Here is a 72,089-nt window from a genome sequence, read left to right on the forward strand (position 1 = left end):
AACCAAGCATCATCACTTTCCATCAAAGATCTGGCGCCACCATCAAGCCATCATCCATTTCCGGCAAAGGTTGAAGATGTTAACCAGTTGTAGGCTTTTTTTCACCAAATCTATCACTGATATCAAAATTAAGCCCAAATTGAATGGTTTGTCCGTGTCCGGCTTCCAACCACCGTTTCTCTCAGTCGCATTCAAATGTTCTCCTGAAAATAGCCCTGTATCAACCTCTCCGGAAATTAAGACCAAAAGGAAATGACTGTCGGTTCCTGAAACACACAAAAGAGGAATAACCACAATTATGACAACAAGGATTGTCGGTGGGTTTAGGGAGGAGCGTCATACGCATAATTAGGGTGGAGCGACGACATCGGCGTTCGGCAGGGAGGAGTTTTCAAATCACACAGAGAGAACGAACAAGAATACGACAAGTGATTTAAGATTTTTGAATGAAATGGATGATAAAGGGTGGTTGGATATAGATAATGATTTTTATGAGCTTATTTATTTTAATATGTGCGGAAGGAAATAGAGAGAATGTGTGTTAATAATAGATTAATAATTTTAAAATATATTTCAAGTGTATAACTTTTTATCAAACAAAGAATGTGTTATGATACGATGTGATCGTACTAAAATGCAGGGGAGGACCTAGAGGGAGGTAAGGGGCCCTCTCCCTCTTCTATTTTGTTTGGTGATTTTTCATTTTCTAAAAAATAAAAATAGTGTAAAAACAATAAATGTAGTGAAAAAAATTAAAATTTTTGAAATAATAAAATGTTCTTTATAATGAAAATCATATTTATAATTTTAAAAATATAAAGTAAATATTTACAATATATAAATACTAAAGTTTTATAATTTGTTATCGTGGAATATTTTAAAATATAGTTATAAGACAAAATAAAAATTATGTGAAAATAAACACACATGTATCGTGTGTATATATATATATATGTATAAATAGACTTTATTATTTTGTAAATTTGAAAATTAGCTTCCTTTTCTTGACTTCTGGTTCCGCCCCGCTAAAATGGATAAATAAATATTATAGGTGGGGCCAATGAAATAATATTTTATTGGTTAGTGCTTAAGATGATTTTTATATATTTTTTTTCTTTGCACTAAAACTAATAGGTATTTAAATAGCAATTTATGATTACCTTTACTATAATAAAAATAAATATTTTTAGTAGAACAGACGAAAATGATTAAAAATATATATATATATATGAACATGAGTGTTTTTTTTCAAAAAACTTTAAATTTTATTATTTGAACCCCCATATATTTTTTATAAAAATATATTTCGATCGTCTATTCAAAATATTTATATTTACTTTTGATGCGAAGTTTAAAAGATCTTGTATTTAAATAGCTAGTTGATAACTACTTTTTTTACGTGTAAAATTATTTTGTCTTTATATTTAAATTTAATATACTAGTAGTGTTGGACATAGATCCAAAAGCACCTGAATGTGAAGGAGGCTCAAAGACAAAAATGGAGTCAGAGCTCTTTGGCTACGGAGCCGCCGAACAACAATGAAACTTCATGCCTTGGAGTCAAAGACTGCTACCTCCACAAAGTCGAAGGCAACAGCTTCCATTGGATTGTGGTGCTTTCACAGGGTCGAAAGCTGAATCCTCCATGGACCTTAGGGCAGCAACTCTTTAGACTATGACGTCTCCATCCCGGAACAATGTTTCCATAAGGTCAGAAATTGATGTCTTCATTGGGTTTGTAATATATTTTGGCCGGTGATTATTGAGGCCTAAAACACACACGACCAACCCGCCCAAATTGAAGCCCGGACCCGGCAACCCGCTACCCGACCCAAACCTTTGCGAGACTCATCGGTTCGCAGGCTGCCTTGCTGGACTGGTCTGAACCAATATGCTTTTGTTATATATATTGCTGGACCGTTCAAGTTGAACCGGTCTGATCTGATCTATATATATTGCTGGGTCCTTGAACCAGTTTTTAGAATATACGAGAACAAAACAGATCATCTTCTCACGTTTATTACATTTTCCCTTACCCCATGTTGACAAACGTGAATGCTCTAAAGATGTTTTAGAATATATACATTGTGATTTGTGGGGGCCCTTTTGTGAGTCTGCTTTTGGTGGTTCTAGATATTTTTTAACCATTGTTGATGATTTTTCAAGAAAAACTTGGGTTTTCTTAATGAAAAATAAATCTGAAGTTTTTGGGATTTTTAAAAATTGGAAAATTCAAGTTGAATCTAAAACAGGCTGAAAAATTAAATGTCTTCAAACTGAAAATGGTTTAAAATTTTGTAACACCTAGTTTGATAACTTTTGTGTGCAAAATAGTATTAAAATAATTAAAACAGTCCCCATTGCACCCCCAATTTAGTGGGGTGGCCGAGAAGATGAGCCGGACCCTTTTGGAAAGGGTTAGAAGTCTTTTGACTTCATCCGGCTTACCCGAAATGTTTAGGGGTGAAGCTGTAGTTATAGCAGCGTATTTGATAAATAGATCACCCTCTATCCCCTTCAAGGTGTATGTCCCGAAAGTAAATGGTTGGGTAGAAGAGTCGACATTTCTAATGTTCGTGTATTGAGTGTTATGCTTTAATACATGTTTGCACTGATGGTTTTGATTTGAAAACTGAAAATTGTGTTTTCTTAGGTATGGTGTTACGGGGTATAGATTGTGGTTTTGTTCTAGACCCGGATTTAAAACTATTTTTAGTAATAATGTGACATTCAATGAATGTGAAATGCCATGTTTGAAAGCTGAAAAATCTGAAGTTGTTGTTTCTGTTTTTAGTGAAACAAACATAGATTTTGATAATACTCGAATTAAGGTGGAGCATAATATGATTGATATAGAAGAGAGAGGAGCTGAACTTTTTAGTCTTGTTTCTTGTTCTGTCGAGCAACGGATTATTTGTGAATCTGAAAGTGTACAATATGATAACTTTGAAATTGATGATATTGATTCTGAAACTGATTCTTGTGTTTTTTTAGTTGTTGAAATACAGACTGTTTTTAAAACCAAAAAGGCTGATTTTGATGACAAAAATGTTTCTGTATTTTGTGCTAAGTTTGTTGTTATTCATGAATTTAAATCTGATTTTGAAAAAGTGCAGTCTTGTGATGTAAATTCAGTTAATATTAATTGTGAATCAAAAATTGTGCGTTTTGATGACTTAAATAATGTTGATATTGATTCTGAATATGCGTTGAATGTGCAATTTGTTACTGAGAAACATGTTGAAAGTGAAGATATGTGTTCTTGTGATGATAAACCTCTTAATATTGATCTTGAATCTGAAATTCGTGTTCAATCTGCTTATACTGTGCAAATTGATGTTGAATTTGATTATGAGGTTGAAAAGGATAACACTGTTTTTCTTTGCAAGTCTTTGAAAATTAAAAAGTTGTTGCTGATTACAAATATGTGCAGTTTTGTGATATACATGTAGATAATACTTGTTGTGAATCAGATTGTGTGCATTATAACATTTTAGTTAATGCTGATATGACTTATGGTTCTGTTTTGAGAGTGAAAACTGCTGCTGAACAACACCTTGATTCTTTAAAAGAAAATGTTGTTATTGCTGATTTTGACAATTGTGTTCAAAATGTGGTGGAGTTTGATAAAAATAGTGAAACTGAAAGTTTTGTTGGTGATTTTCAAATTGGTGTTGCTGCTGGGCAGCATGTTAAGAACAATTTTGAAGATTCGGTTTCTGAAATTGAAAGCAATGTTAGAACTAATTTAAATGAGAAAATTGAGATTGAAATTACCTATTTGTTAGAGATGGAGTTAGGAATGATCCTATATTATTCTCTATGTTTGGTAATTTGTAGTTATCTGCTTTAACTTGTTCTATGTTTGATGAACCTATGATTTTTAGGGAGACAAGTAATTCTTGATATATGCGTCAATGTTTGGAAGCTCTAAATGAAGATATGAACTCATTGCTTAAGAATAAAAAGTTGAATGTAGTTCATAGAAATTATGATTGCTTTGATTGTGTTTTTTTATCATTGATTGTAAATGATATGTGCACTAGAAAACTTGTTGTTTTCCGTGTTTATATATTGTGTGATGCGTGTTTTTGTTGTAAGACACAATTACAATGTCTAGTAGCTTTGTTAATTGTTGAATTTGAGTATAATCCTATTGGTGAAGATACAATGCTTTGGAAAGTTGATAAGTTTGTATCTTGTGTGAAAATTATATGCTTTGATACATTTGATTAGCCGGTGCTACTTGTGTGTAGCTTTAGGTTTATTATGTATCATAGTAGGTTTTCATATTGTTTTAAACCTAACTTGATTTCAATTTTCTTTGTGCAGGACAATAATTCAAAAAAATTGGCTAAAATGAATTGTTTTTAAAATGAACTAAAATATAAGGAAGCAATGAAAGTTCGGACTGTGATAACACCCGAGAAAACAATATTTCACATCCAAAATAAGGTGGAGATTTGTTATATATTTTGGCCGGTAATTATTGAGGCCTAAAACACACAACCGACCCGCCCAAATTGAAGCCCGGACCTGGCAACCCGCTACCCGATCCAAACCTTTGCGAGACTCGTCGGTTCGCAGGCTGCCTTGCTGGACCGGTCTAAACTGGTCTGCTTCTGATATATATTGTTGGACCGTTCAAGTTGAACCGGTCTGATCTGATCTACATATATTCCTGGGTCCTTGAACCGGTTTTAAGAATATACGAGAACAGAACAGATCCTCTTCTCACTCGATTCGCGATTATCTCAAGCCCTAGCGCCGACGCGTTCCGATCGGTCTCTGCTTGCCTTCTCCGGTGAATCTGTCCGGCGAGTTGGGAGTTTCTTCTTCTCCTTCGATGCGCGCCTTCCCTCTTGGGGTTTCTATGGTTTAGTTTGTCGATTTGTGCTTTATTGTTGGTTTGCGGTGTAACTTGTCTGCGATGTTGTTTAGGTTTTAATTTCGGCAATGTTTCCTTAGATTGGGTTTCGGTTTCGCGTGTTTGTTGTGTTTCCGTGACGTGTCATTTGTGGTTGGGTCTTGGATGTGTGTTCGGTGTCGGTTGGTTTGATATTAAGGTAAACTGAGTCCGAACTGTTGCTTCCGTAATAAATCTAAGTTTTCTTTAAGTTTTGTTCGATATTGATTTGATTTCGAGAGAATATAGCTTATTGGATCTTGGATTAGTAATAATAGGGTTGAAAACAACTACCTCCATTGGACCGGAGTTCTTCCACAAAGCAGAAGAAGGTTGCTTCCACAAGATAGAAAGCAACAGCTTCCACAGATCATGGAATAACTACCTCCATTGGCCCTGAATTAATAATTTCGTAGTGAACATTAGTGCAAGGCCTATGCACTTTCATACTTTATTCAAAAAGCTCCATGGAAGAAGCCAACAAGAGGAAAACCGAAGATTCCATGTAACTCGAGGCTGTTGGGGATACATCCACGTGGACCGGCTAGGAGTACGATGGAAACAAGTCGGAGTAAGCGACAGATCTGGTCTAAAGGCAATGGAAGAAGTTTGGAGCAAGCGGAACCCGGTCCAGAGGCAATGGAAGCGGTTGGAAGCTGATGGAAGGAGGTTACCAGGTGGTTGATGGAAGAAGGTTGCCAGGTGGTTGATGGAAGGAAGTTACCAAATGGTTGATGGAAGGAGGTTATTAGGTGGTTGACGGAATGAGGTTACCAGGTGGTTGGGAGATGATGAAAGGAGGTTACCAGGCGGTTGAGAGTGGTGGAGGAATAATTGGAACTACCCCTCTTAGTGGGAAGATACGGTTATTCTATCTTAGAATTAAAATTAGAAAAAAAACACATCACACACACGCACAAAAAGATAAACTCGCATATTTCTTTACTTTTTCGTAGTTTTTAGTTTCCATTTATGCATTTTAATTCGAATTACTTGCCTTTGTGCTTCTTGCAACATATTTGAAGTATTTATATGAATTTACTATTTATTTTATTTTGAGTATAATATTTTATATTCAAATAATAATTTTACAAAATTTATAAAGTAATAAAATTAAAAAATACTCCCTCCATCCCAGTACAATAGTCTTGTTTACTTTTTCATTTTTTTTACACTAATACACTCACAAGGGCAAAAAAGTCTTTTATTTATATTTTTTTACCAACTATCAATATAATATCAATATTTCTTAAATCTCGTGTCCTACGCAATTAAGACTATAATTTTGGGACGGAGGGAGTAATATAAATTAAATTAAATTTTAATATACTTTTCATAATTGGTTGGAACAGTGAGAATAGAAAAAATTTTAATATAAATTAAAACTTAATATACTTTTCATAATTGGTTGGAACAGGGAGAATAGAGAAAAATCTTTCACAATCCATTCTCTCTACCCAATTCCTAAAAATCTAAATCTCTTACCCCTGACTTTGTCCTTCTGATTTTTACTCTGGTCACCTCTGTACGATATCGTCGGTCCACCGAGCTCTAGAAATTCCTCCTCCGATCTTACGGAACCCATGCCCTAAGCCGATGTACTTCTTCTAAATCAACCAATGAGCATTTTCCGTCGATCCAGCTTTCGGCAATGGTTTTTCTTTTGATTTTCTAGAAAGGAGTTAGGTGTGAGTGAAGGTTTCGCTGAATGGATACCGGACACTGATGAGCAATTCAATATAGGGTTGGATCTCAACGGGGGAGCGAGAAAGCGCATGCAACTACTTTTGGCTTCAACTATTTCTGAAAAGGGTGGGAGAGCTTAATGGCGGCGGTAGAGCCGTCCCAGAAATTGGCGATTTGTGGTTAGTGCAAGGCTATGTTCTGACTCAAAAGATGATCGCGACGATGATTTCGACCAAACCCCTTTCCGATTCCGATTGTCCTAATAAATACGTTCTTATTTTGAACGCTTGTGAGATCTAAACTAACTTTGACTCATATTTGATTTTTGTTCAGTTGGGTTCCTTTCAAGACCATCTCTAACCATAACTTTATTTTCGCCAGAGCTAAAGTACATTTCTTTATTTTTGCAGAAGCTCTTACCGTGACTTATTTTCAATCATTCTCATTTCTAATCACACCCTCTATTTTTCAGGTTTAAATAATATTTTATTTATATTTTATTTTATATATTACTTTTTATAATTTTTTTAATTTATAAACACCAAATATTTTATTGTTCTTATATATTTGATTTATAAAATATTTTAAATATTACATCAAATATATAAAAAAAATATTATATCAATATATTAAATTTATAATTTTTTATATCATTTGATCATATAAAATAATAAATATAATTGTTTTTAAATTAAATAAATTAAAATTTAATATTATTAACACTATTAGAAAACAGGCCAATAATCACGGAGAATTGTTGCAGATTTAAATTCCACGACAATAAAAAGTCACGGACAACCAAGCGATAACAATATTACGTCATAACTTTTTTGTTCGAACTATTATGTGTCAAATAATTGCAGAAAACATCGCAAATTATATTCCGTGACTATTTAAAGTAGCGACATAAGTCACGAAAATATCTGTAGGATTTATGTCTTATGGATTTTGTTGCAAACAAATGCCGATAAATATGATATATCACACAGATTGTCACGGAATTGTTCGAAATTAAATTAAGTTGCAATACAAGTAACAAAAATATCTGCTATATTTTATTTTGTTACTAATATTTCTAGGGTATATATTTCGTGACTCTTTAAAGTCATAACATAAATAATGAAAATATTCGTAATTTTTTAATTGTCACGGATTAATTTTATTGGCAACTATTTAAAATAATAAAAAAGTAACATAAATATTTACAATATTTTTATTTGTTACTAATATTGTTATGGAATATATTTCGTGACTATTTAAGGTACGGCAAAATAACGATATCTCCACAATATTTACGTTATAATGTCCTTGTTTCATTAGAATTCCGATAATTTTGATATGTCACAATAAATGTCACCAAATTTTTCAACAATCTGAATTGTTTCCCTCATAATTATAGTATATATTTTGTGAGTATTTGAAGTTACAAATAAGTAATGAAAATATCCACAAATTATTTTTTTTCTTACGAAAATTTATTCGCAACTTTTAAAATAAAATAAATATTTTTAATATTTTTATGTGTTACAAATATTGTTATTTAATATTTTTTATGGCTATTCAAAATTTGGGCATAAATAATAAATTCTTTTGCAATATATTGATTACTACGTATATTTCTATGATCTTTTATATAAATATTTAATAAAATTCACATAAATAAATATATATTACTAATATTAAATTAATAGACTATATCAACTTAAGATACAATAAACAAATATAAATAATTTAGGAAAGAATATATTTATATCTATATATATATATTTATATTTTTTAATTTAATTTTTGCTTTGCAATATAAATTGAAATACAAAAGAAAATTGTAAAAATAGCAGTATTTTTTTAAAAAAAAATATTCACAACATCGTAATACAATTGGCAACAATTTTTGTGATAATTGCAAATTTTGTAACTAAAACAAGTTACAACATTGTTACAATTATCGTGATTAAAATTCTTGAAAAATGCTACAATTTTTTGTGACTATATAATAATTATGGTATTGTTGCAATATTTGTCACGAAAAAAAAGTTACGACATTGTTGCATTATTTATCACTAAAATTTTTCACGATATTGTTACAATGTTCATAAGTAAGAAAACCCATGACATTCTTGCAACATTCGTGACAATATAATAAAAACGAATTTGTTGTAACTCTCGTGACTTAAAAATCTCAGCAATCCCACAACCTCTGTGACGATATAGAGTCAAGGGATTGATGCAACTTCCGTGGCTATTTTAAGTTACGAAAATGTCATGAATATTATTCTGTAATTTATTGTCACAAAATTGTCATAGTTTTATAAAAAGTCACCAGCGAAAATCTGCGGTGATGGTTCCGTAAATTTTTCCACCAACCAATAGTAAAACCGTGACTTTTTTTTACCGCAGCTTTAGCCTATTATTCTGGTAGTGTAAATAATATTTATACAAAATATAAATAAAATACTATATAATATCTTTAGTTAAATATAATATTCAAATTAATATTAATTATAAAATTAAAATAAATACATGAACAACCAACACTATGATAGACATATCAACAAACACCTTTAGTAGTTAAAGAAGTCATTCCATATAAGAAATTGACACCAACGGTATTTGAAAAGAAATATCGAACTCCACCCACCTCATATCGCAACTATTTCATGACAAAATTAAACATAATAACATGAAAATAAAGTTAATTCTATATATAATAAGATTACTTACAGTTTAAAACACATCAAAATAATCTTATTTGAAATGATGATGGGTTACGATGTCGAACTAAGCTCGACTGGAACCTAAGCTTGTACAACCATATAAGCACACATGACAAAGTTAGTAGAGTATACCACAAAATCGAAAGTACAAAACTAAAATATCGATTTTACCAAATAAAAATACAAAACTTTAACTTAGTTCTTGAACTTCATTTGGGAAAGAAAATCATCTTTCATATTTCGGGCAAACTATACACTTTTGTTTTATCATCTTGGTTGGTCTTCGATTAAAAAAAGAAAAAGATAAAAATTTCCAATGCAGTAATGGTGATGATTTCAAGGATAACGGTCGGGGACGACAACCTGAAAGTGAGAGGAGAAAGATTTTTTAAGAAAAAAAATATTGAGATTGTGTGTAATTTTTTTGTTCGGTTATTTTTATGTGTGTTATTTTTATAACAGATTACAATCTATAAATAATAAACCAAAGTACATTAGTTTGCAATTAAATTTGTATATCATGAAAATTTTAGAGTACGTAAGTAGAATGTGTAGATTTATGTAAGCTTAGGAGTATATAATATATTCGTTACATAAACTCATTATATCATGGGCAAAATAAATAGTAGGGAGCTATCTGTAAATATTTTACAAAAATAAAGACGGCAGTGTATTGAAATAACTTAAGGACTGAACTTAAATATATTTTATCTTGACATGAAATTAAATCAAAATTTCTCTTTAAATTATGTCAACGAGAATACAAGATATTTATAAAATCATAGGTATATTTGCCTTGATTTTCAAACACAAATTATTATCGATGAATTGTATAATTTTCGATAGAAATATATTACTTTTTTAAAAAATAATATATCAAAATATTATTTAAATTAAACTTCCAAATAAAATTTTAATTTGAAATCAAAACACACGAATCTTATATTACCTAACAACTTTTAAATTAATTGAGATATAATAATTTTCTAAATAATTTATAATGATATTCCAATATGGAATTAATAATAATGATAATAATAAACACTTTTAAAAAAGCCTGTTACTTTTCACACGCACACGCACTATGTCTATCTTATCGGTTTTTTTTTTTTTTTTTTTTTTTTTTTTTAATTTAATTTTTATAAAGTTATTTTGTCTTCTTCCTGAGTGGTGACTGTCATGAAAATGGACAAACCTAAAGGATAATTTTATTTATTTATTTTACATGGAACCGAAAGGATGATACTTTTGTAAGAATTGGATTGATCACGGTATTTATTTGTTCTAATCATCACATATAAAAATAAAAAAATAAACGAAAATAGGCCGAGGGATTTTATTCTTTTCCAAAAGATTCGCAATACATTTTTTTTTTAAATATTAATATATTATACATATTCAGTATTTTTATATTATTTATTTAATTTTTTATATTTTATATATATAAAAAAAATCAAACCAAAACACAAAAGAAAAAAACAAGGTACGGACCGAGGTTCGGGATTAGTTAATACTTATAAATGTGTTATATTAACATATCTTGAGTCAAAAATCAATAATTTTATACTCTATCCGTCGTACAAATCTACGCTCATTTGACCGGACACATGAATTAATAAAAATGAGTAATAATTATTAATTTTTCTTTTTATAATAAAAAAAATATAAAAATATAATAATTTTTACTTAAAAGAAAAACGAAAATAATTTTCAATAACAACCCAAAAAAAAAAAGTAAACATAAATTTGAATTACCGAGGGAGTATATTTTATGGATTATATATATATATTTATTATATTTATATTTTATTAATATAAATTATTTTTTATTATGATTATATGACATATTATGTGCAGCAATATTATACTGAATTTTACAATTCAAAGTCACATTTAAGAATGGAATGTATTATGCTTTAACAACAACAACAAAAAAAAAAAGTTGTATTATGTAGCACCGGCCTTTATTAAATATAGCAAGTCCCGGGACTCGAGATATCAGAAATCAGATCTATCCATCGGGTGTTTGTAGTCCCAGGAGCTGGCAATAATAGACTTTTTTGGTGTACGGACGGGTCAAACCTACACGTGTAAATCAATTTTTTTTTTTTTTTTCTTTTAATCCTTTAATTACTCCCTCTGTCCCATATAATATGGTCAGTATTACTGTAGACGGAAATTTAGGTAAAGCATAATCAGTAACTAATTAAAAAGTGTATTAGTAAAAATAATTATAAATTACGATTAAGATAAGTAAATAGGTTAATTAAAATTAAAAAAATTATAAAATTTAAAATGTTATTAAAATGCATAATTATATTTTCAAATATAGAAAGGACAAATTATGTGGGACGGACGAAAATAGAAAATAGGGACAAATTATGTGGGAGGAAATGAGAATGATTTTGAGCATTTGTTATATTCAGTTTCTATTGATTTTTTTTACGTCATATTTATGTTAATATTTAAATTAGTTTTTTAAATATATATTATAGCATTATTATCTAGATTCATTATCTTTACATTTTTATAAAATTTATAATAATTATTTATTTTATATATTTTTATTATCTAATAATATATATAATACTCTCTCCGTCCCTTAACAATCTATCCATTTTTTCATTTTGGTCCGTCCCATAATAAAGTATCCGTTTCCTTTTTTCAGTAATTGTACTATCTACTTAACATTACAAATACCCTTCTAATTTACAATATATTACACACGTGTCATTACTTTTATATCATACAATACTAATAGGGTTAATTTAGTCTTTTTACCTTTATTTCTATTTTATCCCAATATAATACTAATATTCCTAAAATTTCGTGCATAAACAAAATGGATAGATAGATTGGGGACAGAGGGAGTATAAAGTTTAATTTTAAAATATTCCATCCGTTCCATATTATATATTTATTTATTTTTGTACGGAGTTTTAAAAATATTAGTATTATATTGGGATAAAGTAAAAATAAAGGTAAAACGACTAAATTAATCCTATTAGTATTGTATGATATAAAAGTAATGATATTTGTATAATATATTATAAATTGGAAGGGTATTTGTAATGTTAGATAGATAGTACAATTACTAAAAAAAAAAAAGAAATGAATACTTTGTTATGGGACAGACCAAAATGGAAAAATGGATAAATTGTTCCGTCCCATTGAAATGTTGTCATTTTCCATTTTCATTCGTCCCAAAACGAGATTACTATTTCTTAATTTAATAATTGTACTACTTACCTAAAATAATAAATACTCTTCCAACTTACACTATATTACACAAATGTCATTACTTTTATATTAAACAATACTAATAGGGGTATTTTCGTCTTTTTCACTACAATTCATTATAATACTAATATTAAAAAATCTACGTGTAAAAAATAAACGGCAATCTTGCACCGGGACGGAAGGAGTATATAAATTGTAAAAATATTATACTACTTCCGTCCACCGTCAATTTATCCATTTACTTTTTACATGTTAATTTTTAAATATTAATTATTATATCAAAACGTAATAGAAATCTAGAAAAAATGAGAAAAATACTTCTATTGGTGTCTTATAATACTTATGTAATAGTTTTTACAAATATAAGTATATTTTTAATATTAAAAACAATGAAGCTAAATGCAAATAAATATATTAGAGGTGGACAGAGGTAGTATAATTTTTTTAGTACTATAAAATATTAAAATTATTCGAATTTGTGAAATTAGTGACATTTGAAAATTTGAATGATTAAATAAAACTCAAATTAATATATTACCCTAATAATTTTTCGTTTTTGATAATTTTATTAAAAGGCTAGTTGAATAAAAATTGATATAAAAAATTTAAAATAGTTACATATTGAAATTAGATACTGTATAAAAAAAAAAATTAAAAAATATATAAGTGAGTAGTGATTGTTTAAAATAAATTTGATTTTGTATTTGTCTAGATACACATTGTTGATAAATTTAAATTTTTTAATTTTTAAATTTTAAATTTTGGATAATAATTAATTAAATAATTATTTTTTTATGGTTTTTATTAGAGGTAATGGTTTCTTAAAAAATGTAATATCTGCGTGTTAATTATTTTTTTAATAGAAGTAATACACATCATTATAATAAAAACTAAAAAGGTAAAAAAAAAAAAATAATAATAACAAGGAAGATGACCGATGCTCTTAAAACTTAGTATTTCTAATTTATATTATTAAAATAATATTGTTATCCTGTTGTGCTAATTAATTATTTATTTTATTTAATATTAAGAGTTAATATTAAACCAAATTAATTTTGTAATTTTGTTATATATTTTTAAAAGATTAATTAATTTGTATATGGTGTTTTTGTTTGTGGGTTTTAATTTTTTTTGTTTAGATTTTTTAATAATTGAATTTAAATAATTGTTTGATTTGATATAAATAAATATTGATGTGATAGTTTGAATGTAAAATAAATTTGTATTATAATACTAAAAAAATTAATTTTTAACATGATATTTTTGGCGAAAAAAACAAATTTAAATAGTAAAAATATGTGGTAAAAAAAAAAAAAAAAACATACACACAACCATTGTTAGGGGTGGGCAAAAAAACCGAACCGAATCGTCGAACCGTTGAACCGAACTGAATCGAACCGAATTTTCGGTTAACCGAGCAAATTCGATTCGAATACAAATACTGCATATTTGATATTTGTTCGGTTCGAATACAAATACTGCATATTTGATATTTGTTCGGTTCGGTTTCAGTTTTTCATATTTTTTTCGGTTCGGTTAACCGAACCGAATATATTTATATTATTATATTTTTAAATTTTATATTAATAATTATATACGGTTCGGTTTCGGTTCGGTTAACCGAACCGAATATATTTATATTATTATATTTTTAAATTTTATATTAATAATTATATACGGTTCGGTTTCGGTTCGGATATTTGAAATATTTTTAAATATTTTTTATTTAATTAGAATTTTAATTTTTTTTTATATATTTTTTCTTAATTTCGGTTCGGTTCGAATTATTTGCAAATACTACAAATATTTTCGGTTTGAATACGGTTCGCGATTTCGGATATTTGTTCAGTTCAATTTGATTATCAAATACCTGCATATTTGTAAATAACCGAACTGTGCCCACCCCTGACCATTGTATTTTATATTATTATGATCTATGCTCTCATTAATAGTAGTGTTTTTAATTAAATTATATTTTACCTCTTACAAGAAACCAAACCAAATAATTTTATTTTTAAAACCACATTAGTAAATTAAAAAAAAAAAAAATGACTTTCATTCATTCTGATTAATTCGATGGGCATTATTAATGCCTAATTTTATTTGGTAGCTAAGCTAGATAATGATGATGAAGAAGAAGAAATTCTTCCAATATTGTTTCTACCCAGCAGATATAAACAAAATTTTCTTTTTCTAATATTTTAGCCATCTTCAGCCAGTCATTCTATTTTTACAGTTGCTACGGTACAAATACAGTTGATCTACACTACTTTTATTTCAACAATAAACTTCAATTTTTACTTCAAAAAGTATATTATATATATATTATTATTTTATATAACTTTTCATATTTATAAATTACATCTCAACTTTAATTATTTTTTACATTATAATCCATACACATATAATTTATATTTTATTTAAAAATTACATATAATTAAATTAACATTTATAATTAATAACTAGTACAGATAAAATAATTTTAAATAAATAATTAAATGCTATCAAGACAAATCGGATGATTTTGCTACAGTGCAACGCCAAAAAATGGCGTTGCTTCCTTATTTATTTATTTTTTAAAAAAATTTAAATTTTATTTTTAAGATTTATTTTTTATTTTTCTAATTTTTTTTAAAAAATATTATTTTAAATTATAAAAAAAAATTGTTTAAAATAATAGAAAAAAATTGAATATTTGAAGAATAATAGTGAAAAATAGAGTTATGATTGAAATAAAATTAGTATAGCAATTACATATTTAGAGTTAAAACTGCATAAATTGAGTTGGTGTGTTGGAGATAGTCTTATCCATTGTTACTTTTGTTTCCAGATTCCTAATTATCAATCAACAGTACTCTTAAGAATATAAAATTGAAATTATTTTCCATCATAAGAATACGTGTGTGTATATAGTGATAAATAAATCGTCTAAATAAGACAAAAATTCTACGAATCTCTTAGATAAAATAATTACCATAAATATAATATATTTTAGATGCGACGGCAAGACCATCAACGATAATTCGAAGAAGCGGGCAAGTGTATGGTTGGTGTTTGTGTTTCTTTCTTCTCCACCATTTTAATATATAATGATTATACATAGAAAATAATATAGAGTGACATTAATAGTCTCAAAATAATAAAAAAAAACACATTAAAAGAAAATTAAATTTTTTTCAAAAGTACAAAAATTGTATCAAGTGAGTACAACATTAATTATAAAATAATACAATAATAATCCCAAAAGAACAATAATAATACCAAAAGGACATAATAATAATAATAATAATAATAATAAAATAGTCCCTCCATCCCACATAATTTATCTCTATTTTTTATTTTTATCTGTCCCACATAATTTGTCTTTTTTATTTTTGGAAATATAATTATGCACTTTGATCGCATTTCAAATTTTAAATTTTATAATTTTCTTAATTTTAATTAAACTATTTACTTATATTAATCTTAATCTATATTATTTTTACTAATACACTTATTAATTACTTACTAATTATACTTTACCTAAATTCTTGTATCTACGGTAATACACCTATATTATATAACCTTCCTAAGCCAGAAAAAAAATATTAAAATATAAAATTCTCTGTAACCTTTCTAAGCTAGTGGTTAGTGGAGTAGTACTAAGTAATTATTATACCTACAGAAAATAGTTAAGAATTACACTAATTGACTTTAAAATAAAATATAAAAAAATAATACGCCCTCCGTCCAACTAGAAAGTGTACATATTTTTATTTTACGATATCCAATTACAAAGTAAATATTTCATTGAATATTTCATTTTTTCCACAAATATTCTTACTTTACATCACATCATTACTTTTATACCAAAAAGAAAGGGCAAAAATATCATTATACTACTTTTAACTCCCCACTATAATTAAAATACTACTCCCTCCGTCCCATATATCATGTCCACGTTGCCGTTTCTATCCGTCCCACATACTATGTCACTTTCCTTTTTTGGAAAATAATTACACACTTTAATCTCATTTTAAATTTTTTAATTTTATTTTTTTTTAATTTTAATTAAATTAATTAGTTATCTTAATCTTAATTTATAATTATTTATATTATACTATAATTATTTTCACTAATACATTCTTAATTATCTACTAATTACATCCCTCCTAAAATACTGTGTCTACAGTGCAGCAGACACGGTATCTAGGACAGAGGGAGTATTATTTCCTAAACAATGCACCAAAAATAAATGTATACTTTATCCGCAGAGGACGGAGGGAGTATTATTTGCAAGAGTGAATTTTGTAAGAGTATAGTAGTACTGTCAGGAGAGTACAATAGTATGTATAAAAAAGCATAACAATTATTTTTTAAGAACACATAAATAATTTATTATAGCACAATAATAAAAAAAAATAATATATACTCTCTCCGTTGTAAAATTATAGTTTAAGTTGTACTTGACACGAGATTTAAGAAATATTGATATTATATTGGTAGTGGATAAAAAGTACGGGTAAAAGATTTTTTTTGCCCTTGTGAGTCTATTAATGTAGAAAATAATGGCAATTGTGTAATAATAATAATAAAAAAAAAATAGTTTTATAGTGATATGATTATTTGTGGAATGATACTATTGTTTTGAGACGGACAAAAATGGTAAAGAAGACTATTGTATTAGAAAATATTTAAATTTTATTTTTTTAGAAAATATTTAATAACATTTTTATGAAAAATCTTATTCGATATGCCAAAATTTGTTATTCGATATGCCAAATTTGACTTCTATATATTTTTCACAAAGTTGAACAAGTTTTTGGAACGCAAAAAAGAAATGTCTTCGCCAGTCCTAAAAAAGAGAATTCAAATAATTTCGAACTTAATATTTTTAAAAGAAGTCCATATTGTAGTGTTTTTTTGTGTGTTTTTTTTTTTTATGATATTTTTTATATAAGGTATACATAATTATATATATGTAATAGAAAAAATATTGAATGTGTGTAATATATTAGTAATTTTTTAGAAAAATATATTGAAAATTTGTAGTTAAATTAAGGAACACAAGTATTTCGAGCTAAAGATATGTATATTTTAACTCATCATATGTATATATATATATATATATTTATATGATGAGTTATAGGGAATTGTTAAATAATTTGAAATAATATATTTTATGTAAGATATAGAAAATTGTATAAATAATATAAAAATAATAAATATGTATAATATATTAATTTAAAAAATATATATATTGAAAAAAAAAATTAGAACACATATATGTTTGTATTTGAGAAGAATGTGTCTTTGACAAGTAATATATATTGGGAGATACTATCTCTGTCATCCAAATATGCATTCAATATCTTTGTAAAATACAAATAGAATGAACACGAATTTTAATGACAGAGAAAGTATAATAATTATTATTCTTTTTAATCTTAAATATTTTGTTTTGTTTTTTTTTCCATCTTTTTCTATCTATATGAATATACACAATATTTTAAATTGATGAGATGGAAGTGAAAGCCAAACTTTGAGAGAAAAAAAAAAAAAAAAAAGTGTATAGTGTATAATATTTTTATATTTTATAGATATTTTGTATTATTTAATAAATAAAAATCCATAATAATATAAGGACTTTATTTTTTCAACATTATTTTTTAATTACAATTCTTTAAAATAAGGCTAAATTGCACAAAATTCATCCGTAGTTTCGTAAAATTGCACCAAATCCCCATACTTCTAAAAGTGCGTTAAATTCTCTCGTGGTTTCATAAACTTTGCGTCTAACCCCCTCAGTGATCCTTATTTAACGGTATTTGACCTAAATGCGCTCAAATTGCGAATAAATTTTAAAATCTCAATTTATAAACCCTTAAAATTACAAATATATATATATATATATTTATATTTACCCTAAAAAAATAGTAAATATACTAAAAAAAATAGTTATTTTTCTCAGATTTTAAGAGTTTATTTTTACTATTTTTTAGGCTAAATATATAAAAAAATAAATATATTTGTAATTTTAGGGGTTTAGAAATTTAGATTATAAAATTTATTCGCAATTTGAGCGAATTTAGGTCAAATACCGTTAAATAAGAACCGCTGAGGGGGTTAGACGCAAAGTTTATGAAATCACGAGGGAGTTTGACGCAGTTTTAAAAATATGGAGGATTTGGTGTAATTTCATGAAACCAGATGTGAATTTTGTGCAATTTTATGAAACCATAAGTAGATTTTGTACAATTTAGCTTAAAAATAATAGTAATAAAGAACAAAAAATACTTATTACAAAAGTTAAATAATAAAAATTCAAATTCAAATATTCATTACAAAAAGTAAAAAATAAAAAATAAATAAATTCAAATATTTATTATAAAAAGTCAAATTCAATTTAAAATAATATATTTTATATTTTTAATACAACTTCACACATCACAGGCCAAAAATCAATTATCAATTAATCTAAAACACTTTAGTATTCTTTGTTTATAGAGAATTTCACCGATTTTTATTTTTTATGTTAATATATTCAGTTTGTTTACTCAATATTTAGATGAATTGATTTTTTAAGTAAGAAGAACTGTGTTGGTAATATAAATGATAATAATATATATTATATTAATATGCGAGTATATTTGTATTTTTTTAATAATATTTATGAATAATTATTTAATTAAAAAATATTAAGTGAAGAATCGGATTATATTAATTGAATTTTGTGTATATTTTGTACTTTGTGCTTACGTGTTTTTATTGGTGTTAAAATTGTCAGGATTAATCTGATAATTTTATATTTAAAGCTCCACTTCATATACATTCTTTTGTTCTTTATTATTTTATTTTATTATTATTATTTATTTATTTTTGTTAATCATGGTGTTTTTCATATATTCTATTTCTTTAGATATATTTTTGTAAGCTATATTTATATATAAAAATACTATGTTATAAAAGTTTTATTATTATTAAATATATCTATAAATATTAATAAAGTGTAAAAAATTATTGAATATGATTTTTTTTTTTAAAAAAATATTTTATATATTAAATTGGAGAATAAAATAAGATTATAAATAATTATAATATTTTAAAAAATATATTTCATCAATTTGGTGAAATTATCTTCATGGGGCATACAAAGATTACAAATTAAATAAAATTTTAAAGAATAACTATATATATATATATGTATACATATATATATATATAAAGGATTGTGCATCCTGATTTCTGTCATCTTCCTTCAACTGTTTTCTTCATCTTTTATATTGAAAATTTCATTGTCCTAATTTCATTATTACCATCTTCTTACAATTGAAGTTAATTATTATATTGTGCTATTTTAAAATTATTATTGTGTTATTTTAAAATAATTATTATTATATTTTTTTATAATTAATATTGTGCTCTCGTAATATAATAAAAAGAGAACCAAAATTTCACCAAAATAGGGCTAAACTTTAAAAATAACATTCCGTCCTTACATCATACATGTAAAAGGACGTACAATGTATTTGTTGTCCGACGAGATTGTATTTTTTGAATTGATATATTTTAAAAATATTAAAAATAATTTCGGTTTCAATTTTTTCAAATATTTTATTTCAATACAATATAAGTAAATAATATATTAAACAGTCATCTCCTATTTTATGGCGCAAATTACTTTTGACAATCTTCACCACATAAAAAAAAAAAAATCTACAATACTCTTGATATAGAAAAAGAAAAAAAACAAAAAAAAATACACAATCACATTTTAATAACTATGAAAATGTATTATTTCAGTTCCGTAGGCTAACTTAACATCAATATTATTTGAAATGCAAAATCTAGGTTTTTTCTTTTTAGAAAAAAAATAACCTCGACGAAACAATTATGTTTATTTTGTGAAATAGTTTTAAAAAATAACTTTATATAAAATATAGTGAATTGTATAAGTAACATAAAAATAATAAAGATATATAATATACTCCATCCGTCTTATTGAAAGAATAATGTTTTTTTTTTTGCACGTAGATTTTTTAATAATAGTATTATATTGAATTGTAGTAAAAAGGACAAAAACATCCCTATTAGTATGATGTAATATAATATATTGTAAATTAGAAGGATATTTATTATGTTAGATAGGTAATACAATTACTAAATTATGAAATAGTAATATTGTTTTGAAACGAACGAAAATGAAAAATAACCTTTCAATGGGATTGGAGAAGTATTATTTTTTTTTAAAAAAAAAAAACCATATGTATTTTATTCAAAAAAAAATAAAAATGCACCCAAATCAATAACCTAATATAATAATAAAATAAACTTGTAATTTATAAAGAAAATAAACTAATTAATGTTTTAATATGAAATTCAAGTAATATAAGTATCTTAAGAAATATACTTAAATGTCTAATATGAAATTATGTGTGTTTGTTTGTAGGTTTGAATAATAAAATTTAAATGATATTTTAAATGTAGCACTAATTTTTTATAAAATATAAAGGAAAAAAAATCAAAATAAGAATCTTTCAATGCAAAAATTTGATAGAAATTGTCTCCGTCATCGAAATTGTCACATTGTCGCAGATTAGGCTCGTCGGTATTGATTTGGCGTTGACATAACTATTCTATCAACACCATATAGACGAAAAATGAGTTTTTTTAATTTTTTACGTTTTTAAAAAAATATCGTCCACATGGCATAGACATATCAATCACATCATCGTCAAATCAGCATCGACAAGCCTATTTAGCGACAACATAACGATTTTCATGACAGAAAATCATGTATGTCAAATTTTTGCAATTAAAATAATAATTTACTCAAACTTTTAATGAGGAGACATAAATGTGAGTTTATTAATATATTACACTAATTATTTTTATATACTTGTACAATTAGATAAAAATAAATTTTTATGGAGTGTCCCTTCTTCCAATTCCAAAATGGTGGGATATTACTAAATAAAAATTAAAAATGGTCCCAGCGGGGCTCGAACCCGCGACCTTCGGCTCATAAGACCAACGCTCTAACCAACTGAGCTACGGGACCCTTTTATAATAAAATTCTTTTAATTATATTAGATAATACTTTTAATCTTTTCTTCTATAAGAATACCGCTCCTATGTTTTGTACTCCCTCCGTCCCAACAAGATGCAACATTTACTTTTGACACAGGTTTTTAGGTGAGTAATATTAAGTAGGATAATTTAAAAATTAGGTGATGTGATGGAGAGAGAAATATATATTTTATTTTTTTATTTGGATGATGTGAGGGGATAAAGTATGGGGTATAAAATAAGTATAATGAATTATTTCTTATTTTGAAAATGTTGCAGAGTGTTTTGGACATATCAAAAAAAATATTGCAGGGTGTTTGGGACGGAGATAGTATTATTTATCCAAAATTTCATGATTGTTTTATAAATAAATATACTGTTATTTTTATTTATTTATATTGTATAAAATTTTGTATTTTATATATGGGTGTCATTACATGTTTAAACAAACTCTAAGAGCTTTTTGGTTCATGGGCTTGATCGAATTTTATGGAATTTGAATTTTAAAATTCTAATAAATTTATATTTGATTTAAAATAGATAATAAAATTTAAAGGGGATAATCGAAGGATTTTTTAATAACGGGATACCTCCTATTACTTTCAAATTTTATTTTTATTTTATTTTTATTTTTTACCATTATACCCTTCTATCTAATAAAAAAATTATTTCTTCTTTTTTTTAATATTATATGTATATATTTTTATATTTAATTATATTTATTGGTTCTATAAAATATAATATTTTATTTAAATATACTAGTGCAAATACATATATTTATTTATAATTATTAATTTTATTTATATTTAATTATATTATTTAAATAACTTAATAATTTAAATTTATTTGACTAGCATGTTTTTTGTATTTTTAATTTAAAGTATTTTTTATAGTAGATATATGAAAGAATGTCGGTAGGTTAAAAATTAATATTTTATATTAAATTGTTATTTTTTTAATATAGAGATTGTATATTATATATTTTGTATGAATATATATTATATTTTTTTAATATTAATTGAAAATTATATTAAATCTTTTTTTGTTAGAATACACCAAATTTGGCTAAAAAAAAATAAATTAAGTTAAAAAGAAATAAATGTAAAGTTTAATTTATCATAATTAAAAAGAAATTGTTGAAGAATAATTCTGTCATTAAAATATAAAAAATACAAAATTTTCAATAAATCTGCAAAACAGACTGGATTTAGAAGATATAAATCCCCGATTATTTTACCAATCAAACATACAATAAGATTTTAAATCAATAAATCATATCACATATAAATTTTATTGTAAAACTTTAATTTCATTAAAAAAATAAAATAAAATAAAATAATAATAATAATAATAATAATAATAATAATAATAATAATAATCATAAACTAAACAGGACCTAAATATCTTTAAATATGAAAATTATTATTAATCACGTCGAAAATAAGAAGGTTGGCAGCATTGGCGGATCTATGCCTAGGGGAAGAGGACTCCAGCACCCCTTCCCCCTTCCCTTCTTATTTATTGCTATTATGTATATAATATATATATATATATATATATTATAAAAATAATTGAAAGGATATTAAAAAAAAAATACTGTAAAATAATATGTACTTATTCTGTTTGTTAAATTTATTATTATTTTTTTTATTAGTTAAATTTACTTTATTATTATATTTGAAAAAGTAAAAAATTTATTATTTAATTATTATATTTCATTAATACTTATTTACAATAAATACTATTAATTTTATCTTTTTTTTTCATTTTTTTAATTATTAACTAAATTTTCAAAAATATCTTCAACTATCTTTTAATTATTTTTTATTTTTTTAATAAAATATATTTTTTTTAAATTTTGAGCCCAATGGGCTAAGTATAGGTGAGGGATAAAGTAATTTTTATACTTTTTCTATTAATAAAATATATATATATATATTTTAATTAAATAAAAAATTATTTTTATTTCATTTTTGAGGAAAATTTTATATATTTTTATTTCATTTTTTATTTAATAAAAAATTTATATAGAAAAAATTTATTTTTACTTTTTTTAGAAAAAAATCTATGTCCAAATAATTTCCACGACAATCTTAATGATTTTGGAAGTTTATTTTTTTACTAAAAAAATGTATTATTTGTCGATTTTAAACAATACCAACAAATAAAAGAAAAGTTACTTTCTCCGTTCCACTTAATTTGTTCGCTATTTCTATTTTTGCAGTTCCGCATAATTTGTCATTTTTCTAAATATAATTATACATTTTAATCACATTTTAAAATTTATAATTTATTATTTTAGTTAAACTATTTAGTCATTTTAATCTTAATACTCCCTCCGTCCCAATAGAGTTGTCTTATTTTTCTATTTTCTTCTGTTCTAAAACAATTGTCTTGTTTCTTTATTTAGTCATCATGGTCCTACTTTATAACAAAATTATTCTTATTTTTCCAAACTACTCCTAATTATTATTCTAATATACTTTTTTTTTTAAATCATTTAAAAAGTAAGAGTATTTTAGTCTTTTACCTTCTACTTTATACACATTTTTAACTAGATACTATTATTTATTGATTCTCGTGTCCACTCCCAGTAAGACATTTTTTCTGGGAATGAGGGAGTATATAATTATATTTATTAAATCATAATTATTTTCACTAATACACATTTCAATTACTTCCTAATTATAGAATACATAAAACTTTGCCTAAATTAAATGAGATTGAGGGAGTACAATATATAGTCGCGCTATAATTGTTACTCCATCCGTCCAACTTAATTTGTCAACTATTTCTATTTCCGTCTATCATACATAATTTGTCTTTTCTTAAGAAAAAAACAATTATACACTTTAATCACATTTTAAGATTTTTAATTTTTAATTTTTTATTTTAATTAAACTATTTTGTCATCTTAATTTTAATCTATAATTATTATTATTTAATTATAATTATTTTTACTAATATATTTTTTAATTACTTACTAATTACACAATATCTAAAACTTCCTACTTAAATAAAATGAGACAATTTAAATGGAATGGAGATAGTATTTATCAGTGCTTGTAAAGACTTTCAATAAAAATATATTGTGTATATTATTACAATATGTTATTGATAGAGGATTAGCTCCAACCAATACCATAAACAAACTGTATTAATTTAAAATATTAGAAAATTAGCCTCATTTGGACAAAGTTCTACTTCTGCATATGGTTGATGTAATTCTCCGATTTCGAAGTTTATAAAATAATATTATTATAGCAAAAAAAATTTTTTATAATATTTTAGGATAAAAAAATTAATATTTTAAAATAAATTTTATTCATATTTTGTATATTAATTATAATTATGAAGACTGTTAAACAGATAAATATCGATAAAAATAAATAAAAAGATAATATAATAATAATAATAATGATAATAATAATAATAATAATAAAGGTGATGATGATGAAGATAATGTTTATAATAATAATAATAATATAATAAAATATATATATACACATACAAACAAATATATTCATCCTTACCGTGGGCAGAAGGGAAAGACGCAGGAGAAGAAGGCATAGAAGAAGAAAGGAGAAGAAAAAAAAAAAAAATTAATCGTTTGATTTTGATTGATTTCGGTATTGTATTCATTGTTATACGTAGAATTTAATTATAAATTTTAATATGAATTTTGATATTGAGGATATTAAATTATAAATTTTTCAAAAATTCATAACTGGCTATTTGACTATTTAATCGACTAATTTCTTTAGTTTATAGCCTATTCGTAGTCCTAGTATTATATTTTGAGAATTTCGTATCGATCCAAGCCGAATTGAAAACGGCAGTGCAGTGCACCTGTCTGTTTATTCATATCATTAAATATTTTTATTTAATAATCGGGCAATATAAATATTATGAGGTATAAGAGTTTTATAGCTAGAATCTCGTATTCTACTACATATAAAAATTTGAAACCCAATGAACTAATTATAAAAATTAGCTTTTGAATAAGTAGGTAGCTCCTATGAATAAATATATAGTTCATATGATTTGAGTAAATAATGTGGCAGGTGTACGTTGAAGGAGATTTATGTGAGATTGTAAAAGTTATGGAGTGTCGACAAGAGGTAAGCAGTAAGGAATTAAATCTAATTAAAAAAAATTAGGTATGCTTGTTGCATGCGATTCTGATTAATATGTTAATATGATATTATATGAATCATTTTGTCAGTGCATGTATATATTTATATATATGTGTGCGTATGCATGTGGGAGAATTCACGGTTTATGATATTTGATATACGTATTTGATCGCGTTGGTGAATTTATGAAAAATAGGATAGGTGAGCTGTCTCACCAGCCCTTTTCGGTAAATTCACTTATTTGACATGTTGCACACATATTGTACAGTTTATCGGTTATGTTTTATGGATCTATCGTTTAGTCGTCATGTGCAGTAGTGCTAGGCGAGGGCATCATATGGGGTTAGGATATTCGACCCCGATGTACCGTATCACTTTGGCGATAGTGGACAATGGTAGTCGGACAACTGGGTGACTTAGTCGCATGGATTAGACCCATGGTAGTTGAGACGTACTTGGTCTAATCATTCGTGTTCAATGTTGTTCCACTCACTGGAGTAGCTACTAGTAAGGTCTACTGGTAGTTTAGGATCATATGCCAAACTTCAAACGTGATCCTGTTAGGGCGCGCGAGGAGGAGTAGAGTTTCCGGTTTTCCTTGGGTGATTCCAGGTTGCACAGATTCTATTATATTACACGGGATAGGGCTAGTCAGTGGGAGTCATATCTTCGCTATCACAGACTATGGGGCGTCTTGTGGTTAATAGCGACAACGTTCGGTTATCCATGTATTGATTGTGGGAGTCGTATAGTGGGTATATGGAAGTGACCGGATGACCGTTATATTATTATGGGTTTATCAAGTCCTTCATTGAGCCGATGATTTTCCGGCTATTTATTGATGATGGTCCAGTGAGCTTGTTATTACAGGGCCGAAGTTATTATGACTGCTCACTTAGACAGATGCAGTGAGCCTATTATTATGGAGTCGAGGTTATTCCGGCTGCTCACTTCGGCGGATGTATATATATATATGTGCATGTGCATTGTTGTCGAGTTTAGTATCTTTGTTGCTTCATTTCACTATTGACATGACATGACACGTATTTTATGATTGACGGGAATTAGACTTTATTTTAAAATGCATGAAATGACATATTTCACGTTAGTTCTTAAAATAGATTTAATTCTAGACTGATTTTAAGAAAAATATGTATTTCAGGTATGCATGGCACCTCCGGGATAGGGGACGTTTCGGGATATAGAAAGATGGACTGAGTGAGTGAACTTACATCTATTGTATTATATGTAACTTTTTAACTGGAAAAACCTCTTGTTTAGGAGTGTGTTTTGTAAATATTCATAAATCAGATCTTGTTATATAATAATGCATTTTTATAGTTAATTTTAGCCTTAACATTGTATTTTGGGGCCCGAAGTAGGAGGTGGCGATCTCATGATGCAGTGTGGCGGTAGCATTTCCAGTATGAGTTAACTAAGGGTGTTACAGTTGAACTGATATACATTATGTTGTTTAATTTTGAGTTGAAATTTAATTTATTTTTATTTTTATATTTAAATAATAAATTCATGTAAAATTTTATTAAAAAAATAATATATTTTCATTTCAAGATGTATAGACTAGTCATTAAAATTTTTAGTTTTAAATAATAAATAAAAAAACACCCAATATAAATAGAACACATAAAACATAAAGTTAATAAATATATTAGTGATTATATATAATAGTGTTGTGATATTATTATAGGGATAGTCAATAGAAATATTAATTATCTCTATCGCTAACCACTATATAATATATATATATAATATATAATATAATATGATATATGTATATATGTTGTGTGTATGTAACGGATGAAAGTGTAATGATTATGTATAATTATTATATGTGTATGTATATATGTTATGTATTAAATGTATGCTGTGTAGGAGAAAATTTGAAAGAAAGATTAAGTGAAATGGTGGGGTAAATTTATTTCATTCAAAACTCATATATATAGCTGGAGGTATGGATACATATATGGTAGTAAACTATGCTACATCACATCGACGTTGGTGATATGTGTAAATACAATTTGTATCCATATTTTGAATACGTGTACAACACTCCCCCTTGGATGCATTTGTATGAGAATGTATCTCGTTAAAACCTTACTATAAAAAAATCCCGCGAGAAAAAAAATTCTAGTGAAGGAAAAAGAGTACAACATTCTTGTATTTATTTGCTCTCCTTGATCTGAGCATAATTTGAGATTTCTAAACCGACGCATTCTAATTTTCTTTACCAATTTTTCAAATGTAGCACTCGGTAATGCCTTGGTTAATATATCCGCTAAATTATTATCGGATCGAATTTGCTACACATCAACTTCACCATTCTGCTGAAGATCATGAGTAAAAAAGAATTTTGGTGAAATGTGTTTCGTTCTATCTCCTTTAATGTAACCCCCTTTTAGTTGGGCTATACAAGCCGTATTATCTTCATACAATGTAGTTGGGAGAATCTTATCATCAGGTATTAATCCACAATTTTTCAGAATATGTTGAGTCATTGACCTCAATCAAACACATTCTCGACTAGCATCATGTATTGTCAATATTTCAGCATGATTTGAAGAAATGGCTGTTAAAGTTTGTTTCATTGATCTCCACAAGTGAATAATAGCCAGTTTGAAACTTGGTTTATGAGGATCAATAAATATCCTACATCAGAAAAACCAATCAGTTCATGTCGAGAATATTTCGAGTAATATAGCCCGATATCAATTGTTCCTTGAAGATAGCGAAAAATATACTTAATTTCATTCCAATGTCATCGAGTAGGCGATAAGCTGAATCTTGCCAATAAATTTACAGGAATTGATATGTCAGGTCGGATGCTATTAGCAAGATACATCAATGCGCCTATAACACTCATATATGCCACTTCTGGGCCAAGTGTTTTTTTATTTTCCTCTTTCGGTCTAAATGGATCCTTTGTTGGATTGAGTGCTCTGACGATTATTGGGGTACTTAGCGGATGTGACTTATCCATCAGAAATTGTTTCAGTACCCTTTTGGTATAATTTGATTGGTGGATAAGGATTCCACTTTCTAAGTGCTCAATTTGCAAATCAAGACAAAATTTGGTTTTTCCAAAATCTTTAATCTCAAACTTCTTTTTCAAATATTCAACAGCTTTCTGGATTTCATCAGGAATTCAAATTAAATTGAGATCATCGACATATACAGTGATGATTACAAATTCTGACCCATTTATGAAAACACATGGATAGATATGGTCATTTATGCAACCTTCTTTTGTTAACCTTTTGCTGAAACAATTATACCATATTCGGCCTGATTGTTTGAGCCCATACAAAGATTTTTGTAATTTGATGGAATATAATTCTTTTGGTTTTGATTTGAATGATTCAGGTATGTTAATTCCTTCTGGGATTTTCATATAGACATCATTGTCTAAGGACCCGTAAAAATAGGCAGTAACCACATCCATTAATCACATATCAAGATTATTGTGTACTGTTAGGCTCATCAGATACCTGAATGCTATTTTATCCATGACCGGTGAATATGTTTCTTCAAAATCAATGCCCGGTATCTGGGAAAAACCCTGGGCTACAAAAATTGCTTTATATCTTGTGATATCATTATTTTCATTTCTTTTTCTCACAAACACTCATTTGTAGCCAACAGGTTTTACATTTGTAAGTGTTTGGACTATAGGGTCGAATACTTGTCGTTTATTCAATGAATCTCCGTTGTTGGTTCAAGATATTTTGCAATCGAGGGTGATTCATACCCGACATATATACCCAACCTTTTTTTAGGTCTCATTTTCATGTGTTGGGGTAGCGCAATTGGCACATAAACAGCACACCCAAATATTCGCAGGTGAGATATATTTGGTATTTTTCCAGATACAATTGAGTGGGGAATAACAGTAATAACTTGTCGGCCTTATTTTTGCGAGAGTTGTTGCATGTAATATGGCATGTCCCCAACATAATACGGAAAGTTTAAACCTCATTAACAATGGTCTAGCAATTAATTGCAATCTTTTGATAAAGGATTCAGCGATGCCATTTTGCGTGTAAACATGGGGAACAGGATGTTCCACAGTAATCCCAATTGACATGCAGTAATCATCAAATGTATGTGATGAATACTCTCTAGCACTATCTAGACGTATTTTCTTTATCGGGTGATCTGGAAATTGTGCTCGCAATTTAATTATTTGTGCGAGTAGTCTAGCAAAAGCTAGATTGCAAGTAGATAACAGGCATACGTGGGACCATCGCGTTGACGCGTTGATTAGTACTATAAAGTACTTGAAGGGTCCACACGGTGGATCTATTAGTCCACAAATATCACCCTGAATTCTTTCTAGAAAAGCTGGGGATTTAAATCCAACTTTTGTTTGAGATGGTCTGATTATTGACTTCCCTTGGGAACAGACAGCACAAGCAAACTCATTCGGACTCAAAATATTTTTCTTTTTCAATGAGTGGCCATTGAATTTTCAACAATTCGCCTCAGCGTTACATTGGTAGGATACCCAAGTCGATCGTGCCAAGTTTTAAATTCGCTAACAGCCATTTGGTCTACTAGGTGATATATTTCAACGGCACTAACTTTTGAATAATGCAAGCCGGAAGAAAATGATGGCAATTTTTCTCTCACAATTCTTTTGCCATTCACAACCTGAATAATCAATAGATACTCGTTTTCTGCCTCATTCAATATTTCAATGTGATATCCATTTTTCCAAATATCACTGAAGTTCAGTAAATTCCTTCGAGCTTTGCTCAAGAACATAGCATTTTGAATTGCCATTTTTGTCCCTTTAGGGAGAAATACAGTAGCCTTTCCTGAGCCTTCAATCATTTTCGATGCACCACTGATAGTAACAATAGAGGTATTTCCTATATTCAAGTGGGAGAAATAACATTTGTTTTTCAAAATACTGTGAGTTGTAGCACTGTCGATAAGGCAGATATTGTCATGGGCTCTCAAATATTTGGCATCCATATATTTGCAAAAACGTAAAAATAATAAAAGACATGTATTAGTAATATAATTAAAATAGACTTATATTACGGGGGGAAAAACAAAAATGGGCAGAAAACATTAAAATAACAAAAGAGATACAACAACATTTCATCATTTAACATCATCAGCTATGTCAAGTAGATCATCTCTATCTAGGTGCGTGATATTTTCATTCATAACATCGTCAAAAGTGTCATCGCGGCAGCATGATTTGTTTCGGCAGCAACTCTTCCCTGCATTTCTTTTGAGGCCCGATACAGTTCAGCCAAATGACTGACTGTGCGACAAATATGGGCCCAATGACCTTTAATTCCACACCGGGTGCATTCCTCGTCATTGTTTCTGTTTCTCCCGGTGTTGAACCTCTGTTGAGGTCTATACGGCCTTCTGTCATTATAACACCGATTTGGCACATATCGGGGTTTGTTTTGATAATTATTGTGAATGTATATGTTTGTCTGGCCCCGTTTGCGATTATCATTTTGATCGTGATCAATTCGCTGATTTCTGACTTGCCCACGACCACGCACCGGATTTGCCGGCTGTATTGCATTTGCCTCTGAAAATGGATTTGCACCTGTCGGCCGAGATTCGTGATTTTTCAACAGCAATTCGTTATTTTGTTCGGCCAGCAAAAAAAAGGTGATCAGCTCCGAATATTTCTGGAAGCCTCTTTCGCGATACTGCTGCTGCAAAACCATGTTAGAGGCATGAAAAATGGAGAAAGTTTTCTCCATCATATCAGATTCAGATATATTTTCGCCACAGTGGCGCAACTGTAATGTTATTTTAAACATGACAGAATTATCTTCTTTGACTGGATCCTGAAGCCGTAGGTTTTGCCATTCGCTTCGTGCCCTTGGCAACAATGTCAGTCTCAAGTGATCGTATATTTCTTTCAATCTCTCCCACAATTCAAGTGGGGATACCAACGTGACATACTGCATTTTCAGTCCGTCATCGATGTGATGGTACAAAAAGATCATGGCCTTTGCACGATCTTGGCTCGGGGAATTTTTATCCCGGGAAATGGTATTTTCCAAGCCCATTGATACTAAATGCATTTTCACGTCACGAGCCCATGTCATATAATTTTGGCCTGAAACGAGGAGAGGGAGAAATTCCTATTTGGCAAGGTTAGTCATAATAAACAAATAAAGATAAAATATTACCTTATGGAAATTAAATATATAATCGTGCTGATAACGTGTTGTGATATTATTATAGGAATAGTCAATAAAAATATTAATTATCTCTACCGCTAACCACTATTTTATATATTGTATATAATATATATATAATATAATATAATATAATATGATATATGTATATATGTTGTGTGTATGTAACGGACGAAAGTGTAATGATTATGTGTAATTATTATATGTGTATGTATATATGTTATGTATTAAATGTATGTTGTGTAGGAGAAAATTTGAGAGAGAGATGAGTGAAATTGTGGGGTAAGTTTATTTCATTCAAAACCCATATATATATATATATAGGTGGAGGTATGAATACATATATGGTAGTAAACTATGCTACATCACATCGACGTTGGTGATATGTGTAAATACAATTTGCATTCACATCTTGAATTGAGAGCGACTTTTGGGGATATGATATTTGAAATGGTCACAGTTTCGGATGTACTCAAATTATATCAATAATCAAATTTTCAATTACATAAATCAATAATTCAAAGTGAACTTAAAGGTAGATCATGGTGCATAAAACAATTGTATGCATTTCGATTAGAATGATATTCTATGGTTATCATTTGACTTTACATATCTTGTTTATTCCATCCAAAATTGGTTTGATGGTATAGAATACTTAAGAATCAAGATTATTATATCATAAAAACACTACATTAGATCAATGCCAAAATTTTGGCACAATAAGAATGTAGTTCAACAATTTTGGATCTAATGAGTTTAGATCCCATGTTATAAAGCCATCTCCAATTGAGCACCGTCAGTCAATGGCGCTCGAGAGATTGATATAGCTTACATTTTTGCATTGCTCTCTTTTTATTTTCCTATTATTTATTTTAAATATTTTTTAAGTGAAAAATAAAATGTGTTAGAATAAAATTATGGTAACAACTACATTATTAAAGTTAAATATATATAAATGAAATTTGTAGGTAGGAGATCACCTAAATTACAGAGTCACAATTTTGGACTGAATCTCACATAAAAGGCTTATGATTATCAAACACTATAAAGTTCCAAGACCAAAAGGGGTACTGTATTAATCCCCACATTATATAAAACCATTCAAAACTTGAACTTGCATACAGAAAAGGCTAAGGTAAATATGTATGTATGTATGTATACACATCACATACCACATTAGCATTGCATCTTCTTCAAAATCAGTGTAAAAAGTGAATAAGGTTAATGTGGATTGTCCTAAGAAGGAAGATTAAGACCAGCCAAAGACATAGTCAAGGACATAGACGAGGGCGAGGGACAAGGGGTAGAGAGCAAACGCAAATAGGGAAGTCCAAAGAGGGAAAGTTGTGCGAACACTGGCGAACACGCCCATCACGACACACACGATTAGAATGACCAACACTTCGGACGTGAAGTCCCAAACCAGCCCCCTTATGTATACCAGAGCTAAGAACACCGATAGGCAGAGGACGTTGTTCATGGTCACCGCGCCATACAACTGAAATCACAGATAGATAACGAAGATGTTAGTTAGATCTGAGTACAAGTGTTTTTTGAAACGTGTAATTTTGATCTTGTAAATGACATGGAAATAAATCTTTGTATGGTTGCAGATCCGATGCTGATCTAATCAAATCAGCATAGTGCGGGTCAGCATATCATATAAAGATAATCAAACATATTTATATCTAATTGTTTTGTCACTCTAATAATCTTTTATAAGCCTAACAAGACTATTAGATCGGCAACAAATGAAATATAAGACTATATTTCTCTTCTAGCATATCATATACGACTAAAATGATCAATGCAGTAACACTTACAGGACCAAAATAAAAGAGAATACCATTTAAAGGGTGTGACACATGAAACAGGCGAAAAGTTCTAACATTTTTTTCCCTTATATTTTGATACCACAAGATCATGGAAACTTGAAGCCTACTCATGTTCATTGTAAAAGATCTTTGTATGATTGAAATTGAAATAATTTGCAAAATATTACCTCGGAAAATGTCAAGGAAGCAGATCTGATCTTCTTCCTGCTGGCAAATATGATAGCAGACACTGCCTCGCTGGAGTTGGTAGCCAATGGCAGCACGATGAAGGATATGAAGAAAGTCGGGGTGTTTGTGGCGCTGGAGAAGTTATCGACTGCATCAACCAACGGGTCTGCAAAGGCAGCTGCAATGGCAGTTCCAAGCAGCAGTAGCAGCCCGGCTTTAGTTGAAATCCAACGGGGATTATCAACAGCCTCAACAGTCTCGTCGTTTTGTTCTCCCAACTGATCGTGTTCCCTCTTTGTTTGCTGATGAGTATAAATAAATTCAAATCTTGAGTAGCAAAACATTAAGTTATACGTGCAGGGGTGTGTTTTCTCGATGGTATCGAAGAACATAGAAAAATGTTCATACCGTGTGAAATTCATCGATATACTTCATTGAATCAGCATGATTTGAAACTGTGGTAGCACCCCTGGCCTCGGTCAGCCATCCCCCAATTCCGGAAATGAACTCATCGATATCGATTCTCATGTCCTGAGATGTGTCGAAATCCTTGAGCACTTTGGCAACAGCGTCATTTGGATCCATATCAAACTCATTGAAGTGAATTCCTACGATCAGAGCTTTTAGCTCCGAGTATGATAGGTACCCATCCTTGTTTTCGTCAATGGCTTCGAACAGGCTGCAGCGTACATGTAAGAGAGATGATCGATGATAATAACCGAAGGGAGCTGAATTAGGATGAATCATGAAATGAAACTCACTCTCTGAGGACGTCTTCATTAGGCCTGCCGTCTTCCCTGGAAAGCCTACCGAGTGCGCGTTTTTTCAAATGTTTGAGGATTCCGGACATGACGTGCTTGTGCTTCGTGTACGCTAGTCGCCTCCTCTGAATCCATGGCTGGAACACCTGCGCGGAAAGTTTGTGAAAGGATGGAGATTAGATGATGGTGGAAGAACAAGATGGAACAAATTGGGAAGATGTGTAATGTACCTGGTAAAGGCAGTAAGAGATGAGAAGTGAAACGGAAACAACAAGGCTAATCAAGACAGCCAAGTGCCGTCCCGAATTCGAATGCAATATCTGCGGCAACTGAACTATTACGAATGGAATCACTGAAATCGCCATAATAATGCCTGCGTAGCTTGTGTACACATCTGTGGTGATTCCGGAGCCTGCAGCGACAAGTGAAATTAGGTAAAGATGTTAAACATTAGTTAGAAATCAAAGAGAAATTCGGTGATTGAAGTTACTGATTTCATTTTCAAGTTAATGTTTATCGAAGTTTATGAACAGATCTGTGATTTCTCGTGGATTGCAGAATTCAAATTTGGCAACACATCGAAAGAGATGCAACTATTTCAACCTACAGTGCCTTGAGACGAACTGTAGCAGATTTGGTAGATCAGGCGGAGGAGGAACATATCAGATTAGACGGTGAGGATTGTGTCGGGCGAAATGTCAACATTGAAAGGACTAATTTAAGAGTAGAAATTGGAAGAGACAAGGGAGACGACAAACCAGTTAGACTAAAGGCTTTTGTGTCTCTCGAATCGATTGCGACACCATTTTCAACATCACACTTGCCAACGATTATACAGGTTCCCCAAATTGCAGTCAGAAGCATAACTGTTGAACCTGCTAGAAGCCCCATTCCAACGGACACTTGGCTTTGAGCAGTTTCTGCGCTTCCAGAAAGACCGGACACTGAAATTCAAAAGCATAAATCGGTAAATTGATCCCTACGCAAAGTGAAAATCCCCAATTTCATACCAAACATCCATTGATGCATAAATCAATCTATACATACATACATATATATATATAAATACAGAGAGAGAGAGAGAATACCTAGAATAAGCATAGCATCCGGAAGTGCACCGAGGATTGGGAGGAAGAGGCCGCCGACAATTCCAGGGCCGAGAATCTCGAGGAGAAGCTCACTTCCGGTGGAGAGATACGTAGCGGCGAGGTACATTAGGTAACCGTATACCGCAATTAAGAACAAGTTCCCCAGTGCGGTGGAGGTGCACGGCAAAAAACCGTACGACTGCTCACAGTTCTCCTCGGCGGCGGGGAGGCGGAGGAAATCCGGCACTCTGGAGGCGGAAAATCCATCGGAGACTATATCGAATTGGTCGGAAATGAAGCGACCATAGGACAGGCCGCAGAGAATCAGGAAGACGACGATCGTCAGAAGAGCTCTCGACTCCGTCCGCCGGCGCATCGTAGAGCTGAAGATTTTCAAACTTCTTCCCGAGCTTATCAGAATCTCTCTCTTCTCTTCTATCTATATAGATAAAATAGATATATATATATATATATATAAAAAGAGAGAGAGTTGAGGCTTGGAGAAGAAGAGGTGTAATTTGACGAGACCCGGGAGTTGAAGTCCTGAAAGCTTTATCATCATACTACTTTCATTTGGGGAGTTGAAGTCAGGGAGCTTTTTGAATAAAAGTAGCAGTTATTCGAATTAACGCTTTCTAAAAAGTATGCCGAAGAATCCATTCATTGTTCACTGTACATTTATTTAGGGGTTTCCGAGGTCAGATCTCATAAGTCACTCTCTAAAATGTTGTTCGAATACAAAGGATACAGTCCGAATTTCCATATTATTAAAAAAATAAATAAATAATAAAAATAAAAAATAAAAAATAAAATTTAATAAATATTTAATATTATCCTAGTTATAATTTAAAATATTATTTTTACTATTTTTTGTTTGTTTTATTTTTTTCCTAATATAATAAATATTATTTTCGTTCGGCTTTAAAGGTTTTATTTACTTTTTGCGTGTTGATCTTTGAATATTAATTATTATATCAAAACGTAATCCAAATTAATAAAAAAATTACAAAAATACTTTTACTGGTGTCTTATAATACTAATAAAATAATATTTGTACAAAAAAATTATACAAATATAAAAATATTTTTAATGTTAAATACAATAACACAGAATGTAAATGTGACTCAGAGACGGACAGAGGGAGTATTATATTTTATATGTAAATACTAAAATATTTACTTTTATACAAATTACAAAAATATCATTGTTTTATTTATATGTAAATTATTTATTCCTTTGCTTTTCATATGAAATAATATGCTTTGTTTGTTATGGGTTCAAATATTTGACGCCTTGAAGTTTTGTTTATCACACATGATTGTGCGACTTGTCTTATTGGATTTAATTTGTAAATTATTAAATTCGATTAGAGGATTTATTCAAATCATATTCATCTAGTAACAATTTCAAATTCTCACATTATAAAAAATAAGAGCAAATAATGTATATCTTTGAAAATATATATCAATCCAGCATAATTAGGGGTGAGCAAAATATTCGAAATCCGAAAATTCAATCCGAACCAAACCGAAATTTAAAATTTGATTAGGATTTTCAGATTGGATCGGATTGAATTTTTAACCAATTTCGAATTTTTTGATTGGATCGGATCGGTATACTTAAAGTTCGAACCAATCTGAAATCTGAAATATAACATTTTAATATATTTTTTTATTATACATATTTAATATTTTATTAGAAAGTATTATATTTTAATATAAAAAAACTCCAATTTATTAATTATATTTTAATATATTTAATTTTTATATTATATATATTTAATAAAATAATAATAAAATTTAAAAGAAATTTTAAAATTAAAAAAATAATAATAAAAATATTTAGAATTTTCGATTTTTCGGTTTGTTCGGATTTTTTAGTTCGGATTACGGATTTTCGGATGTCGAATTTCGGTTATTTCGGTTCGTTTCGGGTTGATTTTTTCAAAAATTTCGAATTTTCGGATCGATTCAAATTTGGCGAAATCCGAACCGAAAATCCGAATGCTCGCCCCTAAGCATAATATTGTTAAAATAAATTTAGAAAATTTATAGTAATATATAGAGAAAAAGATACAAACAATACATCATTAATATATAGTCACAATATATACAACAAAAGATCTATTGAGCGGATTTTGATCAAATAAATAACATTTAGAATATTTAAATATTAGTACATACAATAAAACGTTATTTTGCAATTAATAATTTATCTAAATACAAAAAAATATTATTTTTGATTGTGTTACTAAATTTATTTTTTCTTTCTTATTAAGTAAAAGTAATTTATATATAAATACTAAAATGCCTCTAATATTTACAAAAGTCTTTTTTTTTACTTATAAAAATAAAAATATCAGCTTATCAAAAAAAATATTATTATATTTTAATATACTAAAAAATACAAATATAAATTTTTTAATTTCTAAAAATTTCTCACATTTATTTATGCATAAACAATAAAATGAAAATACAAATATAAATATAAATTAACAAATTAGTACGTGATTCCAATTAAATAATTATTTAATTACAGGCATGTTTTGTTGCCAATTTAAGGATATTAATTAATTAATTACCTATTATTTTGTGAACGTATGAAGCAATTAGTAACCTGCTTGTAATAACCTAATCGATTAAGGGAAGCATTTAATTTTAGTATTATTTATTTTTTTAAAAAAAAAAAGAAAGAAATTAAATTATTTTACTTGCTAAAATAACGTTAAAAACGTGTTTGGATGTTGGTTGGAATTGTATTTGAAGATTAGATTGGTTGGAAATTAAATTGGATAAAATGTATTTAATTGATATTTGATTTACGATGTTAACATATATGTTTAAATTAAGTTAAAATTTCTTGTAAATAATATTCTTAATTTAAAGAATAATTATAAATTTTAAATTTTAAAATGTGATTAAAATGTATAATTTTATTTTCTTAAAAAATGATAAATTATATAGGACGAATCGAAATATAAAAAATTAGACAATGATGTGGCAGTGAGAGTAAAATTTTGATTGTTTTAAAAAATGAATCTCAATAAAATACTATATTTCTTCCATTTTGGCTAAATGTACTCTTTTAGGTTTTGCAGGAAATTAAAAAAATAATCGATAAATTTTGTCCTTTCAAGTATAAATTTTGAAAAAATTAAGGGTATTTTTGTATTTATATATTGGTTACTTCTATTATACTCCCTCCGTCCACTTACAATGTTTACGTATTTCTATTTTGGGACGTTCAATTACAAAGTTAACATTTCATTAAATACTCTATTTTTTTCCACAAATACCCTCACTTTACATCACATCATTACTTTTACACAAAAAAAAAGTAAGGACAAAAATATCGTTACACTACTTATAACTACCGACTATAATTAAAATACTATTATTTCTTAAACACCGCGCCAAAAGTAAATGTAAACATTATAAGTGGACGGAGGGAATATTATTTTCCCAATATTAACTTGAAATGTAATAATAATGATAACAATAATAATAATAATAATTATTATTACCAACATCATTCACAACATTAGGAAATGATAATAATGAGTTATATATATATATGTATGATATTCATATTTTTTATATCAATTTCGGTAATTATTTTCTATATACAAATTAAAACCATTATTTTTTAAAATAAATATAAGAGTACATTTTTAAATTTTTTTTTTGGTTTTTTTAAAAAAAGGGTCACCCCACATGTCGTGGCGCGTGGACAATTTTTATGTTCAGTTATTAAATTAAAGACAATTTTAGGAAGGGACTGCTCTAACGCTACCTCTTTGATTTGTAATTTTTATTTTTAATTCTTTTATATCTTAACTTAATGCAATATTTGACTTTTGTTCTACTAGTGATATATATATATATTATAACTGTTAATCCGCAACTAGTAATATTTTATTTTATTTATTTATTTATTTATTTTTTATGACGTGGGAACTCGCAGTCATTATCCAAAATTGTGAATCTCCGATCGAACCCAATACTCTGCCATAGTAATATTTTATTTTGTTTTTACGTGTGACGTCGTTTATTGCTCTATTTTGATTATTGCATTATAATTATTTGACACAATCAATCCAAATTTATATTGGAACGTTTCCCAAATATATAGGAATAGATTATGAGGTTGTTTGGTTCTCGGGGTTTTTTTTTTTTATTATTATTAGCATAATATTTAAAATTTTATTTTATGTTTGGTTACTAAAATTCTTCAGTATTTATATTTTAAAATTTTAATTTATTTTGCATATTAATTGAATGGTTAATTTTTTTTATTTTAAATAAAATAATTGTCTAAATTAAATTCATACATTCATCTCTTTTCTGTGAATTTTATTTATTTATTTATTTTTATCAAATTAGGTGTTTTATAAAAAAAAATGATATGATTTTTTTATTAATATTTAAAAAAGTAATATATATATGAATTTATACATAATATATAATATAATCTATACAATATAAAATGATAATTCAACATAAAAATATTATTTCTTATACTACCAATATTTTTTCTCATACCTGATGGTGTCGTTACCGTACTGACACTAATTGAGTCTGAACCATGTTGATTAAACAGGAGCGGTGATAACAGAGGTTTTGTTTATATTCAAATATAGGAAATTTTGTTCGAAGATTGTGATGTAAGGAATTATAGTGAACGATCAGATATAGCAAAAATTTATGGTTGTAGACCTTGAACCGTTTATCATAATTATTTATACTCTTGGAGACCGGTGAGTTTCCAGGTCGAACACATGGATTTTAAGTCGCGATTTTAAATCAAGTATTGATCTCATAAAAGCTGCGAAAAAACAGTAAAAGGACCTGCTTTCCAGCGGGCCTGAACCCTAAACTACAGAAAGCTGGAAATGAAAGCAATAAAAAGTGAGCGACGGTGAGCGGAGCGGTGGTGACCGGACAAGGTACCATCGATGGGTGAGCAATAGGGACATGAGCGGATGACACAACATATATTTATATAGATTGAGCGGTAGAGAGTGATGGAAAGATGCTGAGTCTGAACTGTGCGTTACTCAATGACTAGGTTTTCCTCGATTAAATGAGCGAACGATGGTGCTGTGTTATCGAAACATATATGTATAATACGAAAGTGGTAGGAAGGGGGTAATGTAAATATATAAACTAGATTATAAGGAATTTTGATCGTTGGTACTTGACCTTAAAGGATTTACTACAAGACTTCAATGACACCCATAATTAGAATATTATAAGAAAGAAACTCTGCTGTCACTAGGAGTTTCTGCGACCCAATAGACTACCGCTTATGCCCTATTAATTATCTCAAATTCTGCCTCATTAGTGACTTTACCCTTCTGTTACCTCTGTTTAATCAAAATTGAATTTAAACGAGTAGTTAAGCAGGTCGACAAGGCTCCCACGTACTTAACGATATTGAACTACCTTGAATCTGTTTGTGACAAAAGACAAGGCTTGGATAATTAATCTTTTTGTGCTCTTTATCAGCGAAGTGAAATTCTTTACAATTAGGGTTTATATAAATGTGAAAAGTATGGAAGAAGTGATTGACAAAGAACAAATGATATTTCATTACTTACTGCTAAACCCGGAACTTCTAATTCTACAAAAACTGTAATTAAAGCGATAAACTAAGCTAAGTAAGCAGAAAAGTGGTGGCCAAGGGAGAGAACAGAAATCTCAACTCCCCTGGTCATTCTTGCTTAGAACTCCCTTACAGGGTTGGAGCTCTCGGGAGATATGAAGACAACCAGAATGCGCGAAACAAAGTGCTAGTATACTCCTCTTTTTGTATATTTTACATACAGATATCTGGCTATTTATAGCCGGTGGAAGAAGCGGTTACAAGCAGTTACAAAGTGGTTCCAACCGTTAGGTAATTAGGCCAGTTGGTGGCGGTTATTCTGTTAAAGCAGTTGCTGGCCATAACTCCCAGGGTGTTCGCTTTGCTTGCTTGGGCATGTAAGGGCGCAGATCTTCTTCGCTTGCCGGATGGTTGGAGGGCATCAGTGCAGCTAAGCGGTTGTTTGTACTGGTCGGTAGTGGAATGATTGTACCGCTGCGGGTTGGACACTTAGGCAATATCTGCGCTGAGTTGCCGTCGTTTTGCTGCGGTGGGTGTCTGGTCGCTGGCCTGAGCGCTGGAGCGTCGCTTGCGAGCGGTGGAAGCTATCGCTTCCTTCTCTTGCCTTAGCTTTTCAGGGCGATGGAGTCATCGCTTGTGAGCATAAATGACTATCGCTTGTCTCATTTGCCTTAGCTTTTCTGGACTCAAATCACCGCTTAAGAGGACAAAAATTGTTAATAATCTCAACAAATTAACTCTGGATCGTGCCAAACGAGATATATCAATAAAGTATGTCATAAATCAGATATTGTGATAGTTTTTATACAGAAATTCAAGTAATATATAGTTTTGTCAAGCGGGAAATATGCTCATATTTGTAGTCATTAAGCGGTTAGATTTTTTATTTTTTATTTTTGGATGACGGTGGAACCTGCAGCCGCTACCCGAAAGTACGCACTGGGTAAACCCCGGCTGAACCTAATATCCTGCAAACCAGGCCAATAAAAAAATTATTTTCATATTATGTGGTGCAGAATAAAAAAAGTTATTTAAGTAAATCTATAATGCACCTTAATATGACAATTAAAGCTTTTCTAAAATAACAATATAAATATATTTTATGTGAGTATAGTTTATACTTTCTTCTTTCAATTACCGTGTTTTCGGTAAATATATTTGTTGGTCTCCCTTTTGTTTACAAATCTTTATAAAATAATTAAATAGCTTGAATTTTTTACAATATAAGTTTTACTTCATAAAAAAAAAAAAAAATTATATTTGTACTTTAAAAAAAAAAAAAACATAATTTATTCTCTTATAATTTAATTACAAAAATATTGTGTTGATAAATTAAGAGAACACTAACTCTTTCAAATGGAACAATGCTTATATTGGGTTGGAAAATTTAAATAGCATTGTCTCTATTAACTGAGAGCATTGTCTGTGTCAATATAGAGCACTGTTTTTTTTTTTTTTTTTTTTCTCCAGAAAATACTATTTTATTAACAGAGATTATTAATTTTAGAGTAAACTATTTTTTTAATCACGTAACTGGACCCCTTATCATTTTAGTCCCGTAAGTCTGTCGCAAACTAGTCTCATAAGTGAAATTTTTTTGTTGTTTTAGTCATCCGGCGCCGGAGACGCCTGCGTGACTTTCTGGAGGCCACGTGTCCGTCAGGTGTCCGCTGACTTGGCGGACACCTGACGAACACGTGGATTTTTATTTTATTTTTTTCATTTTTTTAATTTTTTAAAAATTTGTTTTTAATTTATTTTAAATTTTATTTACTTTTTTAATTTTTTTTTATTTGGTCTAATTGAAAAATATATATAAAAAAAAATAATAAAATCCACGTGTCCGCCAGATGTCGCTGACCTAGCGGGACACCTGACGGACACGTGGATTTCGGCGAGCCACGCGGGCGTCCAGCGCCGGAGGACTAAAACAGTGAAAATTTTCCACTTATAAAACTAGTTTGCGACATCCTCCACTTACGAGATTAAAATGATAAAAGAGTTCACTCACGGGACTAAAAACAAATAAACTCAAGTCAACTATATATTTTTTTTATAACGTGAAAATCCGTAGCCGCTACCAAAAAATGCGCACCAGCTAAAGTCTGAACGAATCTAATATCCTCAAGGCAACTATTATTGATAATTTAACAAATGCGTGTAGTTCACACGAAACAATCAAGGCCAAGGTAATTAAAATTAAAATTATAAAATTATGACAAAAGTAAATGTCATAAAAGTAGCAATTATATATGCCTATAAATTAATTCTATGCCTTATTTTATTTATTTTGAAATTTTCAAGTAATAAAATATAGTTTGGGATAAAATATTTCATAAATAATTGGTTCACATATACCCACCCACGATGAGATAATAAAATAAGTACGTACTTCTAAAATGTAATCATGACATGGCCATTGAATGGATCTTGTCAATATGTTTTCTTTTTTCAAAAAAAATATATAAATATATATATTAAAATTGTGAACAAAAATTATTTTTTTGTCTCATTCAATAGTGTAATTATTAATTTTATCATATTTTTAAATATTTTTTTATCAATTTTGGTCTCATTCAAATAAAATTTTATCAATTTTAGTCCAAGATGGTAGATTACGACTGAATACGGCCGTGTTGGATGACTCAAAAAGTGACTGGGCGTTCCAGGCAGCCAACACGGCCGCGTTGGGCTCAACATGGCCGTGTTGGTTATCTTGCACTTTTGAACACGGTCGTGTTCGTGCCAGTGTTCTGTACACAATCATGTTTCTATCCATGTTCTCAACACAACCGTGTTCTAGGTTATGTTCACGATTTGTACTGAACACAATCATATTTTAGGTCATGTTCACGACCATATTTTTAATAAAATCATATTGTAGATTTTATTCATTATTATTTTCACTTATCGGTTAAAATTATTTGATATATATTACTTTAAAATTTTTACTATAAACTTTAAAAAGAGATATAATAATGATTATTAAAAATATATATTAACGTATTATTATTTTTATATTTTTTTCAATTATTTTTTTTAAATATTAAAATGATTATTTTTTATATTATAAAATAATTATAAAAAATATTTTTGTTGAATTATAAATATATATCAAATAATTTTAACCAAGAAGTAAAAATAATAATAAATATGAGCTACAATATGATTATATTGAAAACATGATCATGAACATAACTTAAAAAATGACTGTGTTCAGAACAAAATCGTGAATATGACCTGGAACACGGTGCAGACCGGTCTGGGCCAGTGCCATAGGGCCCATTCCCTCTAGGGGTCCACAAAGGGCCCAATATTATATGTATATATATACTCCTATATATTAATATATATTATTATTATTATTTTCATAGAATATATAAAATAAAATTTTAAATAAAAAATTTATTTAAAAATTATTTTTTAAATAAATGATTTCTACATTAATTTTTTAAATTATTTATTTGTATATTTTAGTGTGTTTATTTAATGGTATAATTTTATATATTTTGTGAATTATGTAAAAAAGAATATATAATAGAGTAATATTTTGTGTGTTCTTGTTATTTTTATATCTATATGTTTAAATTTGTATTTATTAGTAGTTTTTTTAAAAATTTGTGTATTATATAAACATTGAGTTTATTTCTTTAATCTAAACTTTTTTAAAAAAAATATATATTTTTCTCTTTCACAAACATCCATCAAACATTATTTTAATATCAAATTCAAACCAAATTTTTCTCTAAACCAATAAAAAAAACAAATTCTTAATAAACTTTTTTGTTTAAAAATTTTCTTTTAAAGACTTTTGATTGTTTATAAAAATATTCTTGAAAAGATATTAAATCAATTTTTTTTTTATATATTATACTAAATATATCAAATTAATTTTTATATTCATATTTTGATCTTTTAATAAATAAATAAAATATTTTATTAATACATTAACATTATGTGTTTGTTTGGGGGATTGAATTAGATTTCCACTATTCATCTCATTTTTTTCCCTTAAAAACATCAAATCAAACATCTATTTTTTATTTTTTATATTATACTAAAAATCAATTTTACATTCAAAACATCACATCAACACCTATTTATATCACATCATACAACTATTCAAATTCAAAATTTTTACTATTCAAATCCTAACTTAAAATCCAAACCCCACACCCTAAAAAAATATATAAAATTATTATATTATTATTATAATAATATAAAAAATATTTAAGGGCCCAATATTCTAATTTTGCTCCGGGCCTAATAAAGGTCAGGAACGAGTCTGCGGCTGTGTTGATAACATGGACAGAAACATACAGAAGTGCAAGGTAACCAACATGGCCGTGTTGGCTGCTCCAATCACTTTCTGAGTTATCCAACACGGCCGTGTTCAGTTCCAGTCAACCATCTTGGGACTAAAATTGTAATTTGAGTGGGACCAAAATTGATAAAAAAAAAAAAAATTAAAAAATTGAATTGAACTAAAATTGATAATTATGATATTGAATGAGACCAAAAATGATTTTTTTTTTCTCTAAAATTGTTCATAAGTCTCATGTGATTTCAAAATTTAGCATAAAATTTATTTATATTTTAAAAATTGCATGGTACCTCCTTATATTTTAAAAAGCATTGCATTAAACCCCACCACCGTAAAACATGATAAGATGTTTTGCATAGTACCTTCTTTTTATCTATATGTTTTGCATGACAAGATGTTTTATACAATATTTTTTAAAATATAAGGAAGCGTCATACAATTTTTTAAAGTAAAATGAGAATTTACTCTGAGTTTTGAAATTACAGAGGGATTTCATGCAACATTTATTAAAATATAAGGGAGAGCTATGCAATTTTTAAAATAAATGTGACTGAATTTCGAAACTACAAGAGAGATATGGAAAATTTTGTCTATATAAATATGAGAATTTAAAAATATATTAGTGACTAATTTAAAAATATAGCAGTAAAAAATAATTATTTTTAATAACAAATAATTATAAATTAAAATTAAAATAAATAATTTAATTAATATTAAAAAATTATTAATTATAAAATTTAAAATGTGATTAAAGTGTATAACTTTTTTTTCCAAAAAAAATATTATCTCCGTCGCATAAGAAGAGTACCATGAGTTTTTTTGTTGTTAATATTTGAATATTAATTATGATTTCAATACGTAATACAAATCAAGACAAAAATGAAAAAAATACTTCTATTAATCTCTTATAATACAAATACAAAGATATTTATAAAATAAATTATACAAATATAATAATATTTTTAATGTTAAATACAATGATTTAAAATAAAAAAATACAAATTTTATGGGATGGAGGTTATATAAAATAGATAAAAATAAAAAATAAAAAATAAAAAATAAAAAATAGACATAATGTGAGCGAAGGGAATATTGAATATATTTTTAATAAAATACAATAATGTAATATAATAATATAAATAAAAATATACTACATATATTTAAGTTAATATTTTAAATAAATATATATATATTTTAAATACTTTCTCTGTCTTTGGATCCTTTGGAGATATAATATATTAAGAATTAATAATATTTTACCTTTTGTAATTAATATTAAAAATATTATTATATTTATATAATTATTTGTACAAATATTATTTTATTAGTATTATAAGACACTAATATAATTATTTTTGCAATTTTTTGTTAATATGTATTACGTTTTGATATAATAAATAATATTCAAATATCAACATGAAAAAAAAGTAAATGAGACCCTTAGAGTCGGACGAAGATAGTATTAGTTAATAAAAGTGTGTAAGGAATTTTGACATTTTTGTCTTTTAATTTTATAATAATAATATGTTTATAATTTAATAAGTAAAAGTTAAGGGTATTTCAGTATTTGTGTATGATTATTTTTATTAAATAGAAAAAAAATACTTTTAAATAGGACAAACAAAAATAATAAAAATAGTACTTTGAATTGTGACAGATGGAGTATAATACCTTTTAATTAATAATAGATATTAAATAAAATATATATTAATTTTTTTTTTAAAAACCATTTGTTATCTTTAAACTTTAAAATGTCCAAAAATTTCTGTAATTGTTTTTTTATATGTTATTATTATGTTTTGTTATTTTATTTTTTCATATTTTTAAAGAAAATTATTGTTAGTTCTAATACTATTAAAATTTGATATAGTATTTTTTTTATAAAATTGTCATTAAGAAAAGAGGCAAAGTAATGGAGTATGGTTTTAATTTTAATTTAAGTTTTCTATTATTCAATTCATTCTAACTCATATACTATTTTTTTTAATAAAATTATATTAGTTTTTCATAAAATTTTTATATCATAATATTATTTAAATAAAAATTTTAAAACACAATACAAACCAAACAATTGAACAGGCTTTCCAATTCTTTCAAATATATATATATATATATATATTTTTCAATACATATATATAATAATTTTAATGTGTATGGTTTTTGTTTCGAATATAAATTAATATCATTCACTTCTCCTGATTTTTAATAAAAATATATTATTTTATTTTATAAAATTTTACATCAAATTATCACTTGAACCAAAACTCAAATCAAAATCAAACAAATCATTTTGTTCAAAATTTTGAGAAAAAATAATGAGATTATTTCATTGATCATTAAAATAAAAAGTCTATATATAGGCGATATAAACAAATTCGAGAAACTCAAATCTAAATAATATAATATATTAATAAGATCAAATTTAAATATCTAAAATATCTCAATACAATTATTCTTCTTTTATGCTTCGATGAAAATATATTTTTTTCATCAACTTAATAAATATACATTTTGTCATTTTTTATACTTATTTAAATCAATATTTTAACAATAACTTTACATATTAGTAGTCTTTATGTACAAAACTATCACTAACTATCCTAATAATTAGAATTTATTAAACTACATGTAAAAATAAATATTTATTTTTTAAGTAAAGTGATTTTTTTTTTCAAAATAATATTTAAATTAAATATTAAATCAAAATATCCGTACTCAAATCAAGGCAAACAAACTACGTATCCTTTTTTACAATAAAAAATTAAAATTAAAAAAATACCGACACCAAATCAAATGGACCACCAACTTTCCTTAAATTGCATAGGACATACCCTTGTCATCATATGCGAATGCACTTTATTCTTTTTGTATATATATTATTTTTATTTTGAAATTTTTTGAAGTGATTATAATAATACAATGTGATATTTTATATAAAAAAAAAATATCATATTTAATATTTTGTAAAGAAAATAAAATATAATAGCTCTAATTTTTTTTTTAAAAAAATAATAATAATTTTGTAACATGTACTTTTAGCAAATTTATAGGAGTACAAACAAATAAATAAAAATAATATTTATCTTCAATATTTTTCATGTCATCACATTATTGGTCGTAATTGAAGAATTTTCTGCAAATTAATAGTAAAGTCTTACACTATTTATTTTTATTAAGATATTTTACATTACTAATTTATACATATTTTTGTGTATATAGTGCTCCATCCGTCATGCAAAATGTGTGCTTATTTGACCGGACACAAGTTTTAATCAAAGTAAATAATAATAGTTACTTTTTTCTTTTACTTAAAAAGGTAAAGAGAATATTTTTCAATAACAACCCAAAAAGAAAAATGAGCATAGATTGGAACGACGGATGAAGTATATATTATTAATAGATTAATTTCTTGTTATATATATATATATATTTTTTTTTTTCTTTCGAATTTTTTATTTTACTAAATAAAAAATTATTTATTATTTTCCTAGTCAATTATATATTTTTTTTTCAATTATATTTCTTTATCTTCATTTTTTTTACTATTTTTTTTTTTTAATTTTATTTAGTGGACCCTAAATGTGGGAGTGACCAATTTGAAAATGAATTAATTATTTTTTAAAAAATAATAAGTAGTTGGTGAGTGTGTGTTGAAGACGTGGAGAGTGCGTGTGGGCCTACAGGCTCTTGTGTATTAAGTTCACACGTGGTTACACTTATTCAAGATTCAAAAGTATTCCCCCACACCAATTAATAATTGATGTCCCTATCCAGATTTTAAAATTTATAACTCTGGGATTGTTCTTTTTATCTTTTTCTCCAATGGGATTTAAAAAAAAAATAATAATAAAATTAATATATTATATATATTTATAATTTTTATATTCTCTACGTATTTTTTTATATTTAACATAAAAAAAAATATTTTTAATTATTTTACAAAATAAACACACCTCGTATTTCTACTTGACATAAATGCATAGGCTTGTAATGAATTGTTTAGTCGTTTGAGTGAACTTATGATTGTAATTTAAATTTTCGATATCTCTTAATTTTATCTGTCAGATACAAGACATATATTACTAACTTAATTTGTTAATTAATATATTTAATCAAAAATTTATTTAAAACACATGCAAAGAATAGAGCGGGCAAAAACTGATCCGACACGACAATTTTATACGAAATAATTGGGTTTTGGTCAAAAATTTCAACCTGATTATGTATACGGGTTGACATGAACCCGACACGATAGTAAACGGGTCAAGTTAGGGTTGAGGCTCTCAACTCAAACCCGACACGACAATCTGAATATAATATATTTATATTAATATTAATTAATATATTCATTATATATGTAAAATAATCATAATTTAATAATTTTCTCATAAATTAATTTAAACTAAGTTCAATTTTAAGTAATTCAACCTAATTTACGATCAAACCAATAAAAACTAACATAACACGACAACACAACAAAAAATTATTTAATTTAAATAAAAAAAATTGACTTAATTATGTATACGAGTTAACATGAGTCAACCCGAACACGACACAATAATAAACGGATCAACCCGAACCCGACACGATAATAAACGGATCGAGTTATTGTTGAGTAATTTAACTCGTTTAAAGTATTCAAATCGACACGAACCCAACACGAATCGACCCATTGTCTGCTCTAGCAAAGAGTAACAATTATGAGTTTTATATTATAATAATAAGAAATGCATATACATATATACATAAATACACACAACGCCCTTAAATTCCATTAAATACACTAACTTCTAAATTATATACTCTATCTCTATATGTCTCAATCAAATTTTGTTATTTTTCATTTTTATCCGTCTCAAAACAAAATTATTATTTCCTAACTTAGTAATTATACTACTTTTTTAACATAATAATTACTCTTTCAATTTACAATATATTACACAAATGATATTACTTTTATATTACACAATACTAATAGAGATATTTTTCTCATTTTCACTAAAACTCAATATAATACTAATAATATTAAAAAAAATTATGTGTAAAAAATAAACGATAATCTTTCAATGGGACGAAAAGAGTATATTACATATATATATATATATATATATATGCTACTCGGATGTGGATCCCCTAATGATGGCACATCTATCAGCATGATGCTAAATTTAATTTCAGCCAATGATTGAATTTAATATAAAAGCGATGGTGTAGATTAAGTAAGAGGGAGATTGTCTTCTTATCTAATTTATTTATCCAATTTAGATTTCTCCAAAAATCATTATTTTTAGCGCCTTCTTGTTATTAGTTCGTCGTTGTTGTTGTCCTTACTGCAGTTGCTGTTCTCGTTGCTGTTGTCCTAGTGGTAATCTTTTTCTCTGTGAGAATATATTGACTTGGTTGATGGGTGAAAAGCCACTAATACTGAATGGCAGAACGTTGTTGTTGAGCGATTGAGTAGTACGAGAGGATTGAGAGGAAGGTGACGGCGATGGTGGAAGAAGGGTGGTGATGGTGATCGGAAGAGTAGTGGGAAAACATGTGTCGACAACTGATATTATGTTGTAAAATGCTCCCCATAAATGCTGAAATTAATGAAACATAATGCTGATTTATTTTAATTAACAATAATTTGAATATTTTTATACAATAATGAATGCTGAATTTTTTCTACATCTTATATCTAACTAAAAATCCCCATTACGTGCGTACTCACAATAGAAATTGTAAGCATCATCTGATTTTGTTAATTCTATTGCATTCGAATCAATATATCATATTTATATAAGATGCTGAAAAATATCAAACAATATGCTCCATATTTTTTAATAATAAAATGTTGTTACAGGTTTTAGAAAATATTGATTATTGTATAGGGTTGTATAATATAATATGAAATGCTCTCTCGTGCACATGCAAATGCTAAATTCAACTGAACAAGATACTATTTTTTTTTAATTAACAAAAATTTGAGTTTTCTTATACAACAATGAATGCTGAATTTTTTTATGCATATTAATCTTTACTACAAACTTCTATCATGTGCATACTCGCAATAGAAATTGTAAAATTTTGTTAATTTTATTGTATGTTAATCAATTGATCATATTTTAAAAAATGTTGTCTATTTAATATTAATTATGAAAATAGTTAAATTACTCTTATACCATTAAATTAATACAAACTATTGGATTAATTTTGTAATCTAATTGCTAGTTATAAATCAGTCTGGTGTTGATGGGTGTCTTTCAGCACCTAATTCCACCCATGGTGCTCTATTCTTCGGTTCTATTTATTTTCTGCGTGTTGTCCTAATATTTTAAATATTATAATATGGATTATTTTTTTTACTACTTCGTTTTAATTTTTTATTTAAGATAATTTTATAAATTATATTAGAAAAAATAAATATAATTAAAGGAACATTGCAAAATTACATTTCATCTGTCTTAGTTAATTTGTTCACTTTTTAGTTAGGGCATAAAGTTTTAGATATTATGCAATTAATAAATAATTAAAAAATATATAAGTAAAAATAATTTATGATATAATAAAAATAATTATAGATTAAAATTAAGATGACTAAATAGTTTAAATAGAAAAAGTTAAAAATTATGAATTTTAAAATGTGATTAAAGTGTAAATTATATTTTCCAAGAAGAAAATATATAATTTATGTGGAACAAAATAATATAGAAATAATGGACAAATTAAGTTGGATGGGGAAATATATAAAAATAAAAATAAAAACTCCTTTTAGACGAAACTTTAGGTTGTATTTTTTTTTTCTTTTTTTGTTAGGTGTTACTACAATTTTTTTTATTTATTTTTATGTAAAAAATATCAAATCAGACAATTATTTTCTTTTATACTCATTCCGTCTTAATTCAAAGTACTCCCTCCGTCCCATTGGAAGGGTAACATTTGTTTTTTGCAAATAAATTTTTGAATATTAGTATTATATTAGATTGTAATAAAAAAACAAAAATATCTCTATTAATATGGTGTAATATAAAAGTAATGATATTTGTATAATACATTGTAAATTGAAATGTTATTTATTATGTTAGGTAGGTAGTATAATTACTAAATTAGAAAATAGTAACCTTGTTTTAAGACAGACGAAAATAAAAAATGGTAACATTTCAATTGGACAAAGGGAGTATCTTTTTTTTATCATTTTCGTTTGTTCCATTTCAAAGTATTCATTTTTTATTTTAGAAAAAATAAGCATACACTAATATTAAAATATCATTAACTTTTACTTAAATCATAAATATATTCTTACGTATACATAAAATCAAAGAGCAAAAATGTCAAAAACTATTACACTGACAAATAAAATACTACTCCCTCCGTCCAGTTAAAAAATATACATATTTCTATTTTAGGACGTCCAATTACAAAGTAACTATTTCATTAAATACCCTATTTTTTTCCACAAATACCCCTATTTTACATCACATCATTACTTTTATACCAAAAAAATAAGGACAAAAATGTCATTTTACTACTTTTACCTACCCACTATAATTGAAATACTATTATTCCTTAATCTCCGCGCCAAAAGTAATTGTATACTTTTAACTTGGACGGAGGGAATATTATTTTCTAATCTACTAAAAAATTCCAAAAAACTCAATTGGATCGGGACGGAGGGAGTATATTATATTACAACTTTATTTTACATTAAAAATATCATGTTAATATTCATTTATATCACAGGATACAAGTATTTAAATTTAATTTTTACTATTCAACAATTCAAATAAACTAAATTCTCAACAAGGGATGAACGAATATAGGATTCTTGATTGATTATTTAGACGAATGAAAATATTCTTCTGCAGAAAATGTTGTTGGAGTTTGTCGTCATGACGCAATTTTAATTAATTTATTCATGTTCATTTCGTCGTCCTCTTCGTCAGTTGCTATATATCATTTGGGGACTGGAGTTTAATTTGAGGTGTTGTTGGATCAGGACATAGACATCTTTATCCAGTGACGACGTGTTGTTGGCTCATTTATCTGTTTTTGGATAAGTTTATACAATGAATTTTTACTAATTGATTATTTTTTTTTCTTAAAAAATAAATTTTATTATTTAAAATATTATATCAACATTGGCAAATAAATATATTTCAATTCTAAATTTAATTTGCAAAGCTACATCCGAACACAAGCGATGTCGATTTTCATTAGTTATTACATACGACTGTTTTCGATATCTAATTTGACTGTTTTCCAAACACTTCACTTACTAAATATGATAATTTGCTTATCAATTATGGCGTGTTTGTTGGCATATTTCGATATTACGTAATACACAATATATTTTAATTTTGAAGTATAATATTCTGAATTCATTTTTTTTAATTAAATAAAAAATTGAAAATATAAAATAGTAGTAGTAAAAAATTAATGATCCAAAAACAAAACCCAAACACCCTTCCTTAAGCATGTGTAGATACGTAAGTACAATAAGCATGAAACCAAGAATACTGCAAATATAGAGAGGTAGATGGATATATACCTTCACTTACCTTGAGCCTTCGACCTCGCCGTCGCCGTCGACATCCAACTGGGTTTCTTCGGGGCTTGTAAAATGCGATTTCAAGCCAATCCAGCACTGGTAGTAGTCGTGATCCCTGAACGGAGACTCGAGTGCCCATGGACACACTCTCGGCATTAGACACGACTCGAACATGAACGCCATCGTGTTGGAAATTCGCCGCGGCCCTGGCTCGTTTCCATTTGCAATTGTGGCCTGATCGTTGAAAGTTCACTAAGTACACAATTGTATTGAGTGCACAACTTGATGAAGTGAAAAAAAAAAAAAAGAAATACAAAAACATCCCTTTTTTTTTTCTAAATACTTTCTCCATTCTTTATACTTGACAGTAAAAATACTTAAAACTATAAATATTAAACAAACAGACTAGTATTTGGTGAATTAATCTCAAGCTATTGCGAAAGAGAGTCTTATCAAGTCTAGTACTAGATTCCTACAACCCATAGAAGCTTAACACATCGAATTTCCCCAGAATTCGGGAGTAATAGTAAGATGGGTGACATTTTGGGAAGTTCTCATGTAGCATTTTAAAAAAAAAAGTCTAGTAGTCGATGTTTAAATCATCAAGGCTAAGATAATATTAGGATAGGTAACCTCCTAGAATGTGCCCGTGTTGCACTACAAAAAAGTCTAGTAGTTGATGCTTAAAGTCGTCAAGGTTAAGGTAGTACTAGGATTAGTAACCTCCTAGGAAGTCATCGCGTTCACCAAAAAAGAAAAGAAAAATATAAAAAATAAAAAAATCCTCTAGTCAATGCTTAAAGTGATCAAAGCTAAGTTGAAGATCGATTGCATAGTTGATAACCATTTTGGAACACTAACTTGACAAGATCGAGCGCAAATATCGTGTTACTTAAAGATAATGTACTTAAGACTCGGTTTCATTTTGAAGAATTGATTAGACATTCTTTAAATCTAATCATTAGATCGTGGGATTGAGCAACAGAGAACCTTACCTCATATGTTATTGTGTCGGGTCCATGGGGAGTCATGCAGCTGTGAAGGCTTGCACCGCCAGGAAGAAATCCATCGGCTTTTGCCTGAAATCAAGAATTGATATGATTCAAGCTTCTATTTAAACTTCCCAATTAGCATTTCTTACGGACTCGGGAGCATCATATTGAGCAGAAGCAGCAAAGAATGGTCTATAGTTTGAGTTGTCTACGTACCTCGTATCCTCCATATATTAAGCCCATGAATTCACTCATACAGTTGCGATGATAATACGGAGGCCGGAATGTGTGTTCAGCAACCAACCACCGGGGTGGAAATATGACAAAATCAAGCAACGCCACACCCGGTCGATCAGTGGGAGCAGTCAGAACTGCATTTGTGTTTGGAACATTTTGATTTGAAAATGAGTACTCTTGCTCGAACAATATCATCACAAATAGAACATCGACACCATGGCTGCATGAAACATACCCGTATTTATGGATGGATCAGCATGGTCAATCAGCACCGTATTATACGGGCAGAATTTGCTCAGATCATACTGAAAAATTCAATGTGCTTCATCAGGGCAAGTTCAAGTCATTGTACAAATGCAACAAACAAACAGATAGCACACAACATAGAGACACACAATACACAATGTAGGGACGAAAAACATATGATATAGAAATAAACATAACATAAATTATATTAACACAATACAAATGCAACACATGAAGTGACATAGTCCCACTACAGGACAGACCACACACGATATAAAGACAAACAACACATGTATTATGTTAACATATACAAATGCTACTAACAACACATAATATAGTCTTACACAACACATGATACAAGGATAATCAGCACACACGATATAAAGAAGACAACATATGAATTATATTAACATACTAATACAAATGTAGCACATAGATTGCCAATAGACGATATACCACATGACAGATGCTACAATTAATTTCAGCACAAAAGTATATTCATACAGCACACCTACGTGAATAAAAACATATTTTGTTCGGCTATCTTATATGTGCTGGGTGGGGTTAGCACGGTAACCATCCCACATTGTAGAATATAATTCTAATCCATATATGGACAAATATCCTAGAAATACCAACCTTATATGGAACATAATTCCCATGCCAAGCTGCTACATTGAAAGGAGAGAAATCTTGTTTAGCAGTAAAAAGCTTGCCACCAAATTTCTGCACAATGGTGTAACCTGGTCGGGAAACATGATCGAACCAAGCCACCGGAGTTAAAAAATCCCTTGAAGCAGCAAGACCATTAGCACCTACAGAGGAAAGTACATACTTGAGCAGCTATTAAAATTTGTTTATATTTTCCAGAGAATGGCCTTATGAAGTCGAAAAGCTCTAAACAAATTTAGGAATGCACCTATTGGTCCGAGATCAGGAAGTTGAAAATGAGTTCCAAATATTTCTGCTGCATATCCCCTTGAGGGTCCATCCGGTAGATCAACAGCAAAACGGAACCCCTGAGGAATGACAACTATTTCTCCAGGAGATACTTGCAATCTTCCACATTCGGTGGTGATCCACAGCCCTAAAAGATAAGCAGTGGAAGGTTTTCATAATAGTTACAAGTCTTGCTAGAATCATAACAGAAATAGTGAAGTAGGAAACTAGTCAAAATGACACAAGGAAAAATCAAGGGTCCCTATAAGACATATAAAGGCATTTAGATCAAAGAAGAAGAATTAAAATGATCCATTGAAAAGAAGGAAGAATTAAAATCAACCAAGATATATAGGCTTTTATATCCATTGCAAAAACAGCCTTTTTTCAGACATGGTTTCATTTCAATAAGTCAGATCAACCTATCTAAATATATCATAAATGTGTCAAGCAGCTCTGTGTCTGCCCTGTTAAAAAGGCACACTTAGGAGTGTACAATAATGCTGAAATGAATGAAATTTTATGAATCACTTACTTCCTTCTTGAGGAACTATCAGAAAGTCTCCATCAGCACTGCAGAACGCACAATTGTCCATTGATTTGTTGGCTGTGTACCTACATGAAAGCATTCAACAAGAACATAAATGGAAATACATTTTCTGCCTACCCAAAGCCAAGAGCAGTGATTCTAAGAATCATAGTATAAACAACAAAGGTGAGAAATCAGCGTGTGGGGGACACAGTTGCAGGTGGAAACACAACCAAAATGTAGATGATTAAACAAATTGAATTTCAGGGTTAGCTTGACATCATGTAAATACCCTTTTCAATACCTGTCTCTCAACTCACCTTTAAGCTAGTAAACATGAATTAATTTGCCCCACGAACTAAACTTTCACCTGAATCGAGGTGCAACTACTCAGCCAGACATGATTGAATAGGCTTAACCTTAATTTATTGATGTGGCATGACCCCTAAACAATGAAGTTAGCATTCTTGCCAATTCCAGGATAACATAAAACCATTTAATCGAAAACAAGCCCCTTGTCAAATACAATTTAAACCAATTCCTCAATGAAATAGCCTTAAAAGATGAGAGAAACACAGTACGAAAGTAACATAACTAAGGGTGTTATTTTCCCTACACTAGCTTGAGCCACTATTGCATTTATTCAACTCATGGAACAGCAGTTTTCATTAATTGACCAGTTTTTTTGTATATGATACTGCTAAATCAATTTTCAAACTCTACTATTAGATCCTAATACGTAAGCAGTGATATTAAACCTAATAGCCATAATACTGCTGAAAACAATTCTAACCAATTGGACTGAGAATCGGAAAATACGAATGACCAAAAATAGAATGGAAGTAATTACATGTGGACTGCGAAGCCATGCCGTAGATAGGAACTTCCAGCGCCGCATACGGTGTACAATCCATCGATAAAATCGGTCGGAGTCACCGGAACTTCCACCGGCTTCCACCTGAGCTGTGTCGGAGTTGCGTAGCTATTTGACTCATCGAATTCGCTCACTAGCCTCTCGTGCTCGGGAATTCTAGGTTTGAACGGCTCGTGCGTCACCGAAGGCTTCACACGGTACAGCCAACTGATTTCACAAAAAATTACTTCAACAATCGATCAAAAACCAAAATACTTACGCGAAATACTCCGCGGTACCAAACATTTACAGCACCTTCGTTGATTGAGCTTGCGCGGAGTGGTGAAGGAAGTACCGGAGATCTGCTCAGCGTAGAGGCCGTAAGGACAGACTAGAGGACTATTCTGGTTACCAGGAAGAGCTCCGGCGATCGCCTCCGACGAAAAACTGTTCCCGAAGCCTGATTGGTACTCCAAGTCCACCGGAAACGATGGTCGTGCATCTGATACCGTGCTCTCCATTAACAATCAGTAGCGAAATAATTCAACATACACTTCCGGAAAGCTCGTTGGAGAATCGAAGTGCAGATTGAACCAAAGCAGCAGCAGAGACGCACACGAGACGATTTTTTTTATAACGTACGAGACGAAAACTTTTGTCGTAAAGAGCGCTTTTGGATAAATCTGACAACAAATCGTGGGACACTGGGACTAGACTTGCCTATCCGGTTTCGAACCGGACGTTACTGATCAAACCAAAATCAAGCTCGTTTCGAACCGAAACAGTCAGTCCGGTTCGGTTTATCAAACCGCGAACTGTCGGTCCAACCGATGGTTTAGCGGTTTGAACCGGATGTTCGGCCACTAATTATATTTATATTTTTATTTTGCACGGCCAGCAGTGCAGCGGTTCTGCAATGTTGCAGGACAGACGGTGCGGGTTATCAAACCGCGAACTGTTGGTCTAATAGTCGATTTAGCGGTTTGAACCGGAGGTTCGGCCACTATTTATATTTTGAACGAGCCAGCGGCGCAGTGGCTGTGGAAACAGGACGCGTGAACGGCGAATATGAAAAAGAAAGAAAATGAAAAAGAAAGAAATGATAGGGATTGTTTAAAGGTTTGGATTTTGAGTTTTGGTTTTGAATAGTAAAATTTTAAATTAAAATAATTATTTAATGTAAATATGTATTGATGTGATATTTTAAATATAAAATTTAATTTTAATATAATATTATAAATAAAAAATAGGTGTTTAATTTAATATTTTTTTTAAAAAAATAATTAAAATAGTAAAACATAAAAGCAAATCACTCAAGTAAGCACACCCACCCATAGTATTGGGCAGAAGAACGATGTATCATGTATTAGCTACTATGGTAAAGTTGTAGTTTGCAAGTTTATATTTACCTTTTGTAATTAATATTTTTAATTTTTTTACTTTCGTTCTATTAGTATTATAAGACACTAATAAAAGTATATTTATTTTTTTCTTTTTAATTTATATTATATTTTGATATAATAATTAATTTTAAAGATCAATACGCCAAAAAGTAAATGTAAACTTTCAAATTGGACAAAAAAAAATATTTTACAACAATAATATATTTTATAATTAAAATTATTATATATTACTATCTCAGTTCCTTTTAAAGAGGCCTATTAGTTTTGCAGTAAATTAATAAATAATTGTATTTTATGGGTATATTCGTTTGAAGAATTTGTGTGGATTTTTATTATTCATACAAATTTTTTCCTTCAAAAATATCAAATCAAACATCTATTTTTTATTTTTTACATTATACTAAAAATTAATTTTACATTTAAAACATCGCATCAATACATATTTATCACATCATACAACTATTCAAATTCAAATTTTTTACTATTCAAATATCTATCCAAAATCCAAACCCCCGAACAAACACAGCATATTAGTTAGTGGAAATGTGTAAGAGATTTTAACATTTTTGCCCATTAAATTTTTTTTATAAAGTAATTGTATGTGTAATAGTATGTTTATAATTTAAGTAAAAGTCAATGATACTTTGGTATTAATGTATGATTATTTTTTCTGAAATAAAAGAAATACTTTGAAATGTGATAAATGAAAATAGTGAAAAATAGTACTTTAAATTGAGACGGAGGGAGTACTATTTCTTCATCCCATATAAATTATCTATTTTTTCTTCTCTTCGGTCAGTCTTAATTTATCCTTTTTTTAATTTTTTAAAATATTATTATACATTTTAATTATAATTTAAAATTCATCATTAATAATTTTCTTTAATTTTAATAAAATTATATAGTAATATTAATTTTAATTTATAATTATCTTTTATACAACAATTGTTTTTTATTAATACATTTTTAATTACTTATTAATTATATTTTAGTAAGATACGATTTATTCGGGAGAGTATTAAATTAATAAAATAAAAATAATACTAATATTAATAACAATAAATAATTATTAATTATATAATAATAATATATTATTATTTTCATATTTATATCTAAAATTTTGTAAGTTTTTATTATATAATTATATTTAATTTAAAGTATTTTAATATCTAATACACTAATATTTTTATGATTTATTTTATTTATTTTAATTCAAATTTAAATTTCTCTTATTAAATTTATTATTTTAATTATTTTTATATTTTAACAATCTAATCGATTATTCCGTCTATCCCAAATATAATGTAATATTTTTTTTGTTACGTTCCAAACATTCTTGCAATATTTTTAAAATAAAAAATAATTAAATATATCTAATATCTATCCTACACTTTTTTCACATCACATTATTCAAATAATTCAAATAAGTATACACGTTTCTCTTATTTAATTCTCAAATTATCATGTTTAATATTATTCATCTAAATTCTAGTGTCGAAAACAAATATTGCACTATATCTAAGACGGATAGAATATTATTTATATAATTTTTACACAATAAATAAATAATAAATTCCAACACCAAGTCTGTCTCCCCCTCCCTCTCTTTTTCCCTCCCTCGATCAGTCCTTCTTGCTTCTCTAGGCATCACTGCGAAGTGCGTTCGCCGATCTGCTTCCATTTTCTTTGTCATCATTCCGCCATCCTTCTTCTTAACCGAAATCGACACCCTTCACATCTTATCCATCCGACACCGGCGTTGGTGATATTATTTTAAAAATACATTTAATTGTGTGTTTATTTTTGCTCGAAAATCCGAAAAAAATCCAAGACACCGTGATGATAGACTTAAAGTAGGGGGTGTACTTATTTTTATCTTCATTCGCGTCATTATCATCACGGTTATACATCGGCTTCGTTTTCCACATAACATAAGAAATACACGTTTTACATGCATTAGATTTTCTTGTTTATCGTAGTTTAGTTCCAAAAAAAAAATTCTAAATTTTTATATCTTATGTTGAGATGTGGTAAATCTGCATCTTCAGAATTTACTATTTTTGAAAAACAAAGTTAAAATTTAAATAAATAATAAATATAAATTAACAATTCAACGAAAAAAAAAAATATTGATATCTAATTCATTTTTACTAGAAAAACAACACAGTGTAATCAATAAATGAAAATAAGAAGACAATAATATATACTCCATTTATTATGATAAAATAATAGTATTTTCTAAATATTTATTTATAATATAAAAACATACTATATTTTTTAAAATTTTGATAATAACTTGCTAGTATATTTTAACTTTAAATTATTGTTTTTATTAAAAAGTCATAATAAATATTATTATGATTATTATTTATATATCAATAATAATAATAATAATAATAATAATAATAATGATTTAAAAAATTCATCCAAAAATGTTATTACGAGGAGATATTTTACTCTATGCATTTCTTTTACAATTTTTCATTAATATCCAATTTATAAATTTTTGAATACTCTATGATTTTAAAAAAATACTATATAATTAAAAGTCTAAATGAATACCTCTATATTTACAAAAAAAAAAAAAAATCATATTAAAAAAAATTAACATTTTGAATTAAATACACCTATATTTTAAAAGTTCCGGTGACAAGTCAGTTGCATACTTTCTCTAAATCAAATAATTATTTGATATTTCAAAATTCTAAGCTAAGTGCTCACAAAGTTTTATGAGAAAAATGGATCTTTGGAATAAAATCCTATAAAATTTTAATTAAATACATAGTTTTTTTCCGTTCTTTTTACTGTGCAACATTTGCATTTTTTATTTTTTATTTCCATCCAAGCTATCAAGAACTCCAAATATATTTTATACTCACATCAAATGACCTCCAAAAATCTATATGGGTGTATTTATTGGTAAATTTTCTACTTGGTTTTATTATTTTAATTTTTTTCTTTAAAAAATATATTTGATTTATTTATCATATATTAAAATTTAATTTTACATTAAAAATATAACATCAATATTATTTATGTCGTATCAAATTATTATTTAAATTAAAAAATTTACTATTCAAAATGAAAATAAAAAATTAAAATTTTATAAGTAAACACATCCCACAATTTTCATATCATTAAATGTTTCATATAAAAATAAATTTATATGTTTTATCAATACAAAAAAATTAAATAAAAAATAATTTTTATTATATCTTTTAAAATTTAAAGGTTTATTTGTTTAGTGAAATAATTTGTAAAAATATTTTTTTATAAAATATATAGATAATTGTGTAATTCATATAGAAATAATAAACGTATGTTATATATTAATTTTTTTTGAAAAAAAATATATTTTTTAGAAATTATGTTATGCACTAAAAGAACAAACCTTAAATTACAATATAGTTTACCAATAAATCAATATTAAAATTGATATTTTTTAATAAAAATTTAATCTAATATTTTTAATTCCTAAAAATCTACTGTTTTATAGAATTTGTTTTTCAAAATATTTTTTTCATACAATTTTTAATATATTATATTATACAGTATTTTATTATCTTTAAAAAAATCAATATTTAATATAAAATATTATTTTTTATATTAATTCTATAATTTCATATAAAAAAATTTATTCATACCAAAACACTACAAACTCATAATATAATTTATATCATAATTAAATTTAAACATAAATTATTTTATAATTAACGCAATGAGAGTTTTACCAAAAATAAATTTATTTAAGAGTAATTGCAATAGCTTTAATATAAACAGCTTCTTTGTCATATTAGAAGCTTTATTTCAGGATATTTCAAAAAATACAATGCAATGGCTTATATTTTGATTGAAAAAAAAAAAAAAAAATTGATCGTGCTTTGTGCAGGCGAAGCCCAATTTACTTATCTCTCTCCTCTTCCTTTTTTCTCTCTCTACATTCTTATTTTCTTCTCTCCTTTTTTTACTTTTTTTTCTCCTTGTTGTGTCTCCTCTTCTTTCTTTCTCTTTCTTTTTTTTTTTTTTTTCTCTCTCAAATAGAGCTGTTGTTCAATTTCTCTCTCTTTACCTATAAAAATATAGAATATTACTTGGACAAGTAAGCTAACGAAGTTTTTTTCTTTCTATACCATTGCAGTTGCTCTTAGAGGGCCCCACCCATACCTAGATCTGACATGATGGACGGTCCACATTCATCTTGAATAAAAATTTGAATTTATAGGAGTTATTACTAAAAATATAAATTATAAAATTTAAAATATGATCAAAATATAAAATATTTTTTTTAAAGAAAAAATAAAATAATATATGAGACGGACGAAAATAAAAAAATATGATATGATATGTGGGGACGGAAAAAGTAATATTTATTAGAAATTACTATAGTTCTGGACGAAATTACTTATACAAAATTAAAAAATAGTAATATTTTCTATAGTCTAAAGAAGAATGATTTTTTATATAAAGGATGATTGAATAATTGATTCTAACTTATTAGAAGAGATTGTTTGCATAATATTTTTAAAATAATTTTCAATATATATTTTATTCTGTCGCAAAAATTAATATTTAATATAAAATATTATTTTTATATTATCGACACGATACTTCACATAAAATGTTGCTGGTATGGTTCTAATCTTGCTGAGACATCAATTGATACCAATACCAGTACAAAATTGACTAAGAATTTTATAGTATGGTGTAAATTACTAAATTATATTTAATAATTCATTAAGAATATATTACTATAGTCCTTGATGAAATTACTCGATTAATAATTTTAGTTGTTATCCTCCATTCAATATTGATTTATCATAATTGTCAATATCCTTATTATATTTTTTTTCTTCATTTTTTTTTAGTTATTAATTAAAAATTTTAAAATATGTTTAATTATTTTTTACTTTTTAAATTTTTTTTAATAAAATATTTATTTTTTTTAAATGTCGCATCTAAGTCTGATGGGGCTCTTTTTGTAAGGACAGAAGAGTTGTATATTTTCATGTCATGTTTAAAGAAGAATTCTTCCATTTTAATTGAATAATTAATTCTAATTTATTACAATTGAGTATTACATTAAAGGGGTTGTTTATGTTATATTTTTGCATGAATATATTTTTTACATTAACTATAGAGAATTGCGATAGCTATATAAAAATAATATTTTATGTTAAATTATTGATATTTTATAAATATATAAAGTATATATATTATATATTCTATTAATATGTGTATATTATATCTTTTAAATAATATTTATGAAAAATCGTATTACCGTAAAATATTAAGTGAAAAAACCCTTGTGTTGATTGAATAATTTCCCACGAATTCACTATGATTGACTCTTATATTTGGGTGTGTTTGTTTGGGAGTTTGAATTTTGCGTTGGAATTTGAATAATTGTATGATGTGCTACAAATATGTGTTGATGTGATATTTTGAATATAAAATTGATTTTTAGTATAATATAAAAAATAAAAAATAAGTGTTTGATTTGATATTTTTGGAGAAAAAAAAAAGAAATGAACAGTAAATTTAAAATCCAATCTCCAAACAACACACCAGTACTATATGATGTGTATTTACTAATTATAGTTGTTTTCGTTTTTTGTTTTTTTTGTTATTTTGTTATTTTGTTATTTTGTTTTTTTTTTTTATAATTTTGATTTATTTATATGAATTAGACTTTTATGTCGTGCGAACCGTTAGAAACAATATACATATATTTTTATTTTCGTTTATAATACAAAAATGCTCCAAATTGTTATATTGTTCGAATAATACAAATAAGACAAATGCCATGCAGAGTTGTTTATATCATATCTGTCTGGTGTTTGCGATTTGTTCGGTGATCTTTCCGATTTTTGCAGTGTGATCTGTCTGTTGTCTGCAATCTGTCCGGTGTCTGCGATCTGTTTGCTGTTTGTGATTAGTCCGATGTCCGCGATTTGTTTTTTGTGCAATTTGTCTGCATTTGACTTTGATTGTATACAGAGTCTTGTCTATCTAAGTTCAACTCCGATTCAGAGCCTACTTCTCTCACACCAATATGAAATCTATCTACTATATGTCATATGTCCGTTGTTTGTCTGTTGCATGCGTGCGATCTTTCAATTGTCAATGGCTTATCTGTTGCATAAAATTTTTCTGTTCCTTGCTTGTCTGTTTTATGCATGTGATCTGTTTGGTGTTTGCGATCTATTTGTTTCAACTCTGGTAGAGAGAGAGTCATGTTGTTTTCAGTTCCGGTGGAGAGTCATGTCGTTTTCGGCTCCGGTGCAAAATAACTGTTTTCAGCTTCGGTGGAAAGTCAACTGTTATTTTTATTTGCATTTCTTGCGTTTATATTTAACTTTATATCAAGCTCAAGTTGAATTATGTTATATACTTGAGTTTTAGGGGATATTGATATATTTTAGATTTAGTAGAGTTATATTTAAATTTGGTCTTATTTATATATTATATTATTTAGATTTGAGTATATCGAGTCTGTTTTGTATAATTTATATATAGACCTATTTATTTTGACGACGAATAATATAATTTGATCATTTACCCTCAAAATTCTAACAGATTCTATAACATTTTTAGAATGAATCCGTATCTGTTGCTCATATATATATATATATATATATATGCTACAATGACATGGAGAAAAGCATAAGGATGCCTTTGTTAATAATTAGTAAGGATGTGACTTGTGAGGGTAAAAAATTTATTGACGCTTTTTGTGTTTTTATTTTTCCTTTTTTCGTAATATTAATTGTTTTCGATAAAATATACGTCCAGCTACAAAGTATACATATTTCTATTTTGAAATGTTCAATTATAAAGTAGTCATTTAATTAAATATCCCATTTTTTTCCACAAATATCCTTATTTTACATCACATCATTACTTTTATACCAAAAATCAAGGGCAAAAAATATCATTTCACTACTTTTACTTACCTACTGTAATTAAAATACTATTATTTCTTAAACTTCGCGCCAAAAATAAATGTATACTTTATCCGTGGAACGGAAGAAGTATTAGTTTTATAAAATATTTAAAATAAACTGTTCTCAATAAATAGCTACCAAAACTTCAAAATTTTTTAAACACTTCTTATATTTTATTTATTTATTTAATTTTGATAAACGAATTGTTAGATTTGATATTTTTATATGAAATTGTATTGTTCATCTTGTTTTACTATTTCCAATATTATGTACCTTCGGGTCTAGCAGTTTCATTTACTTTTTGTGTGTTGATGTTTGAGTATTAATTATTATATTAAAATGTAATATACAAATAAAAAAATTTGCAAAAATACTTATATTAGTGTCTTAAATGATGCAAAATATAAATGTGACTCTTATACACGAACAACGAAGTATAATTTATTATTTTTAATAAAACAAAATATTTACTTAACATCCAATTATTATATTACTTAAAATAACAAAAATTATCCTTTCAATATCACATTCCTTATCTATGTTGTCATTTCCGGATAGACATCTTTCTATTTTTATTATTTTTTTAAAATTTATATATTTTAATTATTATTATTATTTTTTAAGTTTAATTAAATTAATTAATTATTTTAATTTTAATTTGTATATTTATATTGTAATAATATAATTTTTTATTAATAAATTTTTAATTATTTACTAAATATATTATTTTTAAAATTATATATATTTAGGGTACAATGTACAACATAGAATATCAACAACATAAGGAGTCAAACCTAAAAATACAAACAGACTATATTTTGGATAAAATGAATTTTTGGTATATGGTACGGATAACTATGTCAAAAATATAATACATATTATTTTAAGTTGTATATTTAAAACTTTGACTTTTATAACAAGAATTTGATTTTTTTTTTTTTTACTTTTTATAATATGTAATTTTTCTTTTTACTTTTTCATTTTTATATAAAATATTATTTTTTAATTATTGTTTTTGAAAGATTGCCCCAGGCAACAAAGTAGGGGTGAGCATTCGGATTTTCGGTTCGGATTTTGTCAAATTCGAACCGATCTGAAAATTCGAAATTTTTGAAAAAATCAATCCGAACCGAACCGAAATAACCGGAATCCAAAATCCGAAAATCCGTAATCCGAACTAAAAAATTCTAAATATTTTTATTATTATTTTATAATATTAAATATATATAATATATAAAAATTAAATATATTAAAATATAATTAATAAATTTGAGTTTTTATATTAAAATATAATATTTTCTAATTAAATATTAAATATGTATAATAAAAAAATATATTAAAATGTTATATTTCGGATTTCGGATTGATTCGGATTTTAAGTATACCGATCCGATCCGAAAATCCAAAATTTGTTAAAAATTCAATCCGATCCAATCGAAAATCCGAAGAATCCGAATCAAATTTTAAATTTTGATTTGATTCGGATTGAATTTTTGAATTTCGGATATTTTGCTCACCCCTAGAAGAAAGCCTTTGTATCATAAATAAATATCTAACTTCCAAAATTGGACCAAATAGTTAAAAAAAAAAAAAAAAGTTTAGATTTGTAATTAGTATTTAAATTCTAAAAAGTTAAATTAAATTTGTGAAATATTTTTTTTATTCAATATAATTTGTTATAAATTATATAAACCTTAATATCATTATTACCTATAATTTTAAAATTTACCATTCTAAAATAATTATTCAGATATATTCTTTTCATTCCTATTAAAGTATCTATTTTATCATTATATTCTTTGATATTTATATAAATTATAAATATATTATTATATATATAATTATTTTATAAATAAAATATAAAAAACCAAAAAAAAAATAAAAAATAAAATTATCTTGCCGTTAATCAATAAAATATTATTCTCTTCTTCCGGTTTAAAATATGGAGTACTTTTTTTTTTTTTTCCTATTCAGTCCTACACATATATATTTTTTTTTGGATAAAAGTAAACTAATACTAAAATATTCTTAATATTTATTTAAATTACAAACATATCATTACATATATATATATAATTACTATTTACATAAAATCAAAGAATAAAAATATCAAATCTATTATACGGCGGCGGCTACAGTGCTGAACAGTACATCGTGTGCTACCGGACACCACACAGTGTTACTATGGACAACACACAATATATTTTAAAATAATACAAATACAACACATGACTTAGCATAACATCATATAGTCTCACACAGCTCATCTAGTATTTCATTTTAGCATATAACATATTCTCATTAAACCAATGCTGCAATTATAAACAAACCACACATATTTTTACTACATACAACATATTATTTGTAATAAAAATATATACTATTTTTGTATTTTAGATGTTCTTATTTAAAAAATAGCATGGTGTATATTTTCACTCATAAATAAAATATTATATTTTTTAATTTATATGATCCATTTAAATTATTTCTTTATTTATACCAAATAATGCATTTGGATTGATAAAACAAAAACAAATAAAAATTGAAAAAGGCAGTTAAACAAACATAATACAGTGGTAAAAAGAAATCCTTACCAATTAAGTAACTAATTAATCAATACTTTATCCGATATATAAGAGCTCACATTTATCTTTTACGTTATTGTACTTAATATTAAAAATATTTTTATATTTATATAATTTTTTGTATAAATATTTTTCTATTAGTATTATAAGACACTAATTAAAATATTTTTGCAATTCTTTTTTTAATTTGTACTAAGTTTTGATATAATAATTAATATTCAAATATCAACATGCACATAGTAAATAAGACTCTTGGAACCGGACTGAGGTAGTATATATATATTTTTTCCATTTCGAATTTAGTTTAGAATATGTTTCTTTTGATGAGTTTGGAAAAATTTTATTTTGAGTTTGATATTAAAATAATATATAATGAGATATTTTGTAAAAAAAATAATTATATTTTTTTTCAAAAAATATAAAATTCAAATAGTAGAAACAAATATTTGGTTGTATTCTTTTGTGAGTTTCACTGCAGATTTTTACTATTCATATATATTTTTTTCTCCAAATATATTACATTAAACAATTACTTTTTCTTTTTTATAATTATACATTTATTTTATATTTAAAATATCACATCAATTTTTTAATGAAATATTAAAAAATTCAAATAAAAAAACTAAAACCAAGAACAAACACACCCTTAGTTTTTATTACTGACACTTTTCCATCATTACACTCTCCATGAATTTCTCGAGAGTCTCTCCACTATATATATATATACACATTATATTATACACACATTCACAGAGACATCGCACTCAGTGTTGGGGTTTACATTTTCCGTATAAATACGTATTTTATACGCAGGCAGTACGTACGTTGTGAGTGGTGGAGATGGCGGGGGGTTACAGGGCGGACGACGACTACGACTACCTCTTCAAGCTGGTGCTGATCGGCGACTCCGGTGTCGGGAAGTCGAACTTACTGTCGAGATTTGCTCGGAACGAGTTCAGCTTGGAGTCAAAGTCCACGATTGGGGTTGAATTCGCCACGCGGAGCATTCGCGTCGATGATAAGGTGGTCAAGGCTCAGATTTGGGATACGGCTGGCCAGGAGAGGTACTGTGCGTGTTTTCCTGTTGTCGATTTGTTGTTTGGAACTGCGATTTGTTCGTTTTGCTTTGATTTGTGTTGATTTTGGAGCATCTCGAAATTTCTGCAATACGAATTTGGGCGGGGAGGGATGCTAGGGTTTGATGCTAGTGCTGACCGATGGATGACGAGAATAGTGCTGATGTTAGGGTATATTTTTCGAATCTTTTGCGTAGATTAGGGTTAGGTAGTCCAAAACCTGCAAAAACCAGATCCATAGCGAAAAAAGTGCCTCGATTTGGTTGGTGAAAATTCAAATTTCAGAGGAGTTGAATCTTTTACTTCTGTTTTGTATACATTGTCGAGATCGGATGAAATGGATGGTTGTGGAGGCAGTTTCTAAAGCAGGAAAATTGTACAGCATTTACCTATTACTTTGTAGGTTGAATCTTTATTCTGTGTAGCAAACATTTGCAAATGAGGATTTACCCTTAATTTGGTTCGAATTTGACACAACATTCTGGTTTTTTGGTTGAAACCAACTTTAGGAATTAGGTTCTTAACAAATTTTAGTCAAATTAGGAATTTCTTGGTGTTTCTTCATCTTTTTCTTCTGCCATTGTTGAAGTTCCAAAGTGAGATTGTACCTCTTGATCTTGTTGATAGAGTTGACTGTTTAGGACTAGTACTTTGGTGAATGGATTGTTTGATCGTGCAAAAATTGTGTTTTATGCATATATGATATAATTGTCCTTGTATTTATAAATGTTTACTTTGATTTTTCGATAGAAGTGTGAAGCAGTTAGTTTGATGGATTGCTTTATATTGATGGTATAGTTCTTAAGATTGTTTATTTGAGCAACTTTTTAGGGTGCCGATATATATATATATATATATGCTAGTATGCATTTATAATTTCTTGGACTTCTTTGTACATATTTAAAGATAGAATATTTTGTTTTATTTTATTTTTTTTGCGAATTCATATGCCTTTGCGAAGTTGTAGAAGTAAAATGAATAGGATATTTGCATTAACTAATTTTAGATCTTGTGTTGATAACTTTGGATGATGATTTAATAGGTAAGTCATTAATTTTCTGTAGTCATGTTCATTCGTGAAGGCTGAGTGTGAGGTTTCGTTTCTACTTTTCCTTATTTTGGCTAAAGTTCAAGATAATGGATTCTTTGATCTGATTTCTATGTTGGCTTAAGACAATGTTAAATTTCCACTGTCAAGTCTGAGGATTCAATCGTCCTAAAATGTAGTAATGGAACCTATCTGGCAATGGTAGTCTTTGAAATGCTAACTGCAAGATATATGCTCAATCTCTTTATTTGATCTCAAATAAAATGTCGCGCCCCCTGAGATGAACATAGATGAAACTTATTCAAAGGGTTAACCAGTAGGATTTGGTATTTATATATATAATGTAATTTTCAGGAGTAAGCAGTGGAAAATTGTGTGTGTGTGTGTGTGTTGTGAGAGAGAGAGAGAGAGAGAGAGAGAGAGAGAGAGAGAGAGAGAGAGATTAGTGGGACGTAGAAAAAAAAAAGAGAGAAATACACATGCATGAATTTAGCTTTCATTTTTTCTATACACTCTACCTTATACCAGTCTTATGCAATGCCCCTACTCCTGTTAGATCAAAGATTTCATGTATTTTGACATATTCATTTAATATCATACTCTTTTCACATTTTAGTTTTTATGCTACATTTTAGTTTTTCTCTCATTTTTCTATGAATTGATGACCTGTGTAGCCCTCAAATTGATACCCTGTGTACAGAATTACTAAAAGAATGTAGCATTTTCTTAAGACTAAAATTGCATATTGAACACATTAGTATATAAAATGGTCTCAGTAACATTTGTCTTCTAAGCGTAAATCCATGGTGTGTTTTTTGGTTTGGATTCAAGATAATTTTAGTGGAAAAATTGATCGATACCCTGTCTGATATGATGTTTTGAACATTTTGGATTTAATCTTTTATATGGAAGATATATCTGTTAGATTCAATGCTTTTTAGTGGGAAAAAATAAACTATCATATTGCAGGATGCAGAAAACAAAATTGAAAAACACA

General features: G+C 27.6%; 4 protein-coding genes and 1 non-coding gene across 5 annotated transcripts in view; 1 reads left to right on the forward strand and 4 right to left on the reverse strand.

Annotated features, from left to right (window-relative positions):
• Positions 1-21,512: 21,512 nt before the first annotated feature.
• TRNAI-UAU (transfer RNA isoleucine (anticodon UAU)) lies at positions 21,513-21,586 on the reverse strand. Its single transcript has one exon. It is a non-coding gene; the product is annotated as a tRNA-Ile (tRNA).
• Positions 21,587-30,919: 9,333 nt separating this feature from the next.
• Positions 30,920-31,795, reverse strand: LOC127265873 (uncharacterized). Its single transcript, XM_051295889.1, has one exon. The coding sequence runs from the start codon at positions 31,793-31,795 to the stop codon at positions 30,920-30,922; it is 876 nt and encodes a 291-aa protein (XP_051151846.1).
• Positions 31,796-32,995: 1,200 nt separating this feature from the next.
• Positions 32,996-36,215, reverse strand: LOC127266097 (sodium/calcium exchanger NCL-like). Its single transcript, XM_051296222.1, has 7 exons — positions 35,780-36,215; positions 35,450-35,635; positions 34,922-35,103; positions 34,692-34,837; positions 34,339-34,609; positions 33,930-34,232; positions 32,996-33,425 (listed from the first exon to the last, which is right to left on the reverse strand). The coding sequence occupies exons 1-7, from the start codon at positions 36,153-36,155 to the stop codon at positions 33,177-33,179; spliced, it is 1,713 nt and encodes a 570-aa protein (XP_051152179.1). The 5' UTR covers positions 36,156-36,215; the 3' UTR covers positions 32,996-33,176.
• A 17,914-nt stretch (positions 36,216-54,129) lies between these two features.
• Positions 54,130-58,681, reverse strand: LOC127266136 (homogentisate 1,2-dioxygenase). Its single transcript, XM_051296282.1, has 9 exons — positions 58,352-58,681; positions 58,034-58,264; positions 57,190-57,269; positions 56,635-56,802; positions 56,355-56,530; positions 55,705-55,774; positions 55,449-55,603; positions 55,236-55,319; positions 54,130-54,474 (listed from the first exon to the last, which is right to left on the reverse strand). Exons 1-9 carry the CDS (start codon positions 58,555-58,557, stop codon positions 54,247-54,249), a joined length of 1,398 nt encoding a protein of 465 aa, XP_051152239.1. The 5' UTR covers positions 58,558-58,681; the 3' UTR covers positions 54,130-54,246.
• An 11,028-nt stretch (positions 58,682-69,709) lies between these two features.
• LOC127266051 (ras-related protein Rab11B) overlaps positions 69,710-72,089 on the forward strand; it is a 3,426-nt gene continuing 1,046 nt past the window's right edge. Inside the window, exon 1 of the mRNA XM_051296143.1 lies at positions 69,710-70,032. Within this exon, the coding sequence (XP_051152100.1) occupies positions 69,809-70,032 (224 nt within the window). The 5' untranslated portion in view covers positions 69,710-69,808. The remainder of the gene's footprint in view (positions 70,033-72,089) is intronic.

The sequence above is a fragment of the Andrographis paniculata genome, unplaced genomic scaffold, assembly GCF_009805555.1.
Source record: "Andrographis paniculata isolate CXL003 unplaced genomic scaffold, ASM980555v1 Contig74END, whole genome shotgun sequence".
Lineage (NCBI taxonomy): Eukaryota > Viridiplantae > Streptophyta > Magnoliopsida > Lamiales > Acanthaceae > Andrographis > Andrographis paniculata.

What these genes read in the sequence shown, in the direction of transcription:
- LOC127265873 (XM_051295889.1), bottom strand. Translation starts at nt 31,795, where the DNA reads ATGGGCTTGGAAAATACCATTTCCCGGGATAAAAATTCCCCGAGCCAA.
- LOC127266097 (XM_051296222.1), bottom strand. Translation starts at nt 36,155, where the DNA reads ATGCGCCGGCGGACGGAGTCGAGAGCTCTTCTGACGATCGTCGTCTTC. An exon ending in GGATGCTATGCTTATTCTAG is followed by an intron (nt 35,636 to 35,779) that starts GTATTCTCTCTC and finishes TTTGAATTTCAG; the next exon opens with TGTCCGGTCTTTCTGGAAGC. An exon ending in AAAAGCCTTTAGTCTAACTG is followed by an intron (nt 35,104 to 35,449) that starts GTTTGTCGTCTC and finishes TTGTCGCTGCAG; the next exon opens with GCTCCGGAATCACCACAGAT.
- LOC127266136 (XM_051296282.1), bottom strand. Translation starts at nt 58,557, where the DNA reads ATGGAGAGCACGGTATCAGATGCACGACCATCGTTTCCGGTGGACTTG. An exon ending in GGAATTATGTTCCATATAAG is followed by an intron (nt 55,775 to 56,354) that starts GTTGGTATTTCT and finishes TGAATTTTTCAG; the next exon opens with TATGATCTGAGCAAATTCTG. An exon ending in CCGACACAATAACATATGAG is followed by an intron (nt 54,475 to 55,235) that starts GTAAGGTTCTCT and finishes TTCAACGATCAG; the next exon opens with GCCACAATTGCAAATGGAAA.